Source organism: Chanos chanos, chromosome 3 (assembly GCF_902362185.1).
Source record: "Chanos chanos chromosome 3, fChaCha1.1, whole genome shotgun sequence".
Lineage (NCBI taxonomy): Eukaryota > Metazoa > Chordata > Actinopteri > Gonorynchiformes > Chanidae > Chanos > Chanos chanos.
Genome location: NC_044497.1, coordinates 44,697,776 through 44,751,391, shown reverse-complemented (window position 1 = coordinate 44,751,391; position 53,616 = coordinate 44,697,776). Strand labels below are relative to the sequence as shown.

Sequence of the window (53,616 nt, the reverse complement as noted above, 5' to 3'; positions counted from 1 at the left end):
GTAGAGCTCCGGTTCTGAGTTTTCATGGCGTCACAGCGAAATCCCTCGACTCGCTTGGGGAAAGTTAATACTCTTCCAATAAAGCCGAACTTACCGTTAAAAGCGGCGGCCGTGTGCACCCCTATCATTAAAAGAGCAAAACCCGTGGCGTCCATTGATGCTTTTTCAGAAGAAATGTTCTCTGTTTAATCGCGTTCTCCCGTCAAATCAGAGGCCACGGCAAATATTAGTACACTGTAGTCCACTTTTGACGTGATCACAGAACAGTCCCCTCTCTAGACACTCAAACGCCCCCGTCGATTAAGGGAGGCGCGTTCCTATCTGCTGATGTCATCATGCACTTCTTTACTGCAGTCGTTATTCTTTGTTTTTTTTCATTCCGTTGTTTTTCAAATAAAAAGATTACATAAACCGAAAGGTGCCTGAAGTGTTGCATTGATAATGCTTCATGGACAAATCTGAGACGTTTATTTACGAATACTGTAAAACTTACAATAATAGCCAAGTCTCCAATAAACGCCGGCAAAGTTAAGTAATTAAAGCAAATAACGGCGTTTATTGGAAGTTTTACGGTAGATCATAAAGATTTACTTAAACCCTCCGTACCACCATTAGCATTTCTCTTTAAATTCGTAATGGAAAGTGTGTGATATATGCGATAATGCTTTACTCATACGATATGGGTAGCCTACTATGATTTTACAAAATTTAGGCATGAATGTGAAAGGAAAAGTGAATCTAGATCAACAATGGGAAAGGAAGTTTGGAAACAATGGCAATGAAGCGAGAGGAAACGGTGTAACCCATATGGAATCAAAAAGGATTAAAAATTCAGAGATTCAGAGACGTGTGTATGTGTGTGTGTGACACAGAGAGAGAGAGAGAGAGAGAGAGAGAGAGAGAGAGAGAGAGAGAGCAAGCGTAGCTGTAATTGATTGCGTGTTTTATGTGTGTATATATGTATATATTTCATTTTTTAAATAAAATCTCAAGATATAACCAATCTAAGGAGAATCTGTAGCCTGCGTGTGTAATAGCAGGAAATTAGTTCCCCTGTACTCAGAATGAACAGGCCTTCTCCATAGATCATTACCTTTCATCTTAGACAGTGTCTGCAGTTCTTTCTTATTTTTTTTTCATGAAGGCTCTGGATTTTATCACAGTAGGGCTGAAACCAAAACAGGAAATAGGAAACTATAGTAGAGATTTGGGAGACAGAGAATGTCTAGAGTCTATTGAGATGAACCATAGCTAGTCTTTCTTTCTTTCTTTCTTTCTTTCTTTCTTTCTTTCTTTCTTTCTTTCAGACTCATTGTGCCTGTGTGATTTTTTTTTAGTTATGGCTCTTATTCCTAAGCTAGAATGATTACACAGAGCACTAGAAGAGAAAACAAACAAACAAACAAACACACAAAAGTTAAGATTGATTAGACAGGGTGAGAACTTGTAGTGCCCCTCTTCACTGTTGTTAGTTCCCATGTAACCTCGAGTAGATGTTCTGTATGGATGGCTGTTTTCAATTTTCATTTTCTTTCTGTGGGAAAGTAAACTGACCTCGAGTTATTTCAGTGGCCTCTTTATTGTGGCTGGAATGTAATGTGTGTCTGTGCATGTGTGTGTGTGTGTGAGAGAGAGAGAGAGTCAGAGAGGAAACTTTCATCTAGGTATAGCATATAATTCAAATTTTCCTCTGATAATTAACAATATGAGGACAGTAATAGTTCATTTCAATCCATGAGGACATATCAGTAGTATATGATTTTTTTTAATCTCCATAATGGTTTATTCAGCAAAGCGCTCAATTTTTGTGTCAGGGTAAGAAGATGACATTGAAGTCCAAATTTTAAGCTCCTCTACAAATAGCATAATGATTTAAATGCCATCTCTCTCATTTACAGTATGTGAAGAAATGACAAAATTTACAATTTTATAATTTATTCATTTAATTCACCCTCATCATATTTCCTCCCTTGTTCTCTCAGCTGCACAAGAACAATAGTGGTTATCATACTACTTTTTTTTTGTCATAAAAGTTTTGTTAACCAGTGTTTTAATACACTAAGACTGAAGTTGACCCGTATTGTACTTTGAAACTCCAAGACTGAAGTTGACCATCTTTATTCTCGTGGCTGAGAACACTTTTCTCCCCTCTTTTTCCACAGTCTTAACTGCAGACTTAACGTCGCATTATGAGTATGTCCCTCACTACTGACTAGATCAAAAAACAATGCTTTAGCAACAACAATCTAATTTAGATTAGGCAAAAAACAAACAAACAAACCCCACTGACACAAAGATTTATGAAGCTGCCCCTTCATAACCAAACATCAGCTGAATAATTTTTTTGTATTGTCTTTTAGGGAAAAGGTACACAGCTTTCAGGTTTAGCTTTCAGTCTATTAGTATTATTTGACACGGAAATATCTGCTGTTGAAACTAGAGCTGTCATAATTTCCGCACCATGGGTTTGACCAGTGTTCGTTTCTTTTGAGAGAAGATGAATTGTGGAAGGATGTTCATTTTTGTACCAACTGAGATAACTCAAACAGTCCTGTGCAATTTCCCGTTTTGTCTTGAGATAACAGAGATAAAGCCGGCCAATTCGAACTTTGAAGGCATTGACCGTAAGTGGAAAATCACGGGGGGGGGGGGGGGGGTAGTCAAACTTTGAGTGACGAAACAGCAGCTGGCTATGTGTTGAAAAACATGGATGCACACTTGCCTGAAAGCTGCATTTCTGCAGTTTGTAGGGTTTGCCTATCATGTTGGTGAATTGCTCAATCAGTGACAAAGTAACTATCCCTAACCCTAATCCTAACCCTAACCCTGACCCTAACTATGAAGCATTTACATCAACATTTCTATTTACTTTTATATGACATTTTATTGTATTTTCAAGATCAAACCATTCACTCGGTCACTTGCTCACCTACTCAATGATCCATCCATCCATCCATGCATCCATCCATCTACTTTAAGCTGTTTTTTCTGAGCTCCTGGTTGATTCTGTGTTACCTCCCCTATAGGTGTTTTGTTTGCCTCTTCTAAGTTGAGAAAAAAATGTTCTGTGTTCTGCACTACTTTAACTCAGACTTTCACACAGGAAGACTGTCAATGACCTATACAGGCACATATTATCAAAGCAGGAACCATTAGGTGCTTTCGCACCGGAGGAACTTTTCATAGTTCTTAGAACTGTTGGAGAAAGTACCCCCTTTTTGGCGTGTTCGCACCGCAGGAACTTAGAACGATTTTAGTTCTAAGAACGCCGTTTTGAGGGGCTTTTTTAGCCCCTACTCCAGGGTAGGTACTTTTGCAGCGCAATAGGAACCTTGTGACGTAGGTGTACAGCCATTGGTCCAGACGCAGGTATACGATGATTGCAACCGCCATTTTTAAAGATCCGTGCAAAATATAAAGTCTTAGAACGTATTTCATTTAGCTTTTGATATTCATGTCTCAAAATGTCTGGAATTGTAGGAGGGGGCACATGGTTTTTATGTTTTATTTTACCGGTACTTTATATCCCCCAACAATGACCATTTTGCAACGTCCAATGTATATTTGTACATTGAAGAGGTAGCGTACACTCCGCTTGGGAAGGTGCTTGTGTGTCCGCTTGTGTGGCTGTGATCTGCATTTTAACCTAAAATAAGAGTGTGTTTATCCAGCTTACGATTTTAGGGCTGCGGTGGGGAAAAGGGGGGGGGGGGGGGGGGGGGGGGACCGATGCCGCGAGCAAGGGTCAGGCACAAGCGCTATGCTAGCACCCGAAAAGTACTATGCCCATCAAGTCATTCACTGCTACTGCTGTGGTAAATGCATAAATGCATTGGGAAATTATTTTCTCCATTGGACTGGGTCTATCGCTATACAGTTTTATTTTTGTTAATGAGAAGGCAGTTATAGGTTATCTAATGTGCAATCAATATTTCTGTCATTCAAATTCAATAAAACTCATCGCGTATACTATAGTCTAGTTTGTCGATTTCTTTTGCCGCAGTAATGGTTCTTTTTTTCCTTTTGGAGGTATTTAAAAGGTGTTAAAAGTCATTAAATTTGTACTTCAAAATGTGCAGCTATCCTGGTTAGTCATAAACAACAGCTCTTAGCTGCTATACCGTCGGCCGGCTTACGTCACTTCAGCGTTCCTACTGGCGGTGCGAAAGCAAACAGAAAAAAGGCCCTAGAACGAATGTAGTTCTAGGGGAAGCTCCACAGGGGGTAGTTCCTATCGAATTAGACCCTAGAACTGTTCGGTGCGAAAGCGCCTTTGTCTCTCATCAGACAGAGCACTCGATCATAAATGCATCAACAAAATACATAAATACTATATACTGCACACTGAAACTGGCCTTCTCGTAAGGGCATGATGAATGTCACAACTAACTGAATCTTCTCTGCAAACATTTTTGACCAGTATGAATTTGAACATTTAAGGACTTTATTACTTGTACCAACCTTTTATTCGAACAGTCCAAGAACTCCCTCTTCTGGTGAGATGGATCACATTGTTTTGGAACTCACGCTGCCTTCTCCTGCAATCTACACAATTTTACACAACTACAAGTCGCACAACAATACTGGTCTACTTCATGATCCTAATTATACCAGTTTATATACCTACTTCCTTGATTCATGCACTGAATAATCTAACCAGGTCATGTTGTTTTTATGCCATTGTTTCATCACAGATTGGTTCTGTGTTAAAAGAAATCTCATTGGATCTCTGCTGTGATGTTTGTGCAATTAATCAGAATTTGATCTTGATGACACTCAACTGCCTGACCTGCAGAGGGCACTGCACTGTAAATTTGTAACATAGAGACCAAGTCTAGTCTTAGACAATGTATGGAGTTTAAAAAGCTTGAAAGAGTATTTTCTTTTTTTACCTTCATTAAATCTATGTCAACATGACGAGACCCTTATCCATTGTTCAGTTTTACTTCTAATTTCTCTTCCTTTACATAACATGGCTGTTGAGTCGATCCTATGTAGCAATGTGGAAACATGAAAAAGACATTGAACTGATTTTGAATTACAAACAGATCTTTGGGACAGCTCAGTAAATGTTTCTTCCCTTGTGTGCGTCCCACTCTGTTTAAATTGTTTAAACTTGTCATACATAACTTTTTGTTGGTTCAATAAATTCAGTGCTACAAAAAAAAAAAAATACTGAGCACCGACCTAAACATTTGTCAAAAATCTCAATATACCCGATGTACCTTGTATTCAGTATGAGGTTATCTTAGATGTCTTTGTTTGTAAATTCCCTAAATTCCATTTCAGGGTCATGCTGAGACAAGCATGAAATGATATCAGTTCTGTGGAAGATTTCTAAGTAGTGACAAAGCTGTACTTCTGTTTTTTTTAACAATAGATATTGTAACCACTGTGTATGTGCAATGAGAAGAGCTCGAATTTGTAAACATCTCTGATAAATTCTGGGACATTCTTAAGCACCAGCTTGTTTTGAATGAGTCAAGTCTGCATGTGTTTCTGAGATCTGTGTGCGATTCTGAGATTCTGTGACCTGACAGTGAAAAATGCCTGCCATGTCTCTGAGGAATACCTTTACTGGAATGGACCCCCAGGATTTCCACAGTTTTCCGCATCTGAGAGATGGTTCTTACAATTAACTGTGTTAACTCTTGAGTTCTCTTTCACTGTTGACAGTTCTCAGTGAGAAATAAGAACAGGACATACAGAATCCGAAGCAAAATCTGTTTTGAACCCCAAAAGTATGAAATATTACACCAATATATACACAAGTATTCTCCTTATTTTCACATTTTCTTTAGCAGTTTATCAGTGTAAATTTGTCATTGTCTGATGAATCAGTTTATCCCAGTGTGTTTGATAAAGTCTGTAACTGGGTCCAGATACAAGGAAATTCATATGTGTTTATTTTAGTCTTTCAGATCACCATCAGAACAATGTTTATGACCTCTTATGTTTGACATGTTGGAAACTAAAATTACATAGAGAGTTTAAACTGATGGCGGGAAGAAATGTTTATAACAGACCCATGTTTGTTTGTGATGAAGTCAGAGTGTGCGTCAGAGGGCTGTCTCAAGCTGAGGGTCCTGGGGGCCGGAGCAGGGGACCAGGAACTGACCTTTGACAGGTCACACCTGTAAATACATTTTCGGCAGTTTTAGACTGCTAGAGAAGTGATGTCACTACTGTGAGGAAAAAGTCCCTCTTCTTCTGATGTATTTGGATAGAAGAGTTTTCAGACTATGTCTTTGAAATACTTATATTTTGATGCCGTTCAATGCAGACTTTGTGATGAGTAACCAAAGGACTTTAAAGTTTTTCCTCACAGATAAATTGTTTCAGTGAAAAACACCATTGTTTATTCAAGCAAGAGCTCAAGCTAAGACAGAGATGGTTCTATCTCTCTCTCTCTCTCACTCTCTCTCTGTGTGCTCTGATCCTATTTCCCTTTATTTATCTGTCCATCTCTACCCCTCTCTCTTCCTAACTCTCATTCTCTCTTTGTCTCTTTACCCAGATTTTCAACTGTTTTTTTGTGAGTGTGTACAGTGAACACAAAAAGAAGTGGGACTGTTTTTGACTGCAGAAACATTTCAGTATCATGCATGGAACTTCTGTAAAGAGGTTTAAACATTGCATACCAGTTAGATGGCTTACAGAACACATATTACGCATGTAAATAGCCACTCCCTCAAACAAACACATTAACAGCTAGACAGATAAGTGCAGAACAAAAAAGGGGCACTTGTCTGTGGAAGATAACCAAATGCTCAGTCCAAACAAACAAATTCTCAGCCCAAAAATAAATTTAAAAAAAAATCCCCTCTGTTTCCTGTTCACTCCATCCACTCAACTGACAGGCAAATACATAAACTGACAGGAACCAAAAACAGGACCCCAGAACGGTCTACTTGAATGATCTGCAGAAATTCTCCCGAGAAGTTTGTTCACTGTTTTTAATACATATGTAGCCTACACATTATCCTATGTGAGAAAAGTATTCTGTAAGAATTATGAATTATGTAATTATGGATTATGATGAACACTAACCATAAACTACATACTTTGAAAAAACACTGAAAAACATATAGATTTTCCATCATGTGTGCTCAGCGCTAAACAGCATTTCTAACAATATGTTAGTATTGAAAAGGAGGAATTTGCTAAGCCTATCACGAGACAACACGCCTTCCGCTATGTCTAAAATAACTGCCCAAGCTTGTGTGGTCTCGTCTGAGTAATTTGAAACACTACAGCCGAAAATACGAGCAACATAGGCGAACTGAAATTAGACTTTATTATGGGCGAGGGTGCGCGAATAAAACGAATATACACACTTTTAAAGTAACAGATGTTGCCGACACAATGTAATAGTCGCTATGCAGGCAGAGAGAGAGAGTGAGAGAGAGAGCGAGCGAGAGAGCGGTGTCCTCCACGACTTCACAGTCCAGGTGTGAAATTGAAGCGAAAAGCGAAACCTTACAGCTTTTAAGAGGCAAAGGTATACATAAATGTTGGTGCCTCGGTTTTCTGGCAGCTTGAGGAGATACGAAACTTAAATTAAGATGACGAGGAAAGTTTTTGAATTTTTTTTCATAATTTTACTGTTTCTGGACATTACAATAGCTAAAGGTAAGCGTCTCTTAAAAGTACGAGATGTCGCATGCTTGAATGTGACTTGCTCATGTGAATCGTTCAGTCATGTTAATTCGTGAGCCTTCCTCGTTATTTGCAAGAACTTTTTAAATGACATGTCAAAGATTGTAGGCTACTGCACCGAGGTTCAGCTGCCAATTCTCGATTTACTTACCTAGTAAATGCTTTGAGTAACGCAAAATTAATTTGAGCTACGTTGGAAATTTGAGTTACACTGGAGTTAAATTAGAGCCATTTTGGTACTTTATTTTGTCAAATTTGCATAACATTTGCAAGTCAAGTTAAATTTGAAACACGGAAGCCTTTCTGTGGACGTCTCTTTTTAGTGAGTCGTTCGTGCCGGTTCACCAGCACAACTGAGGTGTTCTTTTTGATTGTTTGTTTATTTTTTAGTCGTTCGGAATCGGTCGTAATTATTTGGTCGCACTATGTAGTACGCACAGCAGCGGGCTAATAACAATCAACAAAGAGCAAGAAAGTGTGGACTAAAGTGCCCCAAAATAGGTCGCAGTATCGTCCGTGTCTTAAGAAAATAGACTAATTCTCTTACTATATTTACAAGTGTTCACAATTACCCCAGTGAAATAATAATTTTTAATATTTATATTACAAACAAGGGATCTGACTTCAATAAAACCGCTGTAGTGTCTTAACTCGAAAACCCGAAAGCACGAGTTCGAACTCTGACAGCTAAAAATCCGATTTCGAAAGCTCCAGTTGGAACTCGGATAACTCGAAAACCCGAGTTCGAAAGCACGTGGACAGCTCGAGTTCAAAGTTCAAAGTACATTCAGAGCCCATCTCACGACATAGGCTGTGTCCGAAATGGCATACTACCGTACTACATACTACATACTAGCCTAGTATACACTGCATACTGCGCACTACTCCACACACTAGTATACAGTATGGTACACAATTATGACAACTTTCGTGTAGTGTACTACACGTTTGCTATCGGTTGGGCTATCTGTTCTGTTAAAATCGAACAACACACGACAACCACAAATATGCATCAAAAGTAGCCGTATAAGAAAGCTTATGAAGATTTATTACACCAAAATATGCAGCTGATACATTTATATTCGGAACTGCAGCTGCAGTTGAAGTTGAAGCTGGTTCTGTCGTTGTCCGCCATGTTTTTAAAATTTTTTGACAGTTGGAAATCACCGCGTTGCTTCATGGGATGCAGTAGTCGGCGAAGTGAGCTCGGGATGTATACTAGAAATTTTCACCAGTGTAGTACATCATCCGGGTAACTGTCGTGTACTGCAAAATTTTTATTTTTCACGTACTGAATACTACTTACTACTTTTACGTCATAATTAGTATGCGAGTAGTATGTAGTATGCCATTTCGGACACAGCCCATGAGTACTGGACACTTTTCAACCCCATAAGGCTGTATGGAAAAAAGGGGCGTTTCTGATGCGGTGTTTAAATGTACTGCTGTGGCTGTGTCCGAAATGGCATACTAGCGTACTGCATACTACATACTAGCCTAGTATACACTGCGTATTGCACACTACTCCACACGCTAGTATGCAGTATGGTACAATTACGAGACGTTTTGTGTAGTGCACTACACTACATTGCCATTGTCGCCGTCCGCCATGTTTTTTGAAAATTTTCGGAAAGTTAGAGGTTACCGCGTTGCATCATGGGATGCAGTAGTCAGCGAAGTGAGCTCAGGATGTATACTAGAAATTTTCGCCAGAGTAGTACATCATCCGGGTAACTGTAGTGTACTACAAAATTTTTATTTTTCACGTACTGCATACTACTTACTACTTTTACGTCATAATTAGTATGCGAGTAGTATGTAGTATGCCATTTCGGACACAGCCAGTGTCTGTTTACAGGTAGCCATCATTAAACCGCGATTATAAAGCTCACGCCCAAAAATGTGGCGCAATTTGATTACCTCGTTAGTGCGTCCAAATTCTAGCGTACTTTCTGTCTACAATCTTTTAGTGCGTACTCCTGCAGTACGTACTTCAATGCAACTTTAGCGTGCAGTATGTAGTATGCGGTTTTGGACGCAGCTTAAGTCTCAAAGGGCTTTACATGCCCACAACAAACAAGACTAAACGGTTCAATGCAGTAGACGAGTCTACCCAAAGGTCATTCTGATGGTCATTCTGTTGATTCCATTCCAATATCCTAAGGCCTAGCTAGACCTTCGGGAACAAGGAAGCAAGAGCCTAAAAGACACCCAGGCTCGCTTTAGTGTGACAAAATAGAAACTTTTGTGCTAATAGATGCAGCGTATTGGTTTATATTACCTGATTAAAATGTGATCTTAGAAACTTTTTTTTTAACAATTGAACAATAGCACTGTTTGTTCGAACGAAATAAATAAAAAGAGTTTTAAGGACATGCATATAATTGTATAATGTTAAACTGACGTGTTTTAGGCTATGCATGTTTATTGATACATTGATTTATTTTACTATTTTGAAATTTAAGAATAAAGGGAACATCAGCAAAGACAAAATAAATGGCTTTATTGAAATTATGCAAAGTGAGGAAACGTACCGGAAGTGCAAAACAATCAAAACCTGAAAAACCCGGTTCAGTTTCTCGAACTGTTTGAAAGCATTACTTCACTAAAGCGAATCGAACCGCTCACCACTAAGGGCTAGATATCTTTTTTAAAACATTAAAAAATGACATAGATTCAGACGTATAGGCTTTCTACACAAGTAAACTATAGAAACCTCACCTCACTTAATGAATCAAGCTAATTTTACTAACTTAACTCATGTTAAGGTTTACTCTGCACAAACTGATTGAACTTACAATGAATTGAGTGGAGTGTGTAGCGAATATAATTTAGTGAATCATATTACAGTTTTTTCAGTACAGCGTGATATTTTGCTATTGTGTAAACATGTGGATATTTGAAAAAATGTCATAAGATATATTTTTATTTGATATGAGTTGCAATAGGCAGTGCATTTGATGTGGCACCAAACAGTCCATAACAGTCTCCTTCACTCACCTGTAGAGAGGACCTCCAAGAAAGGGGGCAGAAAGAACAGTACAACAGAGTTGGCTGATCCAAGGGCGTTCAGAGGAACTCGTGAGGAAGTGACACCCCTTTTTTTGCCCAACAGCACACAAACAGAACTACGCTCATCCGTGGACAACCTGAAATTGCATAGCAATAGTACGGAGGAGTACCTTAGAGGCTCTCTTAGCACACAGGTCATTCCCAGCCTCTACATCACAATCATCGTTACGGGAATCCCGCCCAACGTTGCCATCTTAGTGTTTCTGGTCGCCAACCTACGCATGACCTCATACGCTATTTTGTATTGCAGCCTGGCTTTGTCAGACCTGTTTCTACTGGTTAGCCTGATTTTTAAAACTCATTACCACTTCAATGGCAACAACTGGGTCTTTGGTGAAATTTCTTGCCGTCTGACCACTGCTTGTTTCTATGGCAACCTCTACTGTTCGATGTTCACGCTTACATGCATTAGTGTCAAGCGCTACCTGGCTGTGGTTCATCCATTTCTCTACAAGCGCCTCCCAAAACATGCAGGTTCGACATGGGCCAGTCTTACTGTTTGGGTCATCTTTGCCATGACAATGCTACCTGAGCTCCTTATTGACCAGAGTTACAAAATTTCGAACCTGGATATAACCACATGCCATGATGTTTTGCCAGATAGCCAGCAATTTACCAAACTGTGGATATCCTACAACCTAGGCCTTACGTGCATTGGCTTCTTGCTTCCCCTGCTGGTAACGGTTGGTTGTTACGCCTCTGTCATCTGGCATCTGAACCAATCACAGCTTGACTGGAGTGCTTACATCAAGGCCAGTGGGATAGTCTTTGTCATCTTTCTCGTGTGCTTCATGCCAAGCAGTTGCCTCCACTTCCTGCACTATATGGGACTGTACACAACTGGACAGGAGAATTTCTATGCCTACTTTAATCTGGCAGTTTGTTTGTGCTGTCTTCACAGTTCCCTGGACCCCTTCCTATTCCTCCTCATGCCTTCATCTGTAAGTTCAAAGCTCTACATTATGGGTCACAAAGGAAAGAATCTCATTTTGTCTTTGTAATGTTCATGACAGGTGTGATGAGGTTCAGGGGTAAGGGCAAACAGCCCTCCAGTAACCAGGGTTGCAGGTTGCGTTAGCTCTAGTTACATCTAGTTACTTTTCATTGAACGGTTGTCTTGAATAGGGCACTGATAATGAATCCACGATAATATCATCTCCTCCTGCTGCATCAGTATCATCTCCACCTGTTGCCATTTCTGACATCGGCCACCAATCGCTAGTTAGCACTAAGCTGGGTCTGTTAGCATTGTGCTTCTGTCTGTGAATAAGTATGTGAGTCTATAAATAATTTATAACTCTTTTTTAAAATGGAATAATTACACATTTCCTAAGTGCTGGGAGCTCACTGAACCTGTATAAAGCAAACAGAACAAGTCTCTTAACAAACAGATACTTAATTAAAGCAAACTCTCTCAATACCTTTAAAATGAGACTAAAGACTTATCTATTTTCTCGAACTTATGCATAATATAATTTTGATTTGACTTTGTTATAGACATGTAAAGCCGTTCTGATACTGAAATAAATATTTATAGTGCTGTGGTATTGCACTCTCTCTCTCTCTCTCTCTTGCTCTCTCTCTCTCTCTTTTTTTTTACTCACTCACACACTCACATACACATATTTACACATGCAGATACACAAGATTTATAGCTCACACTGCAAGTAATGGTGTTTACCTTATACAATAAGTAGTATTCCATATAATAAGTCATTTTGGCAAATTTTTGGCTCTCATGAAAACAAAAAAAAACTTAGCGAGGCAAATTCTTTAAAGTGTAACTAATAGTTATCATTAAGATCTGAGAAGGCGAAAGCACTGGAGGGCAGTATGTTTGAAGGTTTGTGATACCAAGACTTAAACTAAGATACTCTGACCCAGTATTTCTTCACCGCTGTCCTGGGAACACGCTGTATACGAAAGCACCTGATTCAGTGAGTCACTGTTTTTGTGTTTGGTGAGTCAAGATGAGTCAGCTCTACTGGACCACTCACTCTGGTCACACTGTGAAGCAGGTGTTCATAAATGATCATAAGACACAATTCTTTAAACCTTATGAAACAGTATCCCACCTTTAGATCTGTGAGATGCAGGACCAGTTTGTAGATTTATATAGGTAGTGGTGAAATGGCCTAAAATGTGGGGAAATTTTCTGTAAGCCTACGCAGTGGAGTGAGGTCTGAGTCCAGTCCTGCCATTGGTGAACAGACAAACACAAACAGAGATGACAATCTGATGTGGTTTGGATCCCTATGTACAGTGAAAAGCTTTTGAATATTAATATATTTTTTTGTGAATATTTTCTATGAATGTACTTTTTTATGTGGTGTTGAATGGTCTTAAGAGTGAGGGTTATGTATTTGTACAGATATATTTGAGGAAGTTTTGTAGTCTTCCCATTGCCTGTATGTTCAAGTACTTTGAGTACACCGGTATTCAGTCCTCAGAATGTCTGCTGATGAAGTCCATCTCCAGCCTGGATCGCTGCAGCATTAAAATAAAATAAAAAAAAAAGTCTGTGTTGCCATTCACAATCAGTGCCACTAGAGGTCATCAGTATCCCCCATTCTCAGTGTTACAGAGCGCAGCTCACTGACACCTCAGTCTTAAGTTATATTGGTCAGTGAAGTTACTCACACAGTGTCAAGTAAAGAATGAAACTCTTTATTTCAGTACATGTGGATCCATATCGAGTCCACCTCTATATGTTGAACACTGTACACATCTTTCACATTCCTCAAAATAAACCCTTTAGTTATTTAACTTAGGATAGTTATTTGGCAAATGGTTACAAACACACATAATTTTTTCACTCTCTCTCTCTCCCTCCATTTCCCACACTCTCTCTCAAACACACACACACACACACATACACTCAAACACAGTATCAGAGAGACTCACACACTCTCTCACTGACATATTCATTTAATTTTTTTCCTCCAGTGAATCAATTATTCCTGTACTTTTTCAGTGAAACACAACAGACACAAAGAGAAACTCTTATACAAACATGCAAGGGCATTTTAATTTTTTTTTCTTTAATTATGGTGGTAGCCATTTTGTGATTTGAATAGCAGACGGACAAGAAGACTTATGTGCTAGTGGTTAGGTTTTTTTTTTGTTTGTTTGCTTGTTTGTTTCTCAGAGCTGCCACATTAAGACTCAGTGTGAAAGGCCTGGACACACATTTAAACAACCAGCACCAAACATTTCTTTCTGAACAATCAACAAACAAAAGCAGTATCACACACACATGTACATACACATATATAGACAGAGGTAAATGTCCATGACGGGCAAAAAAGAAAAAAAAACCATCAGTAACATTGAAATGTAATATACATAAACAAAGAGAGAGATAAAAAGTCCCATCTGTCCTGTCCTCCCGAGTCGAGGCCTATAACATACCCCAAGGGGTGTATTGTTTTTAAGAATATTTTGGATTGCTTAACACAAAGGCAAAAGCAACTATTTACAGTCAGGTCTGAAAAAATGGCTTTGTTTATGTTAAAATAGCTGTCCTTTACTCTACATCACACACCACGATAAAATGTTTGCCAACAAGAAGTTGAATAAGCTGCTGAAAAATATCACTACATATTTCACCAAGGACAAGTATCTAATAACAATTAAAAATAAATATGAAAATAACTATTTTAGATCTTTCTCAGGGATGGTTCAGCTTGAATACTACCGAAACTTCCTCAGTTCATGAGGGAAGCCACGCACACACACACACACGCGCACACACACACACACACACACACAGAGAGAGATCCACAGATCGCTTAACGAGACACTAAAATCTACAGCTAGCCGGCAGAGCGATATGGAAAACACAGATGGCGCTCTAAAAAGGGAGAAAGAGGCACATGTTTCAGAGCAAGGCCATTGAGTTTTGAGAAGGAGAAGCATGAGCATTAGCAGTGTGTGTCACACACACCACACACACACACATAGACAGCCTGGCCCGCGGAGTTTAGCAGCACTGCGAGGACTTTCAGATAGGATCAAACCCCCTCACAAAATCCTGTACACTGCAGCGAGAAGCAAAGCCTTTCACATGGGGCTGAGACATACAAAACACACACACACACACAGACATGCCAACACACACGCACACACATATACACACGCACAGACACAGACACACGCACACGTGCATACAAGAGCAAGCAGTCATAAGCAAACCTTGCGATGGTGTGTTTGGAAATGTAATTTGCCAGCTTTGAAATTCTCTTAGAAATGCAGAAAAGTGTAAACTTGGGTTTTTTTTTTCCGTTATGTCCATTAAGAGATGCGATTACTACAGTCACCAGTGACAGTTTACACAAACAATGATAATTATTATTACTCTTTATACCTTGTATGACTTTTTTTCGCATGAGAAACAGAGGTGAAGATTTACAAGCGCGCATCTTTTAGGCAACCCAACAAAACTGTACAAGAAAAAAAAAAAAATACACTAAGCTGTGTCATCACGCATTTAACACACCAGTTCTGATCAAGAAGCAATTCTGCAATATGATATTGTGATCTTTCTTTTTCTTTTCAAATTTTCTTCCGTCTGTTTGCTCATAATCTCATAAATATTGCCTCTTTAGTCACCTCAGGCAAGGTTACTGTTGCCTGACACCTTTTCTCCAACGTATGTGAAACCAATCACAAACATTTTTCATGCGTCTATCATCGAGCGACATAATGCATTAAGCAGAATGCTGTTTGCTTAATCTGCTTGGAACAGTGTAGGTGTTGTTCATCACCATGGAAAGGGTAAGAAACCATGGCCAGTGCAGCCGCTAAGAGAACACTCACAATTGCATTCCTTTGGCGTCCAAGCCCTACTCATTAAGACTTTAATTATGAATACCAGCTATGAGAGAGAGGCTTTAAATGTAGTGAAATATTTGATCAATGTTCAACACCATATTCTAGAAATGTTCTTCTTCCTTTTGAGCCTGCAGAGGTTCATCATAACTGAGATGGATTTCAAGTTTTCTATAACTTTTCCAAATGTTGTCTTTTCATCTGTTCTGATCTGAACTGGACCAACATTAAGCATCATAATGTAAATAAATAAATAAATAAATAAATAAGCGAGGAAAAAGTTGAAGACTCGGTAAATGAAACTGAACCGGACACGAGAAATCTTGATCTTTAAGCCTGGACCACTCGCATCAGTTTATCTTGTGTGTTTCCATGGCAACTTGGAGCGGCGTCAGAAGTCAGGGGGTCAGCGTGTGAGGGGGAGGTCACATAAGGACATTGGAGCGGGTGTCCGGTAGCCGTAGACCCACCAGCCCGCCGCTCACAAGAACCCCTGATGCCAGCAGGATGGGTATGGCTTTAGTGATGCCAACCAACGAGCCAAAAATCAGATTCCCCAGAACTGCAGCCAGCTTACACATGGCATTACAGAACCCAAACCCAGTACCCCTAAATCCAGAAAAGAGAGAGAGAGAGAGAGAGAGAGGGAAAGAATGAATGGGGGACATGAGAATAAGAGACAAAGAAGAGGGGCTGAAACGGATGAGAGTATAATTGTAATTGTAATTATGGTTCACTGCAACAGGCATACGCCCATGCGTGTATTGTGGTGAATGTGTATTTGGTTTGTGTGTAGGTATTCGGGTTTGTGTGTTGTGCATGCCTGTATGGGTGTGCGAGCATGTATTTGGTGTGTTTGCTACGTGTGTATGAGAATGTATTTAGTGTGTTTGCGTACGTGTGTGTGAGCATGTATTTGCTGTGTTTGCGTACGTGTGTATGAGAATGTATTTGGTGTGTTTGCGTACGTGTGTGTGAGCATGTATTTGCTGTGTTTGCGTACGTGCGTATCAGAATGTATTTGGTGTGTTTAGGTATGTACAGACCTCCTGTCTGTGGGGTAGAGCTCCACCGTGACCACATCGAGAGAGTTCCAAGCAGAAATGCTGAGCCCGTTATAGAGACAGAGCATTCCAATCATCATGGACTCGCTGGTGCCGAACCACAGGAAGAAACAACTAATCCCAGAGAGCACCATCGAACCCCCTGCACAGAAACAGAAAACATCATTAGAAGGATTCAGAACTCACTATAGGTCATCATGGCTATCACAATAAACCACAGATCACTAGAACCAATCATGTCAAAGATCTCTGCAGTCATTCACAGGACATCAAAGATAACTACCACTATGTCACATCAGAGATCTTTACAGTCAATCATAACACAACAGAGATCACTACAGCCAATCACAGTGCAACTTAAAAAATGTGTAAATGTTTGAAAAGTTGTTTACATGATTTTGTGTCAAGTTTCATTTGCTGAAGCAGGTCTTACCTAACATGCTCAGCCGTCCTATTTTGTCCATGAGGAGGGCAGACACTATGTTGCCTGGCAACACAGCCAGTGTTCCCAAAAAGTTGACGAAGTAGACCCAGTAAGCACTGTAGTCATCATCAAAGGTCATTTGACAACCCGTTTTATTATGAGAGAATGTACTGTTAATCACTGATGAACCAATCAGCTTGGAGTCATCGATATCTGGGCAAGAAGAAGTTTTCAAAGTTAAAAGTCTTTCAGTCATTAATAACCCCTTGTTTTCAAACTATTCATTTTTTATATTATAAACTACTGCAAGGCAATATCAGAACTTATTCAGATGAATTGCCCTTGAAAGAAAACATCTTCAGATAAAATTTTTGCTAAGGAAATGTATGTAGCTTGTCCACATTATAGTGCAGTTCATCTGCACTAAAGACATTATGGTATTCAAAAGTTTAAATGTGGGTGTATAGTGTTTAAAACTTGAAAACAGCAGCATATAATTCAATCCTAGATATTAAATAACAAAAAAGTTACTGACTCTTTTATGTTGCTGCTTCAAACCACTAATGACTGATTATCGAGGTGAAAGCAGCAGTAAGCTGACTCCAAACTGGTTGCCAGTGAACACATGGAGAGCAACAGGAACTCTGTGGCTGCAACCCCATGCGGTCACCATTAACATAGCATCCTGTTTCTATGACGCAAGAGAGCGAAAAAAAAAAAAAAAGCCTTTTGGGTCTGTGTGTCTGAACTGAAAATCCATTACTGTATTTCAGCAGAGGCAGCAAACCCTCTGCTCTCTCCTTTGTTGTGTAGTCCAAAAATTTCAGCACCGGAGGCACAAACTCTGTCTCTCATGAGGCTTTTGCCTACAGCCTGCGTGTGGTGAGTTTCTGCTGAACGCTAATGTTTCTCTCTGAGTCAGCTCAACTCCCCGAATGCCCTACCCTCCCACCAATCTCGTAACACCTCGTTCTCCATCCTACAGCCCTCTTCTCTACCTCTCTCCATCTCAATGCAGCCCATCCCACTCCTGTCGCCTGGCAACAAGTTATCCACCAACATCCCATCCCAACTAATCAACAAAGACCTTGACCCTTAATGACTCCTAAAACACAGCCCCCCCCACCCCCCACACCAAGCAACCCATCTCACTTTCACCCCTACAACACAAACATAAAACATCTTATCAACACTTTCTCTTTTCTTTTCTTCTGTCTACGCCTCTCTTCCTGTCTGAATTAAAACCGTCAGATGGACTATTTGATCTTATCATCTTCATTATATACATCACCACCGTGATGACAGAGAGGTCTTAGTATCATTCAATACCACAACTTTAAACCACTTTTAACAAGCAAGAGTCTATAATTAATTAGTATCTCTGCATCAGGTTCTCTCATTTGGATTTTTGACCTCTGATTTGTTCATAAGGTGTCTTAAAACGGGATTCCGACTGGAGCCGGAATGCTCCCGTTTTGACCCGTCACACATGAGCAAGCAGCCATTGAGAATGTAACATCCTGTATCACAGAGACAGAACCTTGCGCTTTGCTCCAAAGACTCTGAACTGAAGCCAAAATGCAGACATCAAACATCTTCAAACCTCTTCATTTCCACATCAGAGCCTGTGCTTGTTGTTCTCCCTGCAGATTCACCACTGCCTGCAGAGGGTTCCTTTGATTTTACTATAAGGAGATATTGCAACACTAGAGTTTCTTTTTTCTCTTTTTTTTTTTTTTACTGGAGTGAAAAAGAGACAGAACAAAGCTGTTTTTTTGTCCTGTAGAGCAAGTGTGAGTATTTATTCACTGTTGGAGAGGAGAGCTTTCAAAACCCAGCTGACTCTTGATTTTTTGAACTCTTGAATATCCAAAGACCTGCAGCTCTGTTACACACCATCCGGAAAGTCATTCATTGACCAGTCTCTCTGCTATGGCCTGAGACATGGCTAAAAGGAGACTATGGCTGGTACAGTTACCTTGGGCTTCTGTGCTTTTCTGATCATATTTCTCTTCCTTTAGCCTAAACAAAGCCAGGATTGCATGGTGGGGTCAGAGTGGGTGTGGCATGTGGCGGGTGGGGGGGGATCAATGTCAACCTTCCGGTCGATCCTGACTTGATGTTGACGTACAGACTTTCAGTTATTTCATGGGGTCATTAAAACAAAATTGAATTTTGTTTAGCTACATAAAATAAGTACACATAGAGAGAATAGATTTAAAGAGAGGTATCTAGTAGAGAAAAATAAAAGAACAACCATGGGAAGAAAATATATAAACAAGGAGAGGAATTATGTGTGTGTAATAGGAGTGTAAAGATGGTTGGGAAGATAAGCTATGGTATTTCATGTTATTTATTATGATGGAGATCGATGCATACCAAATGTATATTGTATGCTTGGGCTGTGATATCTGAGGCTGGCTTTTGCTGATGTTAACTCTTTCATAGACTTTTCCTTTCTCTTCTGCCACAAACTTCAGCCAACACCCTGACCTGACCTTTGGTCTACCTCTCCAAACTGCCCCAACCCTAACCATACCCACAATCCTCTCCCCTCCTTCTGCCTTCTCCTAGTGCTCCATAGCCATATCCCTCCCAATCAACTCTGCCCATTAAGCCACCCACTGACCTCCTCTTAATACTGCTTCACCTACAAAAAAAAAAAAGAGCCACTCTCTATTACACCAGCAGACAACAGAATGTGTAGGATATAGAGAGAGACATAGTTATACTCAAAACATAATGGGCTTTGGGTAGAATAGGCTTTGAGTTGAATGCTCCAGAGATAATGGAGTTTATGTGAGCTAAGGCCACTGCCTTTATATAATCAAGTGCCAGGAAACAAAGAACACTTACTATCTGTCTATAATGGGCTCCTGGGAGACAGACAGAGAGAGAGACAGAGAGAGAGAGAGAGAGAGAGAGAGAGAGAGAGAGAGAGGAATATGCCTGGCAGCGAGTGCTCTATCTGAGACAGTGTGTTTCAGTAAATGTGACAACAGTAAATTGATTTTCCATCCAGTGGAGGGGGACCTTTCCTTACAGGTGATGCTCTTCATACGGATGCTTCAAAGAAATTGTGTATGAGATGAGGCTGTTCCTTTAGGGTAATATATTAAGTGAAAGGTATGCCGAACAGAAATGATATCATCATATGTACAGCGATGGGTTAGCAGCACGGCTGATATTTTAGTATGCATATGCTTAGGTTCAATAGACCATTAGATCTTACACTGAATGACAGTACTCTGTTCTTTCAGTTCTTTCTCTCTTTCTTGCTTTCTTTCTTTATCTGCACTCACCAGTGTTGTAGAACTCCACCTGTATGAAAGTGCAATTCTTGAAGAATGATCCAACTGAAGTTACATCCTCAAAATGGCAATTCAGGAATGTGGAGTCTTTGAAGGTGACAGATTTAAACTTCATACTGATGAACCTGAATGATCAAGAGTTAAAGAACAGTCAGATAATCAGTGCCAAGAGTGTCTCAGCAGTCCTCAAGATATTAAGAGGTTGAAGAGGTTGAAGATTAAAATATTCAGTCATGTTTTAACATTTAAATTCCAGGGCAGGTCAACCACTCATTTCATTGTCGTTGTCTGTATTAACTTAATTATTCAGAATATCCATTCAGAATCTTTTGGGATCACTTGTGTATTTTCTGATTATTTTGTTATTTTGAAACAAATTAGATTTTTTTTTCACTATTTAACAGTAGCCTTCTGTGATGAATTCAGTGCTAGTCACTTATGTGTTTATATTTCTGCCTTTTTCAGCCTCTTCAGTTTGACTTTGAGAAAGGCATTTTATGCCAAAACTTTGTCCGTAAACTGTACTTGAGAACCCTCACTCTCCTATTTCACATTCTAGGTTTTTTTTACAAGATATCTGGGGCTTGCATTTTTAGAATTGATTAGATTTTTGGCAAATATTTTGCCACCTCTGTAAGTATGTGGTTCAGGTGCCATTGTTCAGTTTCTGAACACATTCCTTTTAAAATAAACCACTAGTAACCATGGCAACAGGATAGCTTTCTCTTACAGGTCATTTTGGTATAAGTGATTATCTTGTGTCACACAATATCTGTGTCCCACACAGATCAAATCTGGGTGCTTCCAGTATCAGTCGCTGGGGATTTTGTAATGTTCCCAGCTAAATCTGCCTATGTTGTCTGTTATCACTGTGTGTAAGCCATGTTGCAGGCTGAAATATGATTTTGTCGTTGATTTAATCTATTAATAAATGTGCTTTGTCTCCAAGACCTGAAGCTGCTGTAGACAAACAACACCAAAGAGAGAAAGAGAGATAGAGCAAAAGATGGGCAGTGGGGCAGAAAGAGGAAGCAGAGAGAGAGAGAGAGAGAGAGAGAGAGAGAGAGAATAAGTAAGAATGGATAAATGATTAAATGATGTTGTGGATACAAATGATAGAGGGAAAGAAGAGGGAAAAGAGGAGAGAGAGAAGATTTTCATGGGGTAGAGGATATGTGATAAGTAGAAGTAAAGGGATGGAAAGCAAGAGAGGAGGGAAAAGAGAATGAGAGAGAGAGAGAGAGAGAGAGAGAGAGCTAGGAGTATGATAAGACTTTAATTTCCTGCTCCTGGGGCAGATACAGCAATGGGTTTGGAACACTGCAGTTGTATTGTACATTGTTTGTAATGAAGACAAATTATCTAGCCATTCTCCAATGAGAGAAGCTACCATATCCACCTCACTATATGAGAAGGTGAATATTCATACTCTGTAGTAATTGGAGAGTGCTAAAGTGTTAAACTGAAATTAACATTACAGCTTTTACACCATGGCTTTACTCTCAAGTTGTCAGTTTCATGCAATATGAAGAAACCACAACAATATGAAGAAACTTTTGAATACAATTCTGCGCTTATTGCCAAAAATTGTATCTTAATCTTGTTCTAGTGCACAACTGAGTTTTTTCTATTGCTATTTCACTGTTCTAGCAGTTAGTGTTATACACTAGTTTCATACATTAGCATCGACAATGAGACTATTCTTATTTGTTAGTGTCAGTTCTTGTTCCTTTCTTCACCTGTCCTTGATGAAGACTCCATTGGTATGGATCTGGTTCTCTAGGGTGAAGTTAAATGTGAAATCCTCAATGCGTTCATTCTCATGGATCTTCACACGGGACGCATACTCGTCTGCCTGTAAGTGTTTGATGACATCAGGGAACCAGACGGACAGCCCATAATATCTGCACACACCGGAAATGACATCACAGGACTATGACATCATCACACATTAAACATACACAATACACAAACATAACACTGATCCTTAGTCTTTACTAAGAGAAATAAAATATGACTTTTAAGGAGAGCTGGATAAAACTTAGTCAGTGTTTTTCAGTTTTTTCATCATTGGATAAAAAATGAAGCCCTGAAGAACTAACCCTACAAGCTCTGTAGGTATGTGCTGATCAACTGATCAAAGACAGGGTATGTGGGCATGTGTGCATAGCTATGTGTTATGAGTATGTGGGCTTGTGTGGAGGTTTGCATGGGAGCATGTGCATGCATGCCTGTAAATGTGTGTGTGTGTGTGTGTGTGTGTGTGTGACACACACTGGCGGTGGGAGAGCAGAGCTTAATTAATTAGTGTGCAGGAGGGGGGTGTTGTAGCTGACACAGAGCAGAGGCCTGTGGCAGATGCTCAGAGTGTAATTGGTTGTGTTCATACTCTCCTGAGGCAGAGTTCACACTACCAACCTGTTACTTAGTCAACAACACACTCAAAGAAAACCCCTCAGTGTATATGTATGTGTAGGTTTGTGTTTGTGTGCTTTCCTGTGCAGGTGTGTGTGCGTGTGTGTGTGATAAAGAGAGAGGAAGAGGAAGAGACATATAGTGATAGTGATCTTAATTATGAGATCTCAGCTATGGACATTTTATGTGATATACACTAACAGCATATTTTATGGGCCAATAAAACTTACATGTAAAGAAAACCATTTCACAAAAAAAAACCCTCACACAATTCTTGAATTGAAAATGTAGAGGAGAAACTGATGGGAGGGTGGAAGATAAAAGAGAAGAAGGGGAGGATGAAAGGGAAGATAGAAGGAGGGAGGTGGAGGATGGGTGTCAGAGCTGTCCTCCTCCTGACGAACTAGACAGGCGTGGGAGAGACCAAACACATGCTCACACAAACATATACGCCTGTGCGCACATAGAAACACAGACAGACGCACACACGCACAAAGGCAAATGGCATGCAGAAGCCTGGATTAAATGTGGGCAGAGAGAGGTGAAGCAGTTAAGAGTAAACATGACAGAGAATTTTAGAACAGGAGCAAATATTTCAGAAGAGAATTTGATAGTGTGGAACGGAACAGGACGTCACAATAGCATTGAACGTAAAGTGAATTGTCATGGAGTAGAACACCAAGAACGTCTAGAACCGCCGAGAAGACGTAGGTAACCGCAATAAAGAAAAGAGAAATTAGAAGCAGAGGAGGTGGAGTAAGTGGTGAATGCAGAGGAGATGGAGTGTGGAATGTAAAGAGAAGACATGAAGGGAGCTGGTCTCACTGCAGGGCTCTGTGGAAGAGATCACTCATCTTCGCTACATAAACTCTTCATTTAGTTATGGCACTTAAAAGCCTTTAAAGCGGGAGAGCATAACACAGAGGGAGCTGTATCAGTTTGGTCTAAGGAGTTTGTGTACTGTACTTCTGCAATTTTATGGGTCTCCATATGCAGATCCATCTCTGGGGCTATCCATCTACATAACTGTAGTAATTACAGAGAGAACAGTCCCTCTTGCGCAGCTCCATCTCTAGACCTATCAATCTGTCTACAGTACTTACAGGGAGAAAAGTCTTCTGTAGAGAGATTGAACTCTAGGTCTTTGTACCTGAATAATAATGGTAATTATATGGAAAACAGTCCCCCTCATGCAGCTCCACAACAGGGCTATGTATCTGAATGATTATTGTAATTAAAGGGAGAATAGTCCCCCTCATGCAGCTCCACCTCTGGGCCCATGTATCTGAACGACAATGGTAATTACAAGGAGAATAGTCCTTCTCAAGCAGCTCCACCTCTGGGTCCATCCGCTTTAATAAACAGCCACTGTGAGTACCGTAATTAAAAAGGACCAACACTTCATTGTGACATCACAGAGAGAACAGAACAACACATTATACTGTACACTCTGCAAATCCCAAGTAAGGAACTGTGGATCTACTGAGGTTGATGCTTCTCTCTAAGAAAATCATACAAAGCACAGCACGTTTGCACATTTGTAAATGGTCACTCTAACACTGCTCTGCCCTGTCAATGTTCACACCAATACAGGCATTGGAATCCATTCTTAAAGGGTCCCATATCATGAATAGATTTGGGTTTAGCTGGGCACACCTAATTAAATGAATTAATGGCTTAATAAACAGCTAAAACTTGAATCAGGAGTAGCAAAGTTGAACTGATAGAGAAACACCAGAGCGGGCACGATCTATAATTGGAACTATTTGTGTAATGTTGAAATTAACAAGTAAATAACGGATACACGGTAAGTAGATCTTTGCACAGGCAATCAGACTGAATCGATCTTTAGTCCAATCTGATGAATGTGGGGACAGAGCAGACTTGCTCTCATGCTGACACTGGCAGGTCTGTGAAGCATTAGAGCTACATACACACTGCTGAGGGACTCTGATAACAGATAACAGTGTAATCAGACACAGGCATATCTTCATTAGAGAGTGGATTAGCTGTGGTTAAATAAAATAAATTAAAAAATTAAATGAAATCAAACTGAATCCTGTTCTCCAGGACACTGCTAACTAATAGGCACAGCCAAAGGTGCAAGGGTCATAATCCGTGAAAAGTCATGATGTTGAGTCATTGACGCAGTTTGAAGTCTGAGGATGACAGACAGAATGGCAAGGCAGTGACATAAAGGTGAAAAAGAGAGTACTTAGTGAAATATTAGGTATATCAAAGTGAGAATTGAATTGAGTTGAATTGAATTGAACTGAACTGAACTGAACTAACAAATATCAAATAAAATCATATTGTATTGAAAGGAAGCAAAGTAAGGGAGTTGAACTGGGGCTGAACTGAAGTTACTTCTTACCCAAAAGACAGAGAGAACCAGACAATGGCCAGTTTGACAGTGTTGTCTTTTACAGGGTAGTCCCAGCATCGCATGAATGTTAGCCAGATCTAAACACACAAAAAAAAATCTCTGAATTATGTAGAATCACATTTCCTTGAAGAGTGTTCACACATACACACATAAGGCACACACATTTAAGATATGTGTGTACTCCAGGGTAAATTCCCCTGAGAGGAAAGCTTTGACTGTAGATGTGATATAGTGAGTTGTAGAGCGGGCAGAAACACTCACGCCACGCAGTTCACTTTTAATCCTGAACAGGACTTTTGAGGCAGGGTGAGCCGACTCAGACTGCATCTCCACCAGTTCATCCAGCTGTTTGGGAATCTTAATACGATTCACCTGTAAGGGGCGCCACATAGACACGCAACATAACGTAACAGAATACAAAGATTTTAAAGAAATTGTATGTGAGTGCGTGTATATGTGTGTGTGTACGTGTGTGTGTGTGTGTGTGTGGATGTGTGTGGATGTGTGTGCGTGGTTCTCTGGGACGGGCCATGTGCTGTGGGTGTGTAGGAGCTGGTAACTCACAGTGAAGACTTTCTCTGGTTGGCCACGAGCCCGCATATTGGTGTCATGGATCTGCTTGAGGACCATCCAAGCCTCGTCATGTTTCCCCGTCTGAGAAAAGGAAAGAGAGGAGAGTTCACATGTGCATGGGTCTTCACAAACACACACACACACAGACACACTGCTAAACTTATAAGAAAGCAGACTGTGCAGTGTAACCTGCACACCAACCAGCACACACATATTCACTCTCTCTTTCTCCCTTTCTCGCTCTCACACACACACACACACACACACACACACACACACACACACACACACACACACACACACACACACCTCTAGGTAGAAGCGTGGGCTCTCAGGCATGAATGTGAGTGCTACGACTGCGCAGACGCAGGGCAGGGCGCAGACCACCACAAACACTCTCCAGCTGTGGAACTGATATGCTGAACCCATACTGAAACTCCAGCCTGCACATCCAAAAACACAGTCAGTCACAGCTCAGAAACATCATCACCTCATCACAGGTCCAACTAATGAACCCATCAGAGGAGATGTAACACAGGAGCTTAAACCTGCCTGCAAAACAAACAGACAAACAAACAAAAAACCCAAATCAAATATGCATGGCAAGTGCAGTGTGACAGTCTTGTTGTTTCCAGCAATGAGTCAGAGGCAAAAGCTAAACTGAATTTAACTTTGTCTGTGTAGCACTGGCCAGCACTGATCAGACTACAAGTAGAATAATGACCAAACAAATAAAAGAAAACAATCAGCAGCCCTGAATGTTGATCAATCAGACCCAAGGCTGCTTCTTTAGGTTTATGGTCAGTAAAGATAAAACTGGCAAAGACAAATCAGTCATGAGGAAACCACGAAAGTGAAATGAAACGCTCTAATTTCTTTCCAAATGTTTTTCAATATTTCTCTTCTTTATTCACTTGTGCTGAACAGCATCTTGGGTGGAATGAAGTGAAGGAGTGTGAAAATGAGACAAAAGAACCCTGAGGAGTAATAGAGATAAAGACACACATATACACACACGCACACATACACACACACACACAGAGAGAGAGAGTGAGAGAGAGAGAGAGAGAGACAGACTCACCCACACTCACAGAGACAGACAGACCCAAACACACGCGTACACACACACACACACACACACATACACACAGACACACAGACACACACACACATACACACAGACACACACACACACAAAGCCTCTTAATGAAAAATGATTATTAAACTCCCAATCATTTTCCACCTCAATGCAGCTTGCTCTTGTTCTTGAGAATGACTGGAGGGAGTATTACACCATATGGTTACAGAAAAGTAGAGAGAGAAGGACAAGTTTTCTGTAATAAAACTGACAGAGTCATCCTGTGTAGCTGGTTGGAGGCGTTGAAAAGACAGCTGTTTATGAGAGGAGATGACAGAATATTTCCATCTCTGAGGAATGAAAACTCTCAGCTGGAAATACATACAGTACCTTTTCCTGATGATTTACACTTATTTCTTCACTTTAACCTGTGGCCTTCAACACTACAGATCAATACCACAAACTAACCACACACACACACACACACACACACACACACACACACACACACACAGAGCACTCCAGAATTCCTGGTGGTAATGTCCTTTGTGGATAAAGCAATTACCAGAACTTCAGGGTCAAAAGGACCTCAGGGAATAAACAACATCATCACAACACCAGAAAGGATTATTTCAGAGAGCACAGACTACCGCCGCTCTCCTATCACTCTTTCTCCGCATTCTTTTACTCTTTCTCTCTGTGGCCCTCTCTCCGCATGCATCACTCACTCCTACACTCTCTTTCTATCACTCTCCTCTGCTACATCTTCCCACAACTTCTGTGTGGCAACATGCAGACACTTTTCATAACTGGAGATAAAGAATGTGTTCTCAAGTATCCTCCTTTAGTCTCAAAGAGGAGTCTCCATTCACTAAAAGGTGTGAGATCACTATCTGGCAAAGCCGTCTTCTCACTTACTAATGCAGTCTTAAATAATGGATCATTATCTGGCAAAGCTAGAAAATCGAAAATGGGATCAACAGCTGAAAAAAAGTGCCCTCTCACAAACCAAAGAGCCTAAAAACAAGTTAATTATTTTGTAAGACTGTACTATTGATGACTCCAAAAAAAAAAATCCTGGAAGTGATGTTTTCAAGGCAACGGCACAAAAATCAATGCACCAGATCATTATCTTTCTAGCTTCACAAGTTCTAACCATAGTGAATGGGTCATTTTTTGGCAAGGATTCACTGCAAAGGGTTGAATCATGAAATGACGGTGACACAGTGCCTGTTAAGTGTCATCACGACTGTGTCTTGAGGGAGGGAGAGGGGCAGTCCATAATGAAGGTCAGCATGTAAAAGAAGAGGGCTGGTAAAAGATCTCATTAAAACTGATAGTGGATTCCACTGGGGGACACTGCCAGCCCTGGATTATCTGTGTGTGAAAGAGACGGAGAGAGTGAGGGATAGCGAGTGTGCGTGCGTGTGTGTGTGTGTGGAAGGGCTGGTTTGTGTATGTGAATGTGTCAGAGAGTGTGTGTTTGTGTTTGTGTGTGAGAGAGAGAGAGAGAGGGAGAGAGGGACAGAGAGAGAGAGAGAGAGTGTCTGTGCATCTCTGGTGTGTAAGAATGTGTGTGAGTGAGTATATGTGTGCAGGCGTGTGTGTGTGTGTGTGTGTAGAGCTGGTTTGTCTATTTGTGTATTGCTGGTGTGTGTGGGTATGTGAGAGAGTTTCTTTTGGGGTATTGCTGGTGTGTGTGAGTGTGTGTGTGCGTGAGAGAGACAGAAGTGCTGGTGTGTGTGTGTGTGTGTGTGTGAGAGAGAGAGAGCCTGGTTCTGCCGCAGTGCTCGGCTCATTGACTGCTGAGGGAGAGGGAGAGTTGAAGGACTCCAGTTTTAGGGAGAAACTGAAAGTGTGAGTGTGTCCTTCTCACTCTCTGCATTCAGCGTGTGCACAATTTTTTAAACTTATTGTATGGGGTGGAGAAACCCCGAACTACTGTACTAAATGAATACTGACATAAAATCCTCAGTGCCTTTAGATGTATGAAAAATGTATTGCATATATTATATATGTACAAATATATAAATGTATATGTATATAGTTTGAAAACATATTTTACTTTCCTTGTTGCATGCTCTTTTCAGGAGTATCTCCGTTATGGCGTGTTATGTTGTGCTGCATGGTGTTTTGTTAAATTGCATTATGCTGTGTTGTGTCGTGCTTGATTTTCTTGCATTAAACTGTGTTGTGTTGCATTGCACGGAACTCCGTTGTGCTGTGCTGGTGTGTTGCTGAGTCAGTCAGCTGTAGGCTGGACTCCATTATATACATAATCCGTGTAATGAGATTTTCAATGGCAGCAGCTAAACATGGACCTGCAGGGCGCTCAGTAACCCAGCTACTGAAATGCAATTACAATGGAACGTCTGGACAACGCATAAAACACACATACACACACACATGCACACACACACACGCGCGCGCGCACACACACACAAGCACACAGAGACAAATGGACAGAGAGAGATATCGACAAGTATAGTCTCTTTCTCTTTCTCTCTCTCTCTCACACACACACGCACACACACACACACACACACGCACACACACACACACACACACACACACACACCAACGCCTCATTTTCAACCAACATTCGCTCAAACATGCAAGCACACATTGTTTCTGCACCCTTCCAACCCAGAAAATGGTGCTAAGACAAGAATCATTAATCAATTGAACTCAATTATGAACTCTATGTTTTTCACAGGAACAAGTAAGAACGGAGAGAGAAGAGGACAGAGAGAGCGGAGGAGAGATGTCACAGTGTTTTACAACTGCACCTTTTTTATCTCTCACGGTTCACACTCTTTTATAGAAAATCAATTTTGTTCTCTCTTAATGAAACACTCCTGTTGCTGAGAGGAAAAATCCCTCTCCATTCAGCTAAGCACATGTGAACTTTAGGACAACACAAGTGTAAATATCCATGCAAAGTTTTAAATACTTCCATAAAAATACTGCATAAACAGCAATGCAGAAATGTGTTTTTTTATTTGATTCAAAGTATTGCATAATCAAGAAAAGAGAATTTGTAAAAGATGGAAATTTATGAGATTATTCTCCAACAGTTATTCACTGTAACAGCCTCTTATCTATATGTGTCTCGGTACAGATGAAGAGAAGAGAAGAGAAGAGAAGAGAAGAGAAGAGAAGAGAAGAGAAGAGAAGAGAAGAGAAGAGAAGAGAAGAGAAGAGACTGAGGCACTGTGACGTCACAGCACTCGTGGACAAACCCCAGACCTCCTCTAAAAGCCCAGAGTGTGAGCACATGGGGGTGAAGGAGAAAACCTAATTAAGGTTGATCAAGTGGAATAGAAACATGTGGTGAGGCTACACAACAGTCGACTCTTCCTCTGCTCCTATCCCTCCTTTATGCTTTTATCTCTTCTTTTTTCCCGCCTTATTTCCTGTGTTGTGCTGGTGATAAATTACAGGATGCTATCTCTTCTCCACTGTCTCTCTCCCTCTCTCTCTCCCTCTCTCTCTCTCTGCTTTGTGTGCCTTCATCCTTTAAATATCCCTGACATAGTCTACATTAATCATTTTCCTCCATCCTCCTCTCCCCTGTCCTTTCTCCCCCCCTCACCTCCTTTCTTCCAATCCTCTCGTCCAAACCACTTTCTCTGTCCTTTGTTCTGAACATCCTCTCCTCTCCCACTCTATTTGCTCCTCCTTAAATCAGCGTCTCTTTTCTGTCTCCCTGACCAGTTTGCGTAACCTGTTCACCTCTCTCTATTTGTTGGACTGGTCTTCTGCATTATGGTTGCACAGCAGGGTCAGATCTATCACTCTAAACGAGAATATCTGCGCAGTTGATCATTGTTTTATTTGCTTAATTTTATCAAAATGCAGTTGCTTGTCTTACATTAATATGATGAACCAAATGAATGACCTCCTCTCCACTGACTTGCATGATAATTTAGCGAATTGGATTAGTCCTTGCTTACAACCAATGAAGGGGTTACACATTACTGTGTTCAGTGAATGAGTCATTGCTAGCATCAGTCACACGTAGTGTCGTTCAAGTTACTGAAAATCAGTAATTAGTTACAGTTACTAGTTACTTCTTCCAAAAGTAATTGAAATGCTTAACCAATAACTGCATACAAAGTAATTAGTTACTAGGGAAAGTAACTTTTGCAATACTTCTAAATGTTTGCTTCAATTCTCTTATTAATGCATACTAAGCAAATCAAGGCCTGGCTGTTTGGATGGAGTGGCTCTTTGGTCAGTGGTGCTAGCACTGGGGTCTTTTGCGATTAGCTTTGTAGAAGCAAGTTGTTTTACCAGGTGCTTCAGAAGATTAGAATTACTACTCTTTGATGTGGATAAAGTTCTCACACCTGCACACAGACTACAACTCACCAGTATATTTTTGCCCGTCCGTATTGCCCATCCAAATAATGTCCCTATTTCCAGGACAGCTAGCTCACACTGCCCGAACTGTCGGCCGTCGTGTGGGCTAATACTGATTTATTGATTCACTCATTCATTGTACCACTGTAAGGGTGGGTGACGTTAGATCACAAACAGGAAACTGGGGGAATAGGCTGCATTTATCTGTTATAGCCTGCAGTTGTCCATTAATATTGTCATGCAAGACAAAAGTAATGAGTAACAAGCCTATTTTGCTTTATGTAATTTGAAAAGGTAATTAGTTACATTACTCCTTACCAAAAAAGGAGTGGACTTACAGTAACGCGTTACTTCCAACACTGGTCACACAACAGATAATCACCTGGGAATTGGTGTTGATACCATAGAGCTATCTGCTTGGCTAGTTGGTCATGTCATTTGGCATATAGTTACATGGTTGTGAAGCTGGTGGTATCAGCTACCATGGAGTTTCCTAACTGGACAGTTGGTAGTGTGGACAGTGATCTCTTGGTTGAGTCACTCACCATAGTGTGGTATAATGGCCCAGGCCATGGCAGAGGCATAGATCCCCCCAATCATCCAGAACATACACAGCCAGCTCAGATGTTCTCCCCGTTTTTCCCGAGCCAGGACCTCAGAGAAGAATGAGAACACGATGGGCACAGCTCCACCAATCCTGCAAAAGGACCAAAGGAAATAGAGTCTAGAACAGAATGAGAGAAACAACTCATACAACCAGTGTGACCAGTCATCCCACCAAGTCAAAATGTGTGCACAGATTTTTATTCACGCTTTTGTTGTAGCAGCAGACAGGCTCAGGAACTATACATGAAAACCAGGTCAAAATACAGTAGCAATCGCAGCTGATACTTATCAAGACACGGCTCTGAAATTCAGGTGTACGGACACTTACTGAAGGACTGAATGAAACCAAGAGGTGTAGATATGGAGGAACACTGAGATAATGAATGAGACACAGGTGAACATGGTAATCAGTCCATGAGCCGATTAGGCTGGTGATTAGAAAGCTAGCGACGCAGAGCGCTGATAGACTGGACTGGAGGGAAGTTGAGATGGAGGCGTGACACAAGCGTTATTTAAAAAAGAAAAAAAAGATTATCCGAGCTGTTTCTGTTCAGAAAACCTATTTTCAAAGACCTAAATTTTAGAATGCTGGACCTTTATGTTGACTTAAACATTTAGCTAATACAAATCTGTGTTTGGTCTGGCTTTGCCAAACAGGCAAAGGGGGCAGGGAATGGAATCAGAATGAATGATCAGCTGAAAACAGAGCAGGATGGGAATGATGTTGGAATGATTCCAAACAACACAGCAGTATAGAGTCTGGAATCATCCTGGAACAGCGAACAGCACATGCAGGAGTAAGAGTGGAATTATCTTGGAAAATTTGTGAGCAGAGAGCGGAATGAGGTTGGAATGTTCTTCGAATGATCCCAGAACAGAGTAGGACAAAGACTGCAATGAGGTTGGATGCAGAACAGCAGGATGGTCAGAGAACAGCATGAGAACAGCACAGAGTGCAGGATGGGCAAGAGACAGCAATCACCGCCCATTTCTCTCAGATTGCACAGATGAGAAAATCAATAAGCTCCGACAGAAGCCACTCTGGTACTTATCTGACAGTCTGAGAGAGAGGAGGAGAATGTGAGAGCATCAGTCTCTGTTACTGTCCATGTTTCACGCAACAAAAAAAACATAAAGAGGAGTGACAAAATCAAAGTACTACAGTTATGCTGTTTTTGTTTACTTTTTTCTCTTTTGTTTACTTTTTTGTTTGTTTGTTCTCAGAGAGAGAGAGAGAGAGAGAGAGAGAGCGAGAGAGAGAGAGAGAGAGAATGAAAGTATTCGTTTTTCTGTGGTAAATCTGTGGATGTATGAAAGTGTACCAGAGAGCAATCACTCAGCCAAACAGATGGTACACATTAAACTGATCTAAGACAAGAGCAGGATGGATCTTTAATCTTCAAAGAGAGAGGCATGCCATCTAATAACGGACTCCACAGTTAGAGTTCACTGAACATCACAAACTCTCTCTGCATACTCAGAGATACACTGAAGAGTGTAAATAAATACATATTTGGGCAAATATAAATTTGTATCCAATGAAAGAGTAAGAAATCAAAAAATGAGCATTTTTAAGTCCAAATGCATGCATTTCTACCTCTTAATGAAGTATAACTTAACTTAGCTTACACTGGCTTCTTGTTACTCCTTTTTTAAAACACATGATCAGTGTGTAACGTGACAAAGCACAATTTGCCCTTCTCCACTGACGTAAAACGAAACCCTAAAATTCTGTAAAATTTGAAACCAGGTGTTTAAAGGTAAAAATTTACAGTGCATTATATGTATGAGATAGTTCTATCTGAATTTATAATGAACTCAGTTCAGGATATGTTCACCTCAGGTAAACTTTGACCTTGTCTGAGTCCATTAACTGACTTTGACAAGCTGAGTAATTCTGTGGGTTTTGTTAAGCACCGCCCAATCTGCAGCAAAGGCTCTCCAGCAAGGACAGGAGACTGCCAGGAAAATTCAATTAGCAATAACATCCTCTGATGTATTGTTGCTTTAGCCCCAATAACTGACCTGAGGCCTTTTTTCTCTTTTTCTCTCTCTCTCTTTCTCTTTCTCTCTGTGTCAGCCCTGAGTTGGCTCCAGAGTGCTAAAATAACTGAGTGTAAGTGCTAACTGTGGGTCGTGAAGCTGTCTGTAAGGCAGGGGACAGGAGTAGATAGGTGGAGGAGAGCAGTGGGCAGTCTGTCTCTGTGTCTTTCTATTTGTGGGCTGGGGTGTGCCGCTCACAGCGGGGCCCTTATCTCTGTGTGTAGCCTGGCAAAATGTTCTAGAACACACAGGGGAGTCTCCAAGAGTTGTGAGTGATTTGGCCTTTTACTCTGAGAGAGTGAGAGAGAGAGAGAGAGAGAGAGAGAGTGGACCACACAGATAGGCAAGAGCTTCACATTCACTGAAAGAAGTCAAATTGGGGTCAAACATCTCCCAAGCATCAAGCAGGCTCAGAGACACTCCCTGGGCTACCCTAAAGAACATTGTGGATTAGCAGAAGTTCTACATAATAGTTCCTCAGAACAAAGAGCAATGAAAGAGGATGAGCAAGAAAAAGCAAGAGAATGAGTGAAATCCTAACCTTAACTGGTCTATTTTTGTTAGAAAAAGTAGTAAAGCCCAATAAAGGCTTCAGTCTTTTTACAGGTTGAGATCAGAGTTGTCACTTAATCTACTGTTCTTTGTCTATCCTCCAGTTTTATGACTCATTTTCTTCCTCTAAACGTTTAGTGGTGAAAGCGTGAACCACAAAATGTGGGTATGTGAAGTCGTGAGGCAACAGGAAAGTAAGACTCACCCGAAGCCGGACAGCATGCGACAGAAGAGGAATGTGCTGTAGCCTTGGACAAAGGAAGAGAGGAAAGCAAAGAAACCACTGACAGACATGCAGACCAGTAGACACTGTCGCCGGCCCACCTTGTCCGACAGACCCCCCCAGAAAAACGCGCCAACCATCATGCCCAGGTAGACGATACTGCCTGACAGGGGGGGAGAGGGGTAGAGAGAGAGAGAGAGAGAGAGAGAGGGAGAGAGAGAGAGAGAGAGAAAGAGAGAGAAAGAGAGAGCAGAGATTATTGTTTTTCATGACAAATTTAACTTTTATTCTGTCAAATGTTCATGTCTGACAAACTCCTGGAAGTAAGGAAAATGTTCCTTTTCTTCACAAACAGACACACACACATTCTCACACTCACTTTCTCTCTCTCTCTCTCTCTCTCACACACACACATACACACACAAGCTATTGGAAAACTCTTTTTTCATTTCAAAAATAAAACAAGAAGTAATGCACACAAACACTAAATCATCAATATGTCTTGCATGTGAAATGTTGTAGGAACCATTTTATGATACAGGTCATACGTGTCTCCTATATCATACTAACTGTACAGTTCAGGTTGCTGCTATATCCAGTTTAGCCCAGTACTGATCTTATGATCTTGTTTATAAGAATAGAATTTGATCTCCTGCCTTTCAAATTAAACATGCAGTGAATTGGACTGAATTGCAACTGAGATGAGTTGTAATGGGTTCCATTGTGCCTTTCTACATATTTCATTCATAAATTTCTGTGCACTTCTTTATCTGTCCCTTTCATCTCTTGCTTCTGTCCCTCTCAGATGAGTGAGTTTGTTCAGAGGACACTGAGGTGATCATTCATCCTGACCAGAAGACAGCAGACGCTACGTAAATCCAGTTTACTCGGCCAAGCCAAGATATGCTAATAAAAATGCTAATTTGCGCTGAAGGAGAAGTGATCGTTTGCTATCCCCCAACCCCCTGCTCCCAAGAAACTATTACAGCCCCCCCCCCCCCCCCCCCACACACACACACACACCCCCACCCCATCACTCTCTCTTTCTCTCTCCCTGCCTCTCTCTCACACACACCTCTCTCTCTCTCTCTCTCTCTCTCTTTCTCTCCCCCCCTGTGTTGTGATTGGATAGATATGCTGAAGGTACTCTTCCTTATCGAGTCCTGCAGATGTGAAGAGGTGCCCTGGTAATCCATTACTGTCTGACAACCATTTGAAACTGAACAGGTCTATGGATAACACTGAATGCGCAGAAATGAAATACAACCACCTGAGAGGATTAGTTGTTCTACTCTAGATATATGTACATAGAATAAAGAAACCAGTTACTGAATTCTAGATATGACTTAAATGTAATGCTAGGTAAAATTTACTGCTAATCCTCATTATTTGGACACTGCTTTACGTTAATGATGATATTTCATTGGTTTACATTAAATCTGTAGATGTAAGTGACTGATCTCTGATCTCTGTGTAAACATAAACCCTCTCTACTCTGTGTTCTACCACTGATTCACGAGGTTTCAGGCTATGCTTTAAGCATTATTGGCCTAAGATACTAACAAATATGTGCAACTGACCTTAGAAGCCAGCGTCTACTGCAGTTCTTTCTTACCTATAATCAGGAGACTACACCATAGCTACTATGCTAAAAATATAATTGCCCTGCTAGTTTCTGCACTCTGGATGTATCTGATACATGAGGCTAGCTACTAGACTCTGCATGCAACTGATTTAGAGGGCTAGCCTCCATACTATAACTGATTTAGAAGGCTAGCTTCCATACTCTAAATAGAATCTCCTCAGGTAATCTACTATACTCTGCGTACAGTTGATTCAAGAGGCCATGGCATACATGTTGCTACATTACACAGTAAATAGAACAGCATACTATATTACACATCAAATATGACAGTTGCATTGAACATTGAACATTATTATTTAGATGCTCAAATAATGCCATCAAGATTAGTATATCTGCTGTCTTCCTCGGATCCATCAAACCCTGAATATCTTTGTCCCAAGTGATTTATGCCCTGCTCGATAACAATGGTTGAATTTCACATCAAAGTATCTATTTTGTTGGTTTAACCTGAAAACCTTAAAAATACTGTCTGAGTGGCAACAACATCAACTACGCTGGCGTCTATATTACAATTACACAAACCTTAAAAGCTTGATGCTATGAATGAAAAACCCAAAAAACCAACAGCCATACCAAACATCCTGAAGAGCCTATAGCCTATTATCTTTTCCATCCATTTAATAAGAATTGTGTGCAGTCAAACAAACCAATGATCTGGGGCTAAAAACACAATAGAAACTGTTCACTAAAAAAAACTCTATCTCTTCAGATCATCTCATTTGGTTTATGGCGCTTCTCCCAATGGGCTCGGTTTCTGGGTTTCTGATTAAAGTCAGGGATGGGAGCAAATGGGGATGAGGATTCTATGGTGTTTTATTGGGGTCAAACTTAGGTCAGTATGCATGTTTTCCTGTCTCTCAGGGTCTCCTCTCAGCGGGGTTTCCACGGCAATGTGATCCTCAGTGGTCATCTTAAAGCCGATTTCATCAAACTGAAGCAGCAAACGATACCCTCACCTTAACTACATCAAACGACTCCCTGGATTCATATTGTCTTGGGACAAATATATTTAAAAAAAAAATCAAATAGCAGTTCAAACACTGTTTAAACTGTAGTCTTCAATGCAAAGACTGTCAGCAGCGTCGGGCAGAAAAGAGGAGGTCAACAAACGCTGTGTTCTTCGGATATAACATTAAATACCATGTAATTCCATTTGTCACAGAGGATTACTTTACTCAAAAATGATATCTGGAACCACAAGCTCCCCCCCCCCCCCATCTCTCTCTCTCTGCTTCAGTAATTAAGCCTTAAACAAAAATAGTATTCCCACATGCTGCCACTCTCTCTGTGCACATTACTGAAGACAGGCCCAGTTGACTGATTCTGCTGTTTGTTAGGACATGTTCACAGTGTCTGCCGGAATTCCCATGATCCTGTCATTCTCAACGGAATCCTGTCTGGTTTCCGCCTGTAGTGTAGGCTTCAACAAACCTTGAAACTCAACTAAAGTATACACAGACACATTTTCAAAACATGCTGTTGCAAAGTGAGACACAGTTGTGTCTTTCCAAAGCACACTTTGATACGTTTAAAGACCACGCAATATTTATCATTGTATATTACACAATTCATAACACAATTCAAAATACAAATAAATATCAGTTTACTGCTTTTGTTTCACTCATATTTGCAAGTGCCAAACAGTTCGTCCCAGCTACTGTATTTCCGTACCTTGTGAGCATAGAGGAAAACAATGCCGGCAATTAGCTTGTTGTTGCAGCAAAAGGTTTTATTAGCATTCTGTTACATATCCACCTCATAAATTAACCCCCGTAGAAGGAGAGATATGGGGGGAGGGAAGAGACAGCATAAAATGCACAGAGGGAAAAAAGAAAGAGAGATCAGTCCATTGGGACTCTGAACTGACATTTATAAGTTTTCTAGGAAAGGTGGATTAAGTTCTGTGGATACAGACTAATTTTATGCCCGCATAATTTTCCATGCTCCAATGTGTTTAGACAAGTCTGTATTAAGTAATATGCAAGCCTGCTGGTTGGAGCACAGCACAGATCTCAGCAGTTTCTGTAGTATGGTACCCTAACCCTTGTTAATTAAGGATGTACTATTAATTACTATGTTATGTAGCCACAGGCCATGTTTCCATTCAGTCTTGTGACCAAAATTAATTAAATGTAAGGGTGGGGGGGAAAAAAGAATGACAGATTGTGACTTTATAAAAGGACTGAAGGACATAGAAAACAGACTGTAATCCATAAAAGGAAAATCAGTATGGAAGGATTATAATTTCCACTAACTAAAGAAATGGATTCGTGATGCCATTAAGATGTCCTAATACAGTTAACATTAAAGCCAATAGTGACCCATTGAAAAGCCCTCACTAGACAGAGGAGAGAGCTGTGTAAGGGTTGACTCATCCCAGGAACTGTGCTCTGGAGTCACAGACCGATGGGAGGGAGGGGGTGGGGGTGGGGGGGTAATGGTTGGCCCGGATGTGCAGGTTCCTGGATGTTTTAATTACAGTATCTACAGCTTCAGCACTGCCTATCCCTCACATCACTGTGTTGATTAAACTGGGCTGTCAATGAGATTTCTGCTGCACACATGAAAACACAGACACGCACAGGTGGGTGGGTGTATACACAGACATACACACACACACACACACACACACACACACACACACACACAGTGAGTCAAATCAAGTATGATGCCTTTTAGGTGTGATGAGTCACAGAAGTTGAGCAGTTACAGGCACACATAGAGAGTTTGTGCAGTGTTAATGATTATGTGTTGTCTCTGGGCAGTACATTAAGCTGTGTGCTATTCCTCTTCTCATGGCAGGTTTATGGCACATGGTGTCTCTCATTTTTTCTTTCTCTCTGCAATTAGTTGGTCCTGCCATTTTCTCTCAGTTTTCTGCACTTCTCTTTGTCTCTTTTATTTCCATGTATAACTGAGGACCCTGTCCAAGCAAATCTAACTTCCTGTCATGGAAAATATATATCATTAACGCAGAATGATTTAAAACAAATTTTTTTTTTTTAACAATCCAAATTTCTGAATGTAAGAAACACCCCCTACTGTAGCAGAACAGTGAGACAGTCTATATCTGACTTATGACAGTTGTGTTCTCTTGGTTTTGTTGAAACCAGAGCTTGTGATCTGAGAAGCAAAGGTACACTGAGGTAAACGCCCAACAGCTCACAGAGAACCTCATTTGGTGTCTGTGACGACAGCCGCACAATCACTTTAACATTTCAATCAGTTACAGTGAATGAGAGAGAGAGACAGACAGAGAGAGAGAGAGAAAGAGAGAATCAGCGATCAATATCTCTGATAAGTCAATTGAAGTGGAGCTCAGGAACAAAGTGAAAAGAAATAAAAGCAGGATACCAATTGTTTCCTGTCAGTCCATTGATAGGTGATGTATATAGATGTATATGTCTGTATATCTGTATAGTTTAGGGGCTGAAGGAGGAACTGGAGAGAATGTTGAAGGTGGAAATGAAGGCGGTCTGTTCGGTGACAGGAGCGCTTGGATTCATGACCCCTGAGCTGAAAGAGTGGCTCCGACAGACCTTAGGAATGTCAACATTGATATCAGTCCAGAAAGGCACAATACTACGAACAGCAAAAACACTGTGACAACACTTTGAACAGCAAAAAGACTGTGACAATACCATGAACAGCAAAAACACTGACAATACTATGGACAGGAAAAAGACTGCGATGGACCTTCACACTCCTGAGGTGGTCTAAGATACCATCTACAAAAAAAAAAAAAAAATACGGTGACACAGGAATTTTATTTTATTTTTTATCACATCTGTATCTCAGTAACCAAAGAGTAAGCAGAATAAGATTTGATTTTAAATAACCGAGGTTGCATCATTGCTGTAAACACACAGGTTTACTTAAACTGTCGTTGACTACACCTATCAGACGTGGACCGGTGATTGAAATGTATACAGAAGATGTAATCCACCCTCTTTATTACAATCCCCCTGCTCTGTGATTCTTTTTTATCCCTAAAACTTTGGATCTAATTTCCTCAAAACATCTTAAGCCTAAGACCACTGTGAAAGCGTCATAATCATACAGACAGATAATAAAACATATATCTTTACTTATAGAGTATCAGGATGGTGAAAAAACAGAAGGAATGGATAAACAAAAGAAGGGATATTGTGAAGAAAGAAAAGGAAAGGTAAGGTGAGCCTGCTGTCCCCCTGAAAGGGCCCTAGAGTGTTGTCCATAACGGTGCCTGCATAAAAGGCTGGTTTCTGATTTCACGCTCTGATGCACAGTCTCTCTCTCTCTCTCTCTCTCTCTCTCTCCCCCTCTCTCTTCACGCAATCCTCAAATACTGCAGCATCAGCAATAGCACAGCAGCCTGTAAAACACACAGTTAATCTGCAGTCTCTCTCTCTCTCTCTCTCTCTTGCTCTCTCTGTCCATCTGTGTGAATTTGTGTGTATGTGTATGTGTGTTTCGCATTTACAAGAACATCAGTTAATAAGAAGTCTCTCTGTGTACGTCTGCGTCTCTCTGTTTGTGCATATGTTTAAGTGCTCGCAGTGGTTGGGTGTCTGTGCAGGCATAAGGATATAGTGCAGTGCAGAATTTGTGTGTGTATGTGTGTGTGAATGTAGATGGACTGAGAAATGAGGGGACCTTGCGCGGTGATCATTACGGTAATCATTAAGAGGAGTGGAGCGTGCAGTCATTCTGCAGAGAGAAAAAGAGACAGAGACAGAGAAAGAGAGAAGAGAGAGAGCGTAAGGAGGGAAAACAAGCAGTAATTACTGAATCAGAAAAAAAAAAAAACGTCAAAGAATGAGGGATGGCCGTAGGGTGAAAGATGAAGAGAAGACACAGGAGAGTTGTGGTGTGGAGAAGACAGGACTGATGCAGGAGGAGGTGAAGGAGTGAGGAAAACAAGGAGGAGCGGGGAAGTGAAAGGTGAAAAGAAAAGGAGGTATCTAAGGAGAGATATGAGTGTGTAGTAATCTCTGCAGTACTGTGTTATTCACTGCAGTTTAAACACCACTAACACCTTAGGTGTGTAGGTGGGAGAGAGATTGAGAGAAAAAGAAAAGTGTTGCGTGCAGGGTTACAAACTGATCCAGACATTGACACAGAGCATGCACAGTGTAAAGCCCTATAAGCTGTGACTTGTGACAACTAAGTGTGTGTGGCTCATTGTGAGCAGGTGTATGAGCATGTGTTTAACTCAACACACACAAAGAAACACACCCAAGGTGGCGTGGTTAAACTGCAGTGAGAGGCAGTTTGAATGAGCAAGAGAGAGAGAGAGAGAGAGAGCGAGAGAGAGAGAGAGAGAGGGGAAGAGACAGAGGCTAATCAAGGCTAAGTGTTGAGCATTGACCAACACATGATAATCAAACCAGCAGAGAACTCAAAGGGAGGGGCAAGAAAGAGGGGGGGGGGGGGGGGGGGGGGGGGGGGGGGGCGAAACGTTTTTTTTCCCTGGGAAGTACTTTAAAAAGAAGAATTTAAGATCAAAGACACAGTCCAAAAGAGATGCAGGATGTCATGAGACAATGAGTTAATGCTCATTAAAGTCATAAAGAGGTACAACAAGTGAGTCATGTACCACCACTATGCCAACTGTTCCCAAATGCCCAGACTTCACAGTTACACAGACATCAGATTAATATTATACATACAGTACTGAGTAAGCAATTTCTGCTATTTAAATACTAACCAAGAACTAAATAACAACGTTGGTGTGAATTACAAGTGCGAAAAGTGAGAATGAAATGTGATATTTTTAACATGGGTTGTGATTCTAAAACATCCACACTCCAGAAAATGATCAAATGTTACAGCACACTGTGTTTTGGGATTGAGAGAGAGAGAGAGAGAGAGAGAGAGAGAGAGAGAGCGAGGCATTTAGGTTACAGAACGTGAATCACACTCACTCACAAAGAACTAAATTTGTTAGCTGTTTACTTTGCTCTTAATTGTATCTCTTTTTGCTTGACCAACTCTGTTCTTTTCGGATCAAATAAGCAACTACACACTTTTTAACAAGGAGATAATCATTTAAACCCAAAGATAATTAGCTTCAACTACCAAATAAATAATTAACACTTTGTGCACTCTTTTACAAAAGCAGAGACATAAATACTGTGATTGTTCTTCATCGTGGCCTCTTTATGAAGGTCACTTCACACTGATCCACTAGAGTACCACTAATTGTGTCTGCTGAGTGTGTGTGTGTGTGTGTGTGAGGGAGAGAGAGAGAGAGAGAGAGAAAGAGAGAGGGGGGGCATGCTTAAGACGGTATTTTATTGAGGTGCAGCTAAAGTCACTACAGCAACAGAAGAAAACACATTGAAAATGGACGTTTAACTCAGATGTGAGGGAACGGGAGAGGGAAAGAGGATGTACAATGTGGTGCATTGTCACCAATGTTTCATTATTTCATCCGTACAGTAAGTTCACCACTGTTAAATGAACACTGATAATGCTGAATGCTCTTACATACACACTCTTGTTAAATCAACGTGGGTGAAGTTGCTGTGCTCATTTGTTGGATGGAAAAAAAATTCTTCTAACTTCCTTGAATTATACAAACAAACCATGACAAATTTGCACTATACATTCATATAGAGCTTCTTCAAAAACTCAAAAAATGCCACTTAGTTCAGACATGTAGAAGATTCAAGAGGCTATGAAAAAGAAGCATGCTTACATTGATAAGCTTACACACAAAACACACGCTCTGATTTTGGAGAAAAATAAGCTCTTCACTGGCAGCTCAAAACATCTCCCACTCATATGGTCACATACCTGGTACCATGACAACCCAGTTCCTGATCCAAACCCAATGAGATTACAGCGAAAATGTCACACCACCTACACACACACACACACACACACACACACACACACACACACACACACACACACACACTCTCCACTCTCATTACTGTGACACCAGATGAACACTCCATCAGTTCAAAGAGACAGCTTGTCATTTTTGGGTCTGATGATAATACATCAAACACCAAGCCAGCTGAAAAGATGTGAAGGAAAAAGGGATGGAAGAAAAACAGAGCGACAGGAGTTTGAAAACGAGTGTAAACAATACTGCTTATCGCTACAACCCTGGCTGACTGTTCAGTGAATCTCACTGAATCATTAGACACAGCTGCCAGTCACTCTCAATGTGCAATGTACAACAGCCATAACATCAAACTTTGTGTGTGTGTGTGTGTGTGTACCATGTATTGGTATCTTTCTGGGGAAGTCCCCAGTAAGATAGCATAATCTGACAAAAAGTGCCTGGTGGGGACCAAATGCTGGTCCCCCTAGCAGAACAATGTTTTTCTAAATTATATTGTTCTTATTGTTAAAACAAAAAGTGTCAAGACATTTCATTGGTTAAGGTTAGGGTTAGGGTTATGGTTAGGAATAGGTTAGTATTCTTCAGTTACAGGATAATGGGAGACAATGGGAAGTCCCCACTAGGATATCAATACGAACGTGTGTGTGTGTGCGTGTGTGTGTATGTGTTTGGAGTTCATTGTCTGAGTATATTTTTCTCTGTGTATTGTTTTTTTTCTGTTTTTTTTTTCTCTCAATTTATATGTATACCACTTTGAACCACTTTCAAAGTACATCATTATCTGTGCATGTGTCTTTATGTGTCTGTTTGTGTTAGTGTATGTCTCTGTGTGTGTGTGTGTGTGTGTGTGTGTGTGTATGTGTGTATGTCTGTTTGTATGATTGTGTATTTAAGCATGGGTGGATGTACAATTCTTTTCCTTACCTAGCCAGCCAGCTCCAGAGTTGGGCACACACATATCTGTCTCAGCGCTCGGCAGAACAAACCCCACCACAAACACCTCCACCCCATCAGACATGAGTGCCAAACCCAGCACCAGAAACAGCTGCCACTGGAACCGTCCGTGCCCACACTCCTGAATGATCAGTTCGTACTGCTGGGCCAACTCTTCTTCCTCCGCCTCCCTCTCTTTCTCCAGCTCTCTCCGATCCTTCGCTCCATCAGCGACTGGCTGCCCCAGCGCCACCCGACGCCCATCCCCCATCGTGGCGGGGACGCCCTGATACTCGCCCTCGTAGATCTCATCTTCGTCATCATGACCCTCTGTGGCATCGCTGGAGCCTTCATCTTCCTCGTTCTCACGGGGCGCCTTCCCGTCCTGCTGGCCGTGACGGTAGTAGTACTGATCTTCGTCGCCGTCTCCTTCGTCTTCATCGTCCTGGAAACGGCTGTAGGAGTGGCTGGAGAATTCGTCAGAAGCTCGGTCGACGGCCTTGTTGACCTTTTTGATCGCCTGGCGTTTGGCCTCTTTGGCCAGGTCTTTAGCTCCTTTGACCAGGGAGGTGTGGTCTCGATAATGGTCTTCCATTTCCAGCCCGCAACTGGAGTTTTAGAGACAGATTAACTGTGAGATTAAAGCACAGGAGGGGAGCAGGGTTAAGGTCTACTTTAAAAAGGTTGAGTGAATTGAAATGAAGGGTCAGTGAGAGACTGTCTTGAGGAGTTGGTGATTGTGTTCTGAGGTAGAGCTGGGTGAGAGATGACTGTATGTGTTGATCAGAATTGGGATCGTCGACCACAACGAGAGAGAGAGTCGATGCCCGTAACAGGAATGAAAGACCCTTCGTCCATTCAGTTAACCAGACAGGACACAACTGCAAGACAGAAACCAAAATAAACCAAACAAATGGTTACATTACAAAAAATCTTACATTTAAGTACATTATGCAGAAGCAAATGGACAACACACACACAAAAAAAAACTCAATGCAGAACAGATTCAACATTTAACCCATCTCAACCTCTGTGCCTGTGTAACCTACTGAGCTGTGGCCTTCCTCATGAGAGCCTAGTACCTGGCAACAGAATTAAAAGACCTGTCATCTTAATTAAAAACAGGATTTAGGATCACATTCACCAGATTTTGATATATTCAATAAACCAGACTTTTTGAAGCATGGCATTATGAACATTTGTAGGTGATTTTAGCATTGCAGCATCCTGGCAAATTTACACTTAGACTGAATTTCTGTGTGTGATGGTCTCTGTTTGGTCAGCATCTCTACACAAAGGACCAGAGAAGGTAAAGAATTAACATTAAATACATTAAATAACATCCTTCTAAATCAATACCTGAGAAATGTCAAGGCAAAATCTTAGGTATTCCAGTATTCCATGGTCTCTATGGAAAGGAACACTTAGAACTGCTTCCAGAACACTTAGAACTGCTTCCTTTCATGAGGCGATGTTAAAGATCTGAGGTGCGTTCAAATTTGGCAAATCGGAGCATACGTCCCAGGCGAACGGGTTTTCTTTGAACTTTTAAATTTGAACGGTTTTTAGGTCAGCGTACTCCGACGACATTAATCCTCTAGGCTACTAATAACAACCAAGGTATCGTTTCACCTAACACCTAACGCTTTAGCTGTGTGTGATGTATGCGAGTTATCCTAAACTAACGACCATAGAGGGCAATACAAAAGCTTAGCTGACGCTGAGGATTGATAATGATAGCATTCAAAAAAGACGCTTTCTGAAAAAGTATCAGCTGACAGTTAGACAAGTCAACCACTTGAATTGTTGTAAGATTAGATAAAATCGAACACAAAGTATATTTTCTGGGATAACTCCCACCTGGGCACACATCTCCCTTAGTCAAGCGTCCATGTCTGTTCGCCGAGAACTACCTCCTCGGACCGTTTGTATGTGTTCGCAAACGTTTGCATTTGTTTGCTAATTTGAACGCACCTCTGGATCAGCTTCAAGATAAACTAAGGTAAATACTGATTTACTGAAATTAATCTTATTTATTCTGACTTTCTGACACACCAGTTTCTGTGACACAGCATATTTACATGTTCAATAATATTCTCCTGTATATGTCTTTGACCGTAATACTACACACTGAATGCACTTTCAGAACAGTAATGTGAAATTCTGCAGGTGGCCCCATTAGCACAGTGTGTAGGGAGGTGAGATTATTAGAACAGGAACAACATATTGAAAATGTACTGCTACTCACATTTAACCAGCAGAGAAATCAAACTATTCTGGTGATGCCACTACTTGGTGATAATAAAATTAATTGTAATATTTTAAAATGATGAAATCAATTGATAATATGGAATCACTGGATTGAAGTGAGAATGAAGTAGTATAGTGTTGGACCGAACTGAACTGAATTAAACTGAACTGAACAGAACATAAATCTTCTTCATTTGTGTTACTTTGCCCTCCTCTTTTCTCCCACACAGAGGCCCAGAAACTGTCTAAAATTAGTGTCCTTTTAAACTTTCACTCTTTCAGTAAACCCTGCACTGTACCACAGTGTAGGAAAAAACAACAACCACCCTTATAATCACACATACACACACACACACACACACAAACACTAGCCTCACCCTAATCCCTTCATTAGTGGTCTGATCTCCTCCATTTTATAGAGGTATATTATTCTTGTGAGGTCCAGAGTTCATTTTGTTCTGTTCACACAGGGAAAACACACACCTGCTGAAGTGTGTAACTGAGTGCTTGACGTTTATGTTTGTCAGACATTGATGGAAATCCATTTAGACCATGAGTCAATGGGTTGTTCTTTGGATAAATGTGATTGCATTGTATTAATACAGAATAGAAAACATTTTAAGCAAAACCTATTTGTTTCACATACTATGAGACTGAGAAGACCACACATACACATCTACACAAGCAGATTTGATTTTTTTTTTTTTTTTGCTTGTTTGTTTGTTTTGGGAGTGAGTTCAACCATGAGTTAATCTGAGAATCAGAGAAGCTGAAACAGGTGTGATTGACCGTCTTGATTTAATGCTTTGACTCTTTTTGGCTTTGAATCTGAGAAAACCTTGCGTGACCTGCCAAAATATCAGCGCCCCTCTCTTTGGGTCTATGCCTGTCAGAAGATCAGTGGCAGACACTTTGGTCTGTAGCTAGCCCTGCTGCACCTCTCACATCACACATGCTGACAGGCAGGGCGACACAGTCTCAGCTGAGCACTACCCATCACAACACATGTCAGAGAGAAACCACAGGGCTTTGTCTGAGTGTGTGTGTGTGTGTGTGTGAGAGAGAGAGAAAGAGAAAGAGAGGGAGAAAGAGAGAGGGAGAAGGAGAGATAAAGAGAGAGCATAGCTCGAGGATAGTAGTGATGGCTTGTACATATTGTGTTTATATGTACAGGGTAGGATTATAGGCATTTGTTTTACGGCAACATTTAAGTACTTAAAATGTTTTGCTACTTCCTGGTAATTGTGTGCATGTGTGTGTGTGTGTGTGTGTGTGTGTGTGTGAGAGAGAGAGAGAGAGAGAGAGAGAGAGAGCATATGTCTGTGTGTAGCTATCACTTTCTGCGTAATTAGATCTTTCCTAAATCTCTCTCTCTCCGTTAGTCTGACTGTATCCTGTTTTAAATTTTGTATCTACATCATGCCTCTCTGCTATCAGCTCTACACAGGTTAAAGCCAGTGGTGTGAGGACACAGTTCCATGCAGCTGAGTGCCCTGTGCCCATTGTGTCAGTCAAATTGATGGCATATCAGTTCTTCTCTGTCCTGTACACCCACATCAAACTAACAGCAAACTCACATCCGCTTAAATGTTAGCTCGTCCAAACAATGCAAGTTATCATACATGATTTGGTTTTAATTGACCTTGTATATGTTCTAGTTATCAACTTGTTATTAAACTTGGAAGGAGTGAGTTTCTGAGCGGACACATAGCAGAGAGGAGAGAGAGAATAAGAGAGAGAGAGAGAGAGAGAGAGAGAGCATGTTTTATGATAGTGAAACATTCATGGTGGTGAAACCTAATGGGACAGAGGAAGTGTGGTTATTTGTTCATTTGTTCATTGTTTGTTCACCCCCAAGAGTGGCACATTCAAAACACACACACACACACACACACACACATATATAAAAACACTTTGCACAAGTCTACTGCTCTGTCTCGTGACTACACTTTTAGAAATGCAGACAGACAGAAAAACAAACACAAGACTTTTTGTGAAACTCAGTTACAGCAATAGAGATCTCCTCCAAAATTATACTCATCTAACAGAGAGAGAGGGAGAGAGAGAGAGAGAGAAAACTAAAAAGAAAGAGAGAGCCCACATTGAGCAGTGTAATGGCTTTTTCTTAAAGTTAGGTGTAATGTAATTGCACTAACCTGACTTGTAATGGGCGTAATTACAATCATTACAAGTTTATTACTAGTATGTTTAATTAATTATGTTAGTTATTAGCTCTCTCTCTCTCTCTCTCTCTGTGTGTGTGTGTGTGTGTGTGTTTGCATCTACTCCTTTTTTTACATAAAAGAAGAAACTTGGATTTGCGCTAATATTTCAATTTCAGTGTGAAGAGAAAAATATTTCATTAAGTCCACTCATTCCCATCTGTCCTAACGCTACAAAAATGATTGCTTGCTGTATGACTGAACAGCAGTGGTTACATCAGAAACTTCTTAAGCAATCAGCAAAAAATCAAGATCACAGCCGAATCAGCAGCGTGCTGAGCGGGAGAAAAAAAGGAAAAGATTTTCTAACAGTCGTGCTGTCATGGGCCACTGGCGCCACTGCAACCCTTTCATTAATCACTGCAAAGTTCTTTTTTAGAGAGGACAAATAACAAGACACACACACTCACACACACACACACACACACACTGTATTCTGATCCACCAGCTTATACTGCAGCCTTCTGAGTTATGACTGTTAAGATAATGTACCGGGACAAAATGGGCCCGCATCAAGACGACACAGCACAAATCCCAGTTTTCACAAACACACAAATAACAAAACACAGACACACATACACTTCAACATTATTTAAAACCGTCCTAAGCATCCTTGGTTATCAGCAGCAATGCAGATTTAGATTCTATTTCTTTAAACTGAGTTATTGATCAGTGATAATGAAGTAATTAAATTATAAAATTCATGCTGATTTTTTTTTCAATTAAACCACATTTTAAATAAATCCAGAGACTCAGTGATTGGCCATGAAAATGAGCACTGTATACTTGGAGCTGAATTAACAGGTAATTACATCATGTCCGAGAAGAAGGACTTGATTGGTTAAGATTTTCTCTGGCGCCACTTAGGCTTCTGTGACATCATCAAGGGGTGATGTAATCAATGCGACATTGTCCTCCTGCAGTTCTCTGAGAATGATAGGTAATGGCCGGTTTGAAAAAGTTACGGAACCATCAGTCCCCCAAGAGTGAGTATGATACTCATGCCAAAGGGAAACCTCTGTGAAGACAACGTGCATCGGTATATGTTGGGCTCCTTGTGCTGAAGCTGAAGGATCCATCCCTGTTTCTCTCTCCAGACACATACACACACACACACACACACACACACACATACTACACTTTGCACACATTTCAGGATCTGCTATCCAGTAACATATTAAGGTTTGCAGAAGGTACAACAGGCACACACAAACACACACATACATACACAACTTGGTTATTTCTCCTACGACACAGCAAAGACAGATGCACAAATTCTCTTACACACTTCTGACAGATTGGTGTAATGCAATGCATACACAATGCTCTGCGTTTACTCACACATGCACTGCATTGCACTACTGTAATATGACAGATAGCTACATGGGTTGACTGGGTTTTGGGGCATACTGGTTGATGTGGGTGGTTCATGGCAAAAGCTTACTGTGGTTTATGCGTGTGTGCGTGTGTGTATGTGTGTGTGTGTGTGTGTGTGTGTGTGCACATGCGTGTATGCCCACATTTGAGTGCATGTGTATATGTATATGCTGGGGGTTACTCGGAGTGAAGCAGAGTGGTAGTTGGTGGCTGAGAGAGGGAGGGAGTGAGAGCAAGCAATCTGTACTTCTCGACTGTTCTTCTTGATTCTGCTAATTTTAGAACAATACTCAGCTGTTTTGTAATGAGCCAAAAATTTTACCAATAGCCCAAATATTTTGAGGTTGGCTCTCTTCATCTCTTGTGGTTTGTAAGTGGTGTTAGGTTTGTGGTGAGGTTTGGGGTGAGGAGGTCAGATATCTTGACCTTTCTGTTCAGAATGATCACTCTATCTGATTCACCTCAGTGAGAAGGTGACAGATTGAGCTAGTGCTGTGTTTGTTTGTGTGTGTGTGTGTGTGTGTGTGTGTGTGTGTGTGTGTGAGAAAGCGTAAGTGTGTGTGAGGTGTTCGTTTGGGTGATGAAACTGCATCAGGTACTTAATTCAAGTCAGAATTATTCACAAATGTTAAACCCCTGGCATATTGATTTTCATTCTTAATCCTTTAATGTTCAGAGACTAATCCTTTACCTCATTAAATATTAACTTTGTTATTCCTTTAATCAGACCTTCAATAAAATGTTATGTGGTGCATCAACAATGTTCATCAACAAATTCTGTTTTTTTCTAATTTGAAATTTCATCTTCAAACAATTTCCAGCTTCATCACCAATCAATGATTTTAACTAATTAATGCAATCAATGACAAGATGACAAAAGAAGAATCAAATGAAAAGATGACTAAATAATAAGCAGTGGACTTTAAACACCTGCTCCAATCCAATATACTCTGGTCTAAGACTGCTCTAAATCTGAAAAGAAAATAGGTTCAGTTGAAGCAGTGGTCCTGTTAACCCCTCTATAGCTCTACAGTAAATGTCAAGCTGACAGTCTGATTAACCGCCTACTTGGCATATGAAACAGGCAGGCAGGCGGCACACACACACACATACACACACACACACACACACACACGCACGCACATTCCATGGACCAGTTTTGCAATAAGTGTAGAGTAACAATAACTATGTTGTCAGTTTGCCTCAGAACTTTCAGCCAAACTACGGCAGACTGAGTCTTGTACACACCGAGTAGTAATGTTACGTAAAGCAGGCTAATCTACAATGAGGCGGTGAACAATTTTGCATTCACCGCGGTGGTCCTCTCTCTCTCTCCCTCTCGCTCTCTCTCTCTCCCTCTCTCTCTCTCTCCCTCTCTCTCGCTCCCTCTCTCGCCTGTTCGGTCTGAGACAGCCTGTTTCACGCACTGTGAATTCACCCTTTACGTCCATCCCCCAAAAGTCATCACTCTAGAGCGCTTTGGCTAAAGCTCCCGAGAGAAGCCATCAATCACAAAGTGGACTTTGACGTAAGCCACGTCCCATAATGAGATTTTAGCTTGTCCTGACATTGTGCATGGGAATCAACCTCCTCCCTCTCCCACCCCCCCGGATGACTCAGTAGCTGCACGTTCGAACTCTTGGTCCCTGAGATGAATCTCGACATCTCTCTATGCAGAGAGCGCAGATGACGGTATTAGAGTCTCTCTCTCTCTCTCTCTCCTTAGGAATCTATTTTCCCGATATGCTCATTTATTTAAAAGCGATATAGGCTGAGTCCCTTCACCTGTTTTCAGATTTCTGAACAACTACTCCCTAAATCGCGTGCGCGAACCCAAACTTTTCCTGCGGTTTCACATCTGAATATTAAGTTTTAAAATTCGATGCAAACTACTTAATAATATCAGTCAGAATTTTTTTCTCGAATTTATTTATTTAGATGAATTGTTTGAAGTACAGAAGGATTATCTGTTCAGTTCCAAATGTAAACTTATTCCAACCGTCAACGTGTTCAAAGGAGACTTCAAATTTAACACAAACTACTGGAGGGTAGTCTATGCCGAGATTTATAAAGAAGTTAGACTCCACTTTTAGATCTTACACACCTGTTAGCATGAGTATTACGTTTTAGTGCGTGAATATCAATATGATAGAGAGGACAAAAAGCCATTACGTTTATGACACAATGGAGATAGTTTTATGGTACTTAAAATACCTGTCCAATATATCCGTACCGTAACCAAATGAACATTCTAATATTAATTTAAAACACACAAACGCACAAAAACTATCTGTGCTACGTTTCTGCACACTAACTTAAATTCAAGCCCTGTATGTAGCAACTTACCGATGAGTAGTCTGATCCAAAATTTCATAGGCGCGCATCCACAGCACGCAAGTGGCTTCTCAGAAGAAAGCCAAGCCTGTTTCCTGCTATCCCAACAACAGACAGGAAAAGGAGCTGAGACTTAGATGGTGCTGCCGTTGCGGAGATTTTTGTTCCCTTTTCTTTTTTCTTTTCCTTCCTCTCGCGATGCAGCAGCGGTGGTCGTTTCTCTGCAGCACTTCAAGAAGAAAGAGGACCTGATGGCGAGAGAGAGAGAGAGGGAGAGAGAGAGAGAGAGAGAGAGCTGGGTCGGTGGAAGATGAAATCAATAGTTGTATCCTAGGGAGCGAAGTGAGCAATCCCGTCTAATGGAACAATCTAGCTGGTATCTGATGCGGGGGAGGGTAGCATGAAACACACAGACAGTAAGTAGCCTGTGTGTGTCGTGTTGTTGAGAATAATAAAGCGGTTAAGCGATGTGTGTGGACCCCAGACCACAATCTAGAGAGTGGGAAGTACGTAGTTCGCACTAAGTGAACGTGGCAAGGGGGGAAAAAAACGGTTTACACGAGTTTTTATTCCTCCTACTCGGATGCATGCCGCTTTTTTCAACCAGTCACAATTCTCTCGAGACGAAGATTTTTTCTTCCGTGTTTTTAGTCAGTACACACTTAAGTTTGCGTGTCCACGTGAGCATATGAAATACACAGCATATTTGTTTAGAATGAAAACAACAAATGTTTTGAAAGTGACATCGACATTACGGCCGACAGTCCGAATTTAATGAAGACAAAATGTTCGTGCTGCTCAGGGAGTCACCTAAGTGGAGGTTGTGTGGAGATGGGAACTGGCCTTGGTCCTGAAACGCAAACCAATACGTAGCCGTCAAAAAAGGCCTCAAACCAACTTGCACAATTTGGCTTATAAACTGTATAATAACGTCTTTGGCATGTGATTAATGTGATATAAAGGAAGCTATTTTACAAGTCTGTAACATCTATAATCTTTCTAACTGATTAATCATGTTTATAAATAAATATCACTTTGAGGTGTAAATTTGACAGTTCTGCTTAGTAACACCAATCATGAGGTTATTGTGGGTAAGATCTTAAATTAGATAGTGTGTATTATTGTGTGTGTGTGGGTGTGCATGTGTGCGTGTATGCGTGTGAGACCTTTGAGCGTTATTGAGTTGTGTTAAATTATGCTTAGTCTTGGGGAGTTTGTCAGCTCTGGAATGGTTCCCAAGAGAGCAATAGGAAGAAGAGCCCTTCCCAAAAAGCAGTTCCTCTTTCCTTTTGCTTTTCTGCTTGGATGGAGAGAAGCCATTACAGACTCCGGTGAATGATTCCTCCTCTCAGAAAGATCCGCCAGGGAATAACTCTCCAGTCAGTCAAGAGGAAGGAAGCCTGGAAGGTTCCCCCT

General features: G+C 40.8%; 3 protein-coding genes across 4 annotated transcripts in view; 1 reads left to right on the top strand and 2 right to left on the bottom strand.

Moving 5' to 3' along the window:
* LOC115808256 (proteinase-activated receptor 1-like) overlaps positions 1–223 on the bottom strand; it is a 2,020-nt gene extending 1,797 nt beyond the window's left edge. Inside the window, exon 1 of the mRNA XM_030769574.1 lies at positions 95–223. Within this exon, the coding sequence (XP_030625434.1) occupies positions 95–155 (61 nt within the window). The 5' untranslated portion in view covers positions 156–223. The remainder of the gene's footprint in view (positions 1–94) is intronic.
* Positions 224–10,619: 10,396 nt separating this feature from the next.
* On the top strand, positions 10,620–11,732 carry LOC115807069 (proteinase-activated receptor 3). Its single transcript, XM_030767929.1, has one exon. It carries the CDS (start codon positions 10,620–10,622, stop codon positions 11,730–11,732), a length of 1,113 nt encoding a protein of 370 aa, XP_030623789.1.
* Positions 11,733–15,986: 4,254 nt separating this feature from the next.
* On the bottom strand, positions 15,987–44,612 carry LOC115807786 (synaptic vesicle glycoprotein 2C-like). 2 transcript variants are annotated; one of them, XM_030768936.1, is made up of 12 exons: positions 44,009–44,612; positions 34,584–34,764; positions 31,723–31,874; positions 26,044–26,177; positions 25,726–25,815; positions 25,423–25,533; positions 25,150–25,238; positions 22,100–22,264; positions 20,352–20,485; positions 17,059–17,262; positions 16,608–16,767; positions 15,987–16,170 (listed from the first exon to the last, which is right to left on the bottom strand). In XM_030768936.1, the coding sequence occupies exons 1-12, from the start codon at positions 44,610–44,612 to the stop codon at positions 15,987–15,989; spliced, it is 2,208 nt and encodes a 735-aa protein (XP_030624796.1). The 2 variants fall into 2 exon arrangements, with proteins under 2 accessions (XP_030624796.1, XP_030624798.1); XM_030768938.1 differs by lacking the exon at positions 17,059–17,262.
* Between the last annotated feature and the right edge of the window lie 9,004 nt (positions 44,613–53,616).

What these genes read in the sequence shown, in the direction of transcription:
- LOC115807069 (XM_030767929.1), top strand. Translation starts at nt 10,620, where the DNA reads ATGTGGCACCAAACAGTCCATAACAGTCTCCTTCACTCACCTGTAGAG.
- LOC115807786 (XM_030768936.1), bottom strand. Translation starts at nt 44,612, where the DNA reads ATGGAAGACCATTATCGAGACCACACCTCCCTGGTCAAAGGAGCTAAA. An exon ending in TTAAAAGTGAACTGCGTGGC is followed by an intron (nt 25,239 to 25,422) that starts GTGAGTGTTTCT and finishes TTGTGTGTTTAG; the next exon opens with ATCTGGCTAACATTCATGCG. An exon ending in GGTGGAGTTCTACAACACTG is followed by an intron (nt 17,263 to 20,351) that starts GTGAGTGCAGAT and finishes CTTCTTGCCCAG; the next exon opens with ATATCGATGACTCCAAGCTG.